At 34.7% G+C, this 72089-nt stretch overlaps 2 protein-coding genes and 1 non-coding gene across 5 annotated transcripts; 2 read left to right on the forward strand and 1 right to left on the reverse strand.

Annotated features, from left to right (window-relative positions):
• Nucleotides 1–12144: 12144 nt before the first annotated feature.
• On the reverse strand, nt 12145–12251 carry LOC140007927 (small nucleolar RNA R71). Its single transcript, XR_011815369.1, has one exon. It is a non-coding gene; the product is annotated as a small nucleolar RNA R71 (small nucleolar RNA).
• An 8712-nt stretch (nt 12252–20963) lies between these two features.
• On the forward strand, nt 20964–30451 carry LOC113689776 (uncharacterized). Of its 2 annotated transcripts, XM_027207551.2 has the most exons (4): nt 20964–21927; nt 25547–25909; nt 27717–29711; nt 29817–30451. In XM_027207551.2, exons 1-4 carry the CDS (start codon nt 21018–21020, stop codon nt 30155–30157), a joined length of 3609 nt encoding a protein of 1202 aa, XP_027063352.2. In that variant the 5' UTR covers nt 20964–21017; the 3' UTR covers nt 30158–30451. The 2 variants fall into 2 exon arrangements, with proteins under 2 accessions (XP_027063352.2, XP_071906512.1); XM_072050411.1 differs by lacking the exon at nt 25547–25909.
• Nucleotides 30452–37819: 7368 nt separating this feature from the next.
• Nucleotides 37820–52953, forward strand: LOC113689775 (uncharacterized). 2 transcript variants are annotated; one of them, XM_072050412.1, is made up of 5 exons: nt 37820–38764; nt 45011–45373; nt 50310–51567; nt 51703–52319; nt 52408–52953. In XM_072050412.1, the coding sequence occupies exons 1-5, from the start codon at nt 37855–37857 to the stop codon at nt 52755–52757; spliced, it is 3498 nt and encodes a 1165-aa protein (XP_071906513.1). In that variant the 5' UTR covers nt 37820–37854; the 3' UTR covers nt 52758–52953. The 2 variants fall into 2 exon arrangements, with proteins under 2 accessions (XP_071906513.1, XP_027063351.1); XM_027207550.2 differs by having other exon boundaries at nt 50310–52319.
• The last annotated feature ends 19136 nt before the right edge of the window (nt 52954–72089 follow it).

The raw sequence follows: 72089 nt of genomic DNA on the forward strand, positions 1-72089 counted from the left end.
AAAAAAAAAAAAAGTAAGAACTCAAACATGATATTGGCTTAAGGAGATCCTATCATTGTTATGGCTCGACGGTGTACTTTTTTTGTCACAAACTAAATAAGAAAATGTTGCATGACATGGAAATAGAATTGCATTGCAAATATATGTTAAGTTACATTTATTGATAACTATAAATTGAAACAATAATCAGAGTGGCGCAGCGGAAGCGTGGTGGGCCCATAACCCACAGGTCCTAGGATTGAAACCTAGCTCTGATATATTGGAATTGCTTCCGCCCACTATTTCCTATTTTTTAAGAAAATCATAACTCTAATATATTTGAGTTGCTTTTGCCCACTATTTTCTATTTTTTAAGAAAAGAATAAAAAAGCCACGAGTTGATATTTATTTGACTATTTTTTACTTATTATATAAGTGTCTATATTTATTATTTTTAGTACATACATTTATTCTCATATTATCTATACTGCACTATTAATTGCAGAGTTGGTATAAATTTCTTTCTCTTACAAGTTAGAACTCAGACATGGTATAGGCTTAAGGATATTCTGTCATTGTGATGGCTAGACGGTGTGCTTTTTAAGTCACAAACTCAATAAGAAAAGACTGCATGATATGGACATAGAATTGCATTTCAAATTTATGTTAAGTTATGTTTACTAATTATTATAAATTTAGACAATAGTTAGAGCGGAGCAACGGAAGCGTGGTGAACCCATAACCCACAGGTCCTAGGATTGAAACCTGGCTCTGATATATTGGAATTGTTTCTACCCACTATTTTCTATTTTTCAAGGAAATCATAACTCTAATATATTAGGGTTGCTTCAGCCCACTATTTTCTATTTTTTAAGAAAAGAATAAATAAGCTACGAGTTGATATTTATTTGACATGTTTTTTACTTATTATATAAGTGTCTATATTTATTATTTTTAGTACATACATTTATTCTTATATTATCTATACTACACTATTAATTGCAGAGTTGGTATAAATCCCTTTCTCTTACAAGTTAGAACTCAGACATGGTATAGGCTCGAGGACATTCTGTCATTGTTATGGCTAGACGGTATGCTATTCAAGCCGCAAACTCAATAAGAAAAGGCTGCATGACATGGACATAGAATTGCACTACAAAGTTATGTTAAGTTATGTTTATTAATAACTATAAATTTAAACAAGAATCAGAGTGGCGCAGCGGAAGCGTGGTGGGCCCATAACCCACAGGTCCCAGGATCGAAACCTGGCTCTGATATATTTGAGTTGCTTTTGCCCACAATTTTCTATTTTTCAAGAAAAGAATAACTCTGATATATTAGAGTAGCTTCTTCCCACCATTTTCTATATTTTTAGAAAAGAACAAAAAAGTTACGAGTTGATATTTATTTGACATGTTTTTTATTTATTATATTAGTGTCTATATTTATTATTATTAGTAGATACATTTTTTCTCATATTATCTAAAATGCACTATTAATTGCAGAGTTGGTATAAATTACTTTCTCTTACAAGTTAGAACTCAAACACAGTATAGGCTTGAGGACATCCTGTTATTATTATGGCTAGACGGTGTGCTTTTCAAGGCACAAACTCAACAAGAAAAGGTTGCATGACACGGACATAGAATTGCATTGCAAATTTATGTTAAGTTATATGAATTAATAACTATAAATTTAATCAACAATCAGAGTGGCGTAGCGGAAGCGTGGTGGGCCCATAACCCACAGGCCCTAGGATTGAAACCTGGCTTTGATATATTGGAATTGCTTCCACCCACTATTTTCTATTTTTTAAGAAAATCATAACTCTAATATATTAGAGTTGCTTTTGCCCACTATTTTCTATTTTTTACGAAAAGAATAAAAAAGCTACGAGTTGATATTTATTTGACATGTTTTTTACTTATTATATTAGTGCCTATATTTATTATTTTTAGTATATACATTTATTCTCATATTATCTATACTGCACTATTAATTGCAGTGTTGGTATAAATTTCTTTCTCTTACAAGTTAGAACTCAGACATGATATAGGCTTAAGGACATCCTGTCATTGTTATGGCTAGACGGTGTGCTTTTTAAGTCACAAACTCAATAAGAAAAGGCTGCATGATATGGACATAGAATTACAAATTTATGTTAAGTTACATTTATTGATAACTATAAGTTTAACCAATAATCAGAGTGGCGCAGCGGAAGCGTGGTGGGCCCATAACCCACAGGTCCTAGGATCGAAACCTGGCTCTGATATATTGGAATTGCTTCCACCCACTATTTTCTATTTTTTAAGAAAATCATAACTCTAATATTTTAGAGTTGCTTTTGCCCACTATTTTCTATTTTTTACGAAAAGAATAAAAAAGCTACGAGTTGATATTTATTTGACATGTTTTTTACTGATTATATTAGTGCCTATATTTATTATTTTTAGTATATACATTTATTCTCATATTGTCTATACTGCACTATTAATTGCAGAGTTGGTATAAATTTCTTTCTCTTACAAGGTAGAACTCAGACATGGTATAGGCTTGAAGACATCCTGTCATTGTTATGGCTGGACGGTGTGCTTTTTATGTCACAAACTCAATAAGAAAAGGTTGCATGATGTGGACATAGAATTGCATTTCAAATTTATGTTAAGTTACGTTTATTAATAACTATAAACTTAAACAATAATCAGTGTGGCGCAGCGGAAGCGTGGTGGGCCCATAACCCACAGTTCCTAGGATCAAAACCTGGCTCTGATATATTGGAGTTCCTTCTAACCACTATTTTCTAATTTTTATGAAAATCATAACTCTGATATATTGGAGTTGCTTCTAACCACTATTTTCTAATTTTTATGAAAAGAATGAAAAAGCTATGAGTTGATATTTATTTGATATGTTTTTTACTTATTGTATTAGTGTCTTCATTTATTATTTTTAGCATATACATTTATTCTCATATTGTATATCCTGCACTATTAATTGTAGAGTTGGTATAAATTACTTTCTCTTAGAAGTTAGAACTTAGACGTGACACAGGCTTAAGGACATCCTGTCATTGTTATGACTAGCAGTGTGCTTTTTAAGTCGTAAACTCAATAACAAAAGGCTGCATGACGTGTACATAGAATTGGACTGCAAATTTATGTTAAGTTATATTTATTAATAACTATAAGTTGAAACAACAATTAGTTTGGTGTAATAGAAGCATGGTGGGGTCGTAATCCACAGGTCCTGGGATCAAAACCTAGCTCTAATATATTTGAGTTGCTTTCGCACACTATTTTTGATAAGTGTATATTTTACATGTTTTAAGTGTGTTTTATTAGTTAGTTTTGCTATGTTTTAACTACTTTTATATCTAATTAACTAGGATTCTAGTAAAAATATGTATTTTATTGTTTAAGTGGTAAAAATTGTATTTTTATGAATTTTAATAGTGAAAACTTCATGTTTTTGTAGGTTTAAAGATTCGATCATCAAATGATATGAATTGAGAAGATAATTGAATGATTGATGATGGTCTGAAGTGATAAAAAGAGAACACGAAGTGCAAAATACTCAATGGATGAAATTCAAGACTTTGAGCTTTGACATTTTTTAGTATTTCGGTTATATGTTGAGCTAAAAGTATTGGATTGAGGTTAGGGATGGCAACGGGGCGGGGTTGGGGCGGGGGACCCCTCCCCCGTCCCCCGCCCCGCCCCGCCCCCGCCCCCGCCCCGCCTTGCCCCGCTTCCCCCGCGGGGTTAATAAAATTTTATTATAATTAAATTTTAATAAATAATCAAGTACTAAAATATCAACACATCACCAAATTATTATTCATTGTAATTTTACAATTGAAACTCATAAAAACAATCAAATAGAAGTTATTTGAATACAATCCAATATGATGAAATAAATATAGCTAAAATAGTCAAATTTTCACTTTTAGTACAAATGCAATCACTAATTCATCATTGTGTTTGTGTTTTTTTTTTGAGAAAAAAGTGTTATTCTATTAAGTGTAATTAGAAATTTAGTATAAATGTATTAGTAAATTTAGTATAACTAATTAATAAATTCTATTAGTAGACATGTATAATTATTCATATAATTGATAATATCAATTATATTACATAAACTAATATACATTATATAATACATCTAACTAATAATATCATTATCATAAGTTTATAACTAATTAACTTACATATAATATATAGTCATTTATATATATATATATATATTTTTCGCGGGTGGCGCCCCCCCCCCCCGCCCCGTTTCTAAGCGGGGGGAAAAAATTCCCCCCCGCCCCCGCCCCACCCCCCGCCCCGTGAGCCCCCCGCGGGACGGGCACCCGCCCCCATTGCCATCCCTAATTGAGGTGATTCTTGAACCATTCAGAAGATAAGATATAGATCTACATTTGGTATGAAGACATCGAAGTCCAGATCAGTCGTTTCATTGTCAAAAAGTCGAAATACAATTTCATGGTCGAAAGCTGAAATAGAGTTCTGACCAGTCATGCGTATTTTGGTCATTTCTAGGTCCACAGAGCTCCAAATTGGATGATTCTTCATGCATTGGAAAGATAACTCAAAGGGTTCCAACTTTTATGTTTTACACAAGAGCTAATTCAGCATCTAATATCACGAAAATATTAGTTGAAATTGGACCAAAAATGGAGTAAGGTTGAATTCTGCCCAGAAAGTGCAAACCTGCAAAAGCAATATGTGGGTAGGCAATACGCGACCTAAGGTTGCATTTTCAAGTCGCTTTTTCTTCATTTTCTGCTGCAACTTGCTCTACAACTTGTTCTTTGTTCACACAAGCTTTCCAACTCATCTACAACTCAGAATTTCGGCTGTATCGGACCAAGAAGAGTGTGGAAAGTTGGAGAAACAACTCATGGGAGTTTCAAGAGTAAAAAATGCCTACTAGAAACAACTCATTTGGCTCTTGAATTTTCTATAAATAGCAGCCTTTGGGGAACATTTAAACAACTCTGGAAGGCTAGAGAATTGGAATCTTAAGGTGTTAAGTTTGCAATGAGAATTGGAATCTAACACTAGTTTAAGGAAGTGATAAACCTAGGGAGTACACTCACGAGAGTAGATGTACACCTATGTGGATTTAGTGATTTGTTTCATGTAATTTCATGGAAAAAATGAGTTTGTAGTTAATTTCATAACCACGGGAGTAGGTATGGTTTAGTTACAAGTATAGTTGATTCATTACGAGAGTAGGTTTAATATACATTAGGACACCATAACTAGCCAAGATAATAATATTCACTTAATCGGTAATTTCATTTGCAAGAGTAGTAGGGAATTCCATATCTCTAGGAGCTTTCTATTATATTTTTGTTACTTTTATAGTGTAGACTTAATTTCTTACACTTGTGATAGTCTAAATAATAAAGGAGTTCGAAAATCACTGGTAGATGAAAATCTTCCCTGTGGGATCGACACCTAATACCCCTGTATTCAATAAACGACTCGTATACTCGTGAAAAATCGCATGTGGGATATTTAGGATTTATAAATATAAAACTTGACTGTGGATAAGCTAATTGATATATGTATACCCCGCACACGTCAATTTTCTATTTTTTATGAAAAGAATAAAAAAGCTACCTGGCTCTAATATATTAGAGTTGCTTCTACCCACTACTTTCTATTTTTTATGAAAAGAATAAAAAAGCTACGAGCAGGAATGTATTCTCTCTAATGACAACTCTATAAAAATTATCATTAGGAAACTGTATCTTCAATATTCACCTCTCAAGTTGCATCTTCTTGACAACGATGCCCATCCCGACTCAAACTTACTACTTTCTGATGCTAAGTCATCCTTTTCTTCATCTGTCTGAACTATACATAATGTGGAGTATGTTACACTTGGCTTACCAAGCAATGCATGCTGCCCTTGCAGGATCTTGTAGACTTTACAAGTACGTATTTTTTAGAAACTACAACACATGCATTATCATTTGCCAAAACATATTTAACTTACAAAAAATTGTACAAATAAAAGTGGAAAACATGAACTTGAGAAACTTGTACTCGAATAACTCGTTATACATACTTGAAAAAGGATTGCATATCAAAACATACTCAATCAAGTCATTTACTAATACAACGGATCATGTCATAGATGGATCCATGATTATTTTAGCTTTTGTGGGGTGGGAGAGGGGGGAGGTGGGGTGGGATTATTGAACATATTATGGTAAAAGAAAAATTAGAGCAAATGGTGAAATTTGGCGGAGGTCAATTCTTTAAACTGTAGTGATAAAGTTTGGGAGATAGTTGCTAAGTAAAAGCACATTAATAAAGTTCAGAAAAACTTTCATTTTTTTTGGTGTTGCTTTTTACTGGTACTGCTCCGTGTTTTAATTGAAGCAGAGGTATAAACAAGTTTAATTGAGTCAACGTAATTGATTCAACGGTTGGTAGTGAGAAAGTTTGCGAATATATGGATGTGACCAAGTGACTTTTTTGTGTTAATTGATGAAATCCGGGTTTTGTCCAATTTCACCAGTTCCAGTCAAATGCGATTTTTGATCGGGTTTGTCCAAGTTTTTAAAAGACGGTTTTTTAAGATAACTCACACTGCATATTTAATCGATTTTCTGTTCAACCAGTTGGAATGACCAGTCCCATTTGAGTTTGAAAATATAGGCTAATTGTTGTGACAGAATATGGAGACAAAGGAATAGTGTCTACAAGTGGTGATGTCAACAGTTTTGGCATAATTTTGCTTGAAACATTCACAGGGAAAAAAACCAACTGATGATATCTTTGGCGAGGATTGAACTTGAAGCAGTGGGTTAGCAAATCTATAGAAGCGAACTTAGTAATGAAAGTCGTTGACAGAAAATTAAGAAAGCTCAGAACTTCTATCATATGGAGTAGTGTTTGCTGTCTATTCTTCGTGTTGGGATACTCTGTCTAAGCGATTTAACCAACGAGAGAATCAACATGAGGAACATTGCGGCCAGACTAGAAAATATTGAAGTCCCACTTTAAATAAGAATAAAGTTTGAAAAAATGGATGGCACTAGATGTTTCTTTAATCCCAATGCTAATAAATTTTTGTATTATGATGTCTTCTATTGGAAGTATGGTTATTAAACCTAGTCTCGACATCTTTTCAACTAGGCCACTCTTCAACACGGCAGGTTCATCGGTTGAATTGAATGTGGTGGTCATATCATGTAATGAAATAATATTTTAAATTACTAAATAATATGATTATTGAATTGCAAGTTAAACCGGTGGCTAAACTCGTCAAATTTTGAGCATTTTATCAACTGAACCATTGTGTTGTTGACTAGTCAACAGGTTTCTTCCTTAACTGTTCCGACTACAAACGCGACCCACCTGAGTGGTCTATGAGTGTAGCAAATTATTGTTACCCGGAACCCCAAATGCCAATGCAACAACAAATAAAACCCATATTGTACACAGCACAAAAATCCTTTTCTGATTTTTGTTTAGCCCAAGGAGAGAAGTATACATATGTACTTGGTAAAATAGATGGCAGCGGGTTCTTTCTTTGATACCAATGCTGCTAATACTTTGCACTCTGATGTCTTCTTAGAAATTAGGGTGTCTTCACATGCATTGAGATGTGTTGTACTACTTATGTCACTGAACTGTGCGGCAATCTTAAGCTACTACATACATAATAATGGCATTGAATAACTTGGCATTAAACTTCAATTTAGACAATTTACCTCCTACAGTATGAAGTACAACACCCTATAGAATTGTCAAAACTAGCAAAATAATAGGCGAGTGATATTCAAAGTTTATAGAGAGTAAAGTGTCAAACATTGAAGATTAAGGCCAAATTTGAAATTGGTTTCATACCTACGTTATTAAATTCGGACTGGACCGGCCGGTCCGATCGGTCAAATCGAGAACCGGTCATGTCCGGTCTGAATTATCCTAAAAAATTGGATAGATAGAAACTCGGTCAAACCAAGTAAAAAACCAGGATTGATTGGGTTTGATTGGAAGAACAGGAAGAACCAGTTTGGTGTCAAAGCTTTTTTTTTTATTTTATTTTTAAAGGTCAAACCATTTTCAACATCATGTTTTGACCCCTAGGTTGTTAAAAATTATTAATATACCTCGAATATTTCATATTTTATAAATATTGTCCTAAAGTTTGGTGTTATTTTTCAATCAAATTCATAATTTTAATTCTAAACTTGTTAATGTTCATTGAATAATATAAATTGCTACTTGATCATTCTAATTTCTTTGTTTTTTCTTGTTAAATATATTTGAAACATCAAATATATATGAACATGCCTTTATTAATATTAACATGCTCTTAGGTATTTTATATATAATATTTTAATTTTTAAATAATTTTTATTTATGACATCATCCGGTTCAACCCTGATCGAACCCATTGACTCCTAACCCCTGAACTCGACCGTTGAAAACATAGTTTCATACTTTAGAAGGTAAAATGTTCAAAATTAAAGTGTAAAGACTAAAGCAAGAATAAGTTTATAGTTGAAGAATCCAAAGTGAAATTTAGCCAAAAATTTAAGGAATACCTAATCATTAAAAAAAAAACCAATTAACAATGAATGGTGACCTAATATTTATTTCACTAGTTACCTTGCTTTAAAGCATTTAGAGAACACATGTGAAATTTTGTACTTGCTACTAATTTTTCCTACTTGCTCAAAAAATAAATAAATAGAAAAATAAAACAAGAAAAAAATATGGCTTCAATAAAAGCTTTTTGGACCATCAGTAGCCATAGATCAAGTAAATTTCCAAAACCCATCTGGATTGTTGCTTTTCCCATGCGTTCCACTCAAAACTGGTTATTTACAAAATAAGTGTGTGGTGGAAAGTGTCAAAACATCTCCATCTTGGACCAATCAGTCAATGGCAAATCATAATTGCAGAAAACTACTTAGCATGAAATGGTGGATTTTGAGTTTTCCTTCAATAAATGAAATCTTGGACCCTATTATCACTTATAAGCCCCGAGGGACCAGAAATTGTACGCTTTTCCTCGGCAGACACCGGTTTCGTGCAAAGGGCATTTCATACTTTTACGCTAAAACGTCCCAAGTCCAATATCAAAGCAATTATTAAAAATTTGCAATTTGTCAATGCTGTCCTCTTTTTATTGTCAAGGAATGTGGGCAAGAAAGTAGTTGTATGTGAAATGTGTTAATCAAATTCAAGTATTTCAAGAATTTGAGTTGCATATTTGCTATTGAACACATGATATGGTGTTCTATTAGATACTATTATCCACTTGAGTTTGCTTCAAAGAGTAGATTAACAATTCGTCCTTTTTGTGAATTTCAAGTTTCATTTATGCACATCTCTTCCCAAATTTGTACTTTACCCTGGATTTTAATGTATTAAATTGCAAGATTGACAAATATAACTTATAATGTACTTAGAAGCTATGCTTACTTATAATGTTATTTCACTTAAAAATTGCTGTACCCTGGATCCAGAATAACTCGAGCCAGGCTAGCTTGCAGCTTTCAAGCCATATATACATGTTATCAAATTGAATTTGCTACTTTTTAGGGTTAAAATGTATGTGACACCTTTATGGATTTTTTTTAGAGCAAATTATCCGGTTGACCATTAAACTTTTGCCATCGTCGAGTTTTGGTCACTCAACTATTAAAAGTCTGGTTTTGGCCACTCAAATATATAAAAGTGAAACGCGAGGCCATTCTGTTAGATTTAGCCGTTAACTTCATGGGTGCGTCCGTTTGCACGATTTCCAATACAAAAAGCAGGGTCAATTTAGGGAAATTACAATGTCCTCCACCATCAACTTCAAACCCATAATTCGGAGCACAAAAGTTAATCGCAGTAACAATAATGGAAGTCCTAGGAATACACCATCTCAGGTCCTCAACACACCTAACTTGAAAGCAAGCTCCATAGATCTGACCCTTTTCAAACAGGACTATACTGCGTGCAGCTGTGGCTTTCCCGTATCCCATTTTCTCCAGGTCCCCATAACCACAAGCCCCACCAACCTGGTCTCCCAGTTCCGCGACGGCGTAGTAGGTGGCTCTGGCGGATCTCCACTCTGTGTAGGAAGAGGGGGTGGAGGAAGAAGGGGAGTAGTGGTAGTGGGAGCGGACTAGCTGGGGTAGTGAGGAGAGTAGCGTGAATGCTACTCTCAGGTCCTAAATTGTCCCTGCAAGCAAGAAAATCAGAACTGAGACTAACCAATTCAAGAACCAGCGTGCCTGCTGATCAGCAAGTGAATTGATCCCCTAAAAGGGAAAAAAAACAAACAAAAAAAAGGAAAGCCCCACATCACAGAACCTAAACCAAAAAGCCCACAGTGATTACTGAAAGCTCTTTTGACAGATGCTATAGCAGGCAGGAGTACCTTTTTGAGGGTAAAAGTGATAGGGATATAATTATGCATTTTATTTGTGGTTATTTGGTCTTAATTTTGGCAATTTATTATGCAAAGTATTGGATTTCTGCTCATAATTGGTATTTGTGTTAATTACAGGCAATTGGTGATAAAAGTGATAAAAAAGGGCAAATTCCAGAAGACTAGGTCTTCCCTGGCGTGCCCACGCCAGACAACACAGAGTTGCGTGAAAAAGCCGGATCGCGGGCCCAAGCCCTGGAACAACCATTCTGATTGGAAGATACCTTTTTACCATACGTGGGATCAGGAAGGTTTATCTAGTTGAGGAATAAATCAAGGATCGGGGCACCATAACTGTGAGATCGTTTTAATTGTTTTATTTTTAATTTATATGTTCATGGGTATTTAATTATTCTCTATTTTTCCCTGAGTTATTATTGTTTAGATTTATTGGATAATTAGGCCTGTTATTCGATTGTCTAAATAATTGATAGCCAATTAGGATGTTGGCGCGTCGCCTTTAAGCATCTTGATTAGTGGCAACCGAGACAATTTCACCGCCTCGCAAGCGGTTTAATTTGGATCGTGGGGATAATTAATCTAGCCTAAATAAACCCGCATGTGTGTTTGTCATCTAGAATTGGGTCTTTCTAATTCCTAATGCTGTGGCTACATTAAATCCTGTGAGCGTTTCTGGGGTTGTCTAGTCACAAGAGGGTAGTTTATGAGCGTCTCTTGACTACCATAAAATTAAGGAAAGATTGGTGGTTGGGCGCGTCGCTTGACCACTATAACCAGTTTATTCGTGAGCATATGAATTGTCCCGTGTATCTGTGATCAGTTGTGTGCTTCGGTGCCAAGATTAATTCCTTGACTAGGTTGTTTTAATTAATTGTTATTTGTGTAGTTTGGTTCCTGCTATCTTAATCAACTTTAAATTTCAGTTTTTATTCCTTTTTAATTAGTTGGTACTACTGCTAAAATTTCCCCCATTTTTTCTGTGTGATTTGCCTACCTGTTCCCTGAGGAGACGACCCTATTCACCACTATACTCATTCAGTTTTGGTAGTAGGTCTAAATATAAATTTTATTTTTGGTGGTTTGACACCCACCAAATTTTGGCGCCGCTGCCGGGGACTTGGTGTTTTAAGTGACTTATTGCACAGGTTTTAGTTTTTATTTTTATTTTTATTTTTTTTTATTTATTTTATGCCTCGATCTTCTCGTACAGGAGAATTAGAATTTGATCCAGAGATTGAGAAGACTGCAAGAAGGTTGACCAAGGAGGCAAAGTTGCGTAAGCAACAAGATTCAACGTCACCTTCAGAATTTAAGCAAGAGTTTGTTTCCAGGGATTCATCAAGTGAATCTGAAAAAGAAGAAGTGCATATCCCTCGAGTAGCAATGGCAGCCCCAAGAACTTTGAGGGAGTTGGCAACTCCTAACGTGAACCAGCAGCCATTATGCATTACATTTCCTAACACGGAAGAGGCATTTGAGCTTAAATCTGGTCTTATTCACTTACTTCCTACTTTTCGTGGTATTGCAGGTGAAGACCCACATAAACACTTGAAGGAATTTCATGTGGTGTGCTCCACAATGAAACCTCAAGGAGTCACTGAGGACCACATCAAGTTGAGAGCCTTCCCTTTCTCTTTGGCAGATAAGGCTAAAGATTGGTTATTTTACCTGCCATCTGGATCCATCACTACGTGGGAAGAATTGAAGAGAAGATTCCTCGAGAAATTTTTCCCTGCCTCTAGAGCCGCCAATATAAGGAAAGAAATATGTGGAGTTAGACAGGCAAATGGGGAAATTCTATATGAGTACTGGGAGCGCTTTAAACAACTGTGTGCCAGCTGCCCACATCATCAAATCCCTGATCAGCTCTTAATACAATATTTCTACGAGGGATTATCACCCATGGATAGGAGCATGTTAGATGCAGCCAGTGGCGGTGCTCTGGTTAACAAGACCACAGACGAAGCCACGTTATTGATCTCCACCATGGCTGAAAATTCCCAACAATTTGGAGTGAGAGCTGATGGAGCAATAAGAAGGGTCAATGAAGTGAATCACTCTGACTTAGAGGGTAAACTATCTGAGCTTACCTCCTTGGTACGTCAAATGGCAAGAGGGCAATTACAATCTGTGAAGACTTGTGGTATCTGTGCTGCTCCCGGACACATGACTGACATGTGCCCAACTCTCCAGGAGGATTCACCTGAACAAGCCAACATAGTGGAAGATTTTTCTGGACCACCTCCACGAAGGAATGATCCTTTTGCACCCACTTACAACCCAGGGTGGCGAAATCATCCTAACTTTAGTTATGCTTCAAAACCCCCTGGCTTTCAACAACATTTCCAGCCACGGCCACCAGTGCAACAACCATCCACTTCCAATTCAAACATGTCTCTTGAAGATATGGTGAAGTCACTGGCCCAAAGCACGAGTCAATTACAGCAAGAGGCTCAAAGATCTCAGCAGGAGTCTCACAGATTTCAACAAGAGACTCGTGCTAGCATTAGGAATTTGGAAGCACAGATGTCTCAATTGGCAACTTCCATGAGCAACCTGGACAATAGCAATAGAGGGAAATTACCATCTCAAGTAATTCCTAATCCCAAGGAAAATGCCAGTGCAGTGCAATTACGGAGTGGCAAGGAGGTACAGTCTCCTAGGCGTGCCCACGCCAAAGAAGAAGAAGTGCCCAGGAAGGGGGAAGAGGAAGATGAGAAACAATCATCTGAAGTCTCAAAGAAAGTTGACATTCCTCCTCCTTTTCCTGGCAGGTTTACAAGAGCCAAAAAGGAAGAATCTGAGCAAGAGATTTTGGACACCTTCAGGAAAGTGGAGATCAATATTCCTTTATTGGATGCTATTAGGCAATTGCCTAAATATGCTAAATTTTTGAAGGGCTTATGCACTAATCGCAATAAGTTGAGTCTGGATGACAAGGTGAAGGTGGGGGAGAATGTCTCAGCGATGTTTCAAAGGAAGTTGCCCCAGAAATGCAAGGATCCAGGTATGTTTACTATACCATGCATAATTGGCAATCAAAGAATTGAAAAAAGCATGCTTGACTTAGGTGCTTCAATAAATGTCATGCCTCTCTCAATTTTTAAAGTTTTGAATTTAGGACCCCTCAAAGAAACTAGGGTAATCATTCAACTAGCTGATAGGTCGAATGTCTACCCTGAGGGCCTAGTTGAAGATGTTCTAGTAAAGGTCAATGAATTCATTTTTCCTGTGGATTTTTACATTGTTGATATGAATGATGAATACTCTACTGATTCAGCAGTGATTCTTTTGGGTAGACCCTTCATGAGTACAGCAAGGACTAAAATAGATGTACATGAAGGGACTTTATCTGTGGAATTTGATGGAGAGAAAGTCACTTTCAATATTTTTGATGCAATGAAGCATCCTGTGGATACTGAATCTGTAAATTTTGTTGGCATGACTAACACCATTGTGCAAGAGAATTTTGAACAGAATTTCATGAGGGACAAGTTGGATTTTGTCTTACAACAAGGCAAGACCAATTTGGAAGTGGACGACATGGAGGAGGAGGAAGTCAAAGAAGCTATCATGTCCTTACATTCACTACATCCGCTTCCAGGCAGGTTTGAAAATTCTTTTTTACCATTACCCACTTCTAATGAAAGAATTCTACCTTCTGTTCAACAGGCACCTAATGTGGAATTGAAGGAACTGCCCGAGCATTTGAAATATGCTTACTTGGGAGATAACAAGACTTTGCCTGTAATCATTGCCAATGATTTAACTGCGTTGCAAGAAGAGAGGCTCTTACGGGTCTTACGGGAATTTAAACCAGCAATTGGATGGACGTTAGCAGACATCAAAGGCATCAATCCATCCATTTGCATGCATCACATCCTTTTGGAGTCGGACGTAAAACCCGTGAGAGAGCATCAACGCAAGCTCAATCCTGCAATGAAGGAGGTGGTGATGAAGGAGATTCTCAAGCTCTTAGAATTAGGAATTATTTTTCCTATTTCTGACAGCCAGTGGGTAAGTCCAGTCCATGTTGTTCCCAAGAAGACTGGAATCACGTTGGTGAAAAATGAAAAGAATGAGTTAGTGCCAATGAGATTGCAAAATGGGTGGAGAATGTGCATTGACTTTAGGAAGTTAAATGCCGCAACTAGGAAAGACCACTTTCCACTCCCATTTATTGATGAAATGCTTGAGAGGTTGGCAGGTAAGTGTTTCTTTTGCTTTTTAGATGGTTACTCTGGATATTATCAAATTATTGTTGCTCAAGAGGACCAACATAAAACTACTTTTACCTGCCCTTTTGGAACTTTTGCATATCGCCGTATGCCTTTTGGTTTGTGTAATGCTCCTGGAACATTTCAAAGATGCATGATGAGTATTTTCTCTGATATGATTGATAATTGCATTGAAATTTTCATGGATGATTTTACAGTATACGGTGATTCTTTTGATCAGTGCCTAGACCATTTAACAAAGGTTTTGAAAAGATGCATTGAAACAAACTTGGTTCTTAATTATGAAAAATGTCATTTCATGGTTAAGGAAGGCATAGTTTTGGGCCATGTTGTTTCATCAAGGGGTATTGAGGTAGATAAGGCTAAAATTGATTTGATCACTAGTCTACCTTACCCTACTAATGTCAAGGATATTCGTAGTTTTCTAGGCCATGCAGGTTTTTACAGGCGTTTCATAAAAGATTTTTCAAAAATTGCTCAACCATTGTCTCGCCTGCTTCAAAAGGAGGTGCCATTCAACTTTGGAAATGATTGCAAATTGTCCTTTGACACACTCAAGGGTATGTTGACCACGGCACCAATCATCCAACCCCCAGACTGGAAGCTATCCTTTGAGCTCATGTGTGACGCCAGTCAGTATGCCGTAGGAGCTGTGCTTGGACAGCGGAGTGGGAGGTGTAGTCACGTGATATACTATGCGTCAAAAACATTGACACCAGCTCAATGCAACTACACCACCACGGAGAAGGAGCTTCTAGCCATTGTTTTCGCTTTTGAGAAATTTAGATCATATCTATTGGGGTCAAAAGTAACGGTTTACTCTGATCATGCAGCTTTGAAGTATCTCTTGTCAAAAAAGGAGTCCAAGCCAAGACTCATTCGTTGGGTGCTCTTGCTGCAAGAATTTGACTGGGAGATCAAGGATCGGAGAGGGGTGGATAATTCAGTAGCTGACCATTTGAGCAGGTTGATAAGAGAAGAGGAAGCAGTTCCCATATCTGAGGTATTTCCTGATGAACATCTTTTCTATCTCAAAGGTAAGGAACCTTGGTATGCAGATATTGTGAACTTTTTGGTCAGTCATAAATTCCCTATTGGCATGAGTAAGAGTAAGAGAGATAAGATAGTCCATGATTCTCGATACTATATTTGGGATGAACCATATCTGTGGAAAATAGGCTCTGATCAAATTATTCGTAGATGTGTACCTGAAAGTGAAACTCCTTCTATCCTTGCTCATTGTCATAATTATGCATGTGGTGGCCATTTTGGACCTAAGAGAACTGCTAGAAAAATCCTTGATTGTGGCTTTTATTGGGAAACATTGTTTCGTGATGCTTATGCATTTTGTAAAAGCTGTGAAAAATGTCAAAAATTTGGAAGTTTGTCTCATAGGGATGAAATGCCTCAAGTGCCTATGTTATTTTGTGAAGTGTTTGATGTTTGGGGTATGGACTTTATGGGACCTTTTCCTAGCTCTTTTGGATTTTTGTATATTCTGTTAGCAGTTGACTATGTATCGAAATGGGTAGAAGCAAAGGCTACCCGGACTAATGATTCTCAAGTTGTTGTAGGATTTCTCAAATCCCACATTTTTAGTAGGTTCGGGGTGCCGAGAGCCATCATAAGTGATCAAGGTACCCATTTCTGCAATCGCACCATTGCAGCTCTCATGGGAAAATATGGAGTGCACCATCGTGTGAGTACAACATATCATCCTCAGACCAATGGGCAAGCTGAAGTCTCCAATCGAGAGATCAAGAGCGTATTGGAGAAAACGGTTAACCCCAACCGTAAGGATTGGAGCTTGCGATTGGATGATGCTTTGTGGGCATATCGAACCGCGTATAAAACGCCCATTGGAATGTCTCCATATAGGTTGGTGTTTGGTAAGATGTGTCATTTACCTGTGGCTATTGAGCATCGTGCATTCTGGGCAGTCAAGCAATGCAATTTCCATGCGGATAGAGATGGCAATGAGAGAAAGCTCCAACTCCAGGAGTTGGAGGAAATTCGTCTTGAAGCATATGACAATGCACGTTTGTACAAAGAGCGTACCAAGCAGTTTCATGACCGTTTATTGCGTGCGAAACACTTTTTCCCAGGACAAAAGGTACTCTTGTTCAATTCACGGTTGAAATTCATGCCAGGTAAGTTAAAATCTCGTTGGATTGGACCATATGTGGTAGTCAATGTTTTTCCCAATGGTGTGGTTGAAATCCAGAGTTTAGAGACTAATAAGAGTTTTACAGTTAATGGTCATCGTTTAAAATCGTTTGTTGATATTTCAGACATTGGCACTTTGGAAGAGGTACACTTGATAGATCCTATCTATGCCTAATTGCTCACTGTGGAGTCGTCTAGCCAAAGACGTTAAAGAAAGGCGCTTCTTGGGAGGCAACCCAAGGCCTCCATTTTTTGTTATAGTTCTCTTTCGTTTTTCGTTGATTTTGGGTTGTTTTGTTTCATTGCAAGTGTTGTTTTTGGTGTTGGGCAGGAGACTCTGCCTTACAAGGCATGCCCACGCCCTATAAGTGACTCCATGAAAAGCGTAGAAATGCTTGGGCAGAAGACTCTGCCTTATAAGGCGTGGTCACGCCTTACAACAACTTTGGTCCACTTTGGGGACACAGGCTTGGATTGAAGACTTCCGCTTCCATCTGAAGCAACGCTACACCACACCACCGTCAGAGGCTCCACGCTGCCAGTCCCTGATACCTCCTCTACCATGGTGTTTTGCTGCAATTTTTTTTTTTCTTCATTCAGGGAAGTTTCTTTTGCTCCCTTCACTTGACTTCAACTTTTCATTCTTACATTGAGGACAATGTAGACTTTAGGTGTGGGGGGAGTAATCTAGCTTTTCCTTCTTACTGCTTTTCCTTCTACAAAAAAAAAAAAAAAAAAAAACCCCTTTACCATATCTTTTGGATTTTTGTGGTTAGCCTTGATAAGCAATGGATTGATTTTCAAATTTAACTATTGTTATGGTTTTAGATGATAATATGTTAAGTATGATATGGTAAAATTTTAGGATAACTCTCTGGTAAATATTTGAGACTTTGTGACTCTTGCAATTTCTTTTGGTTAACTTTTATAGGCATTGTAAATATTTTTCTGACATTTTTGTGTGAACTGGTTCAACTATTAATCTTAGTTCTCCATGTTAAGGAAATGAAGCAGGCTTGCATGGTTTTAATTTTACTTGGGTGTTTATTTGTGAATAACATTCGGCTATACTCCGCTGGTTATCATTGACTAGTAATCGGGGGTCTTCACCTAAAGTGTCGATTTTCGCGTCAAAAAGCAGCGATAACTATGAGTATGTGATCTTTAAGCGGTTTAAGTTGAGTAACCGGGCTCCTTCATTGAAGAGATGTCGGAGTTCGCGTCAAAAGACTTGAATGGCTCAAGACTAAGCACTTCCTTCAAGAAAAAAAAAAAAAGAAAAGAAAAAAAAAAGAAGAAAAAAAAAATGAAAATGATGAAAAATGAAAAAAAAAAAAAAAAGTATACGAGCATGAAAGTATGCGAATAATTGTATTGCCTGCGAATCCATGAGTCTTTATGTTGAGATTTTGCTTAGTGGTTGGACCAGTTATTAAAGAATGTTGGTTGGATATTTTCTATTCTTAGATTGGTTAGTCTGGATTTGAAAGAGTCATTGGTTTTAAAAGTTAGTTGGAGAGTTATCTCGTAAAATTTGTCATCAGTACTTTACAGTTATCTAAATCATACATTGGCAATAGTTGCTTTGATTAATAGCCATTGTTTTGAATTCAACTGCTGCAAAATGTTTGCTCGCTTGGTTGTGTATTTAAAGTTTGAAATGCTTGAGGACAAGCATTGTCTTGGTGTGGGGGAATTTGATAGGGATATAATTATGCATTTTATTTGTGGTTATTTGGTCTTAATTTTGGCAATTTATTATGCAAAGTATTGGATTTCTGCTCATAATTGGTATTTGTGTTAATTACAGGCAATTGGTGATAAAAGTGATAAAAAAGGGCAAATTCCAGAAGACTAGGTCTTCCCTGGCGTGCCCACGCCAGACAACACAGAGTTGCGTGAAAAAGCCGGATGTCATCTAGAATTGGGTCTTTCTAATTCCTAATGCTGTGGCTACATTAAATCCTGTGAGCGTTTCTGGGGTTGTCTAGTCACAAGAGGGTAGTTTATGAGCGTCTCTTGACTACCATAAAATTAAGGAAAGATTGGTGGTTGGGCGCGTCGCTTGACCACTATAACCAGTTTATTCGTGAGCATATGAATTGTCCCGTGTATCTGTGATCAGTTGTGTGCTTCGGTGCCAAGATTAATTCCTTGACTAGGTTGTTTTAATTAATTGTTATTTGTGTAGTTTGGTTCCTGCTATCTTAATCAACTTTAAATTTCAGTTTTTATTCCTTTTTAATTAGTTGGTACTACTGCTAAAATTTCCCCCATTTTTTCTGTGTGATTTGCCTACCTGTTCCCTGAGGAGACGACCCTATTCACCACTATACTCATTCAGTTTTGGTAGTAGGTCTAAATATAAATTTTATTTTTGGTGGTTTGACACCCACCAAAAAGCAAGAGTCTTGGAAGTGAATTTTTCCAAGCTATCACGAGTTTTTCTGGCACAATCGACAGCATGAATCTGCATAAAGGGCGGCATGTCAACAGCCACAACCTTGACGCCGGTGCAACAAAAGAAGTCAGCCAACTCAGCTTGCGAGCAGCAAAATGACTTCCTTCTGCCATTCACCGCAAGCGAAATACATGGTCTATTCATTTCACACTACGGCGTGGCTTGATTAGGTTTCTCCAATTCAAGACTCTTCGACATCAAGCCATACGCTTTCTTCACGCCTCTCCTCCTGTCATAGAACTCCTCCTCCCTTTTCTGGGCTCCTCCTCCTCTTGCTCCTGACGATGATTTCTTGATTCTAAGATTAGATTTATGCCCGTCTAATAAGGCCTTCTGAGCTGGAGGAGCATTAGCCAGGCCTTCCTAAATTGTCCCTGCTTTTTGTATTGGAAATTGCGCAAACGGACGCATCGATGAAGTTAATGGCTAAATCTAACAGAATGGCCTCGCGTCTCGCTTTTATATATTTGAGTGGCCAAAACCAGACTTTTAATAATTGAGTGACCAAAACTCGACGATGGCAAAAGTTTAATGGCCAACCGGATAATTTGCTCTTTTTTTTATGTACATAACAGCCGGTTAAAGATAATTGAGTGTTGCCCTTATGTGACTGCCCCGGTGACTGTAAATAAGCTTATTAGCCCGTTTTGCATAGCCAAAAATCAGCACAAAAATCCTACACTCACATCCTTGTTTCTACATTGAGTAAATCTTATATATATTGACAGTGTATACACTATCACGATTGGATGTGTGACATATGAGTAAACTTTGAATTTTAAATTTAAATTGATGAGTTATTATGCATCCAATAATAATGGTGTATACACTGTCAGTGTATAAAAGATTAATCCTTCTATATTACCCATGCTTTTTTCTTGTCTAAGGCAATTTATATTGAAATTGCTTCAACACATTACTCCAAGATGATAATTTCTTCAATATAAAATTACCCCTTCACTAGAACGTAAAATGTCATCCCAGTTTAGTTCACGTTCGTGTATGTTCTTTTTTTACTAGTATATGCATTTGAAAGAATGTATGTACATCAAATGATGTGCATTTAAAAGAATGTATATACATCAAACGATGTAAAATATAAGGTAAATTACTCATAAACTCTTCTAGTTTGGTGATACCACATGACCTGCATACTATACCACATGATCTGAATGCTCATATCACTATCCCCGAAATTTTATGTAAAGTGAAACTTTGATCCAAAAAAAAAAAGTCTATGTAAGGTTGTTAGTTGAAATGTCACTACTGCCCTTGCTTAGCACAAAATTGAACAAGAGTTAATACTTGTATAAAATCATAGGAAAATATATAGTGATAGATGTAAAATAATAGGAGTATTAAGTGATATTTATGCAAAACTATTATAATTTCATGTCGTGCACTTTTGAAGAGCATCTTATTAAATCTACGTAATCAAAAATACTTTCCATCCAATTTTCACTTTACATTGAGCAACAAGTGGTTATGTGAATATTTTTGAAACCTTAGAAGAATTACTGGGTATGATGCAAAAGGACAAGGGGTTATAAATAATTTACCCTGAAATATACTCTTATCCCTTTTAAATTCCTTGTTGAAAACCCGAAGAAGGGAAAAAAATGGAAAAGAAAAGAAAAGAAAAAGAAACACTTGGGTAGAATCGGCGTCTAGCTACAATAAATACAAAAAACCATTGCCAGCTCTCAGGTTCCTTTATTTGCAAGGATTTGCATCAAAGTTTTTATTTCCTACTCAATATGGGGAAAATTCATTTCCTCATTGCTTCTTTATTGATGGCAAATTATTTTATGCTTCACCAAGCAATTATACCACCCCAAAATCTCACCACAGATATATCTGCTCTTCTTGAATTCAAAAGCCATATTTCTTTAGACCATTTTGGCTTCTTAAACAATTGGTCTTCCACAACCTTTGTCTGCAACTGGACTGGGATTTCCTGTGCTTTCAAGAACCAAAGGGTTGCAGCTTTGAATCTTTCTAATTGGAGCCTTAGAGGGATAATTCCTCCTCATTTAGGGAATCTCACAATCTTGACTTCACTGGATTTCAGCCATAACAATTTCAGTGGCTTCATCCCTCATCAGTTAGCTAATCTGAGAAGTTTGAAACTGATGAATATTGGATACAACAACTTGTCTGGAGAAATCCCTTCATGGTTTGGAAACTTGCAAGAACTTCAGTTTCTTCTTCTCAACAACAACAGCTTCTCTGGTGTGATCCCACTGTCTGTAGGAAATATCTCAAAGCTGAAGCAACTAAATTTAGGTTGTAATTTATTGGAAGGAAATATTCCAAAAAGGATTGGAAATCTTTCCAATTTGAGGACATTAACTTTAAGAGGTAACCAGCTTACCGGGTCCATACCATCTGGCATCTTCAACATGTCTTTGGAAGAAATTGATTTTGCAGAGAATAGCTTGTCAGGTAGCCTTCCAATAGACATCTGCAATCATCCATTGGAACAGATCAAAGCACTGAATCTTTCAGTCAATCAGCTTCAAGGTTCAATTCCATCTGAGTTATATAAGTGCAGAGACCTTGAGCATTTGTCACTGTCCAACAATCAGTTCAATGGCCGGATCCCAAGAACACTTGGATATTTGGACAAGCTCAAGGATTTATCCATTGGGGGAAACAATTTTACTGGTATGAACTCCATTTCCTCTACGAACTTGCTTTCATATTTAAGCGGCATGAACAAATTTGCGAATTCGACATTGTTCCGTTTACAATATTTTTTAGATTTTTACGGTTTTCTGCTACCATGCCAAGTCCTCTTCTACCGAATGGTAATTACGTGGCCGAACGTATGGTTGTGAAAATGCCATGTGATACATTGGAATCAATCACAGTCAACCTAATTAATAAAGTAAGATAGGCCTTTCTTGTTTGGTAATTGATAGAGTATATACAGGATTCATTTATATTATTGGGATTATATTAGAAACCACCCTTGAGGTTTTTAACTAGCTATTTCACATAGTTCCTTTGAAGTTTGAAAAATTACATATAAAACTATTTAATGGTCAAAACTTTGAATGAATAACCCAAAATGCCCTCGTGACATTGTGAAGTTCATTTTACCTTCCTATAAAATTATTCAAAAACTATGGAACATGAACAAAATCTCAAACTTATTTTCAACATTTATCTCTACTATTTTAAATCTTGAATATTACCATATTTCAAATTAGTACCATTATCACAATAGCCATTAGCACCATCAGTTCCTAAATTCTAAAATCTCAAACGAAATTTTAAAAAATTTGCACTATTAAACTCAAAAAATTTTCAATAACCGCATCAATATAACATTCTATTCCTCAAATATTATAGTATCAATACTAGCCCTATCCTTTTTAAACCCAATTTACATCTTCTTCTATTCATCTCCAAATCCTCCAAGCAAAGCTAAAATTAATTTTTAATATGTTACGATTGTGTTTTAGACATGATCGGTTATTCCACGAGTGAATTTTATTTTTGTTTCCATTAAATGTCTAATTGTGTGCTGCATTCATATGAACAAGATTAGGAGTGGATTGTTTAATTGCATGAAAAAATATTAATATGTTAAGGCTATTATGGTCATTTTGTAAGGTCAATAGAGGTATGTGTAATATTGAAAATCTCAAGAGCACTAGATGAAATTGTCAGAAACCTCGAGGGAGGTTTCTGAAATTATCCCTATATCATTTGGTGGGATACAGTGATATGCTACACCACATGACTTTTAACACATATGGTGTCTTGACCGGATTTGACTTTTCTTGAGTGAATTCCTTCTCTACTTTCTATAATGCATAATTAGATGTATAACTCGTGTTTATCATTTATTAAGGATTAGAATTGGTCAAAATTAAAAGTGATCACACCCCTTTATGATAAATGAAACAATTGTCATGCATTTACGGTTGAGGATTGGAGAAGAAATTTATTGGAAAGAAGCCAAATCCGTCTTGACCACGTAACACCTCCTTATGAATTTCTCAACAACGGCGGCTTCTTGGCATGCATTCAAGTCAATAAAATAAACAAGTGAAGCCTTTCCTACCGAGGAACGAACCTCACATGGACCCACCAATAAAATAAGACACTTGGTTACCATTGCGACAACTGGCTGGTGCTCGAACTAAACACGTGGTTTGAGTTCCATTCCAAGATCTTATGGTTCTGATTATGTAGTGTGTGTGAATTGAAAATTAGTTAGAAAAAATTTTTAGAATAATACTATGACATTTTTTGTAAAATAATATATGTGAAATAAAAAATAATTGTAAAAAAAAAGTTGATTAGAAAACATTTTTATAATGCATAGACAAATTTTTTTCTAAGTAAAAGCTATCCAGACCCCTATTTAAAATCTAGTGTCTAAACAATTATTATTTCCTACAGTATTGGAGGTAGTATTGTTAGACTGAAATGGGTCCCAAAAAATTTGGGGTGGCAAGTGTATGGTTAAGATGCTGATACGAGGCTAATTAGGGACTACAATTTTGCACATAAAAGTGGAAATTTCCCAATTGAAATGAGACCAGAAGGACCCTAGATGTTGTGACACTCCAACAGCAGATGATCAGAAAGTAGAAAAATAGGCCACTTAGCTTCTTAACGTAATTTTGTTGCACCAATTTGCCGCTTCTTTTGTCTGGTTTTCCTTACTTTTCCTTCATAAAATCCGCTTGCTTGTACTTAGTGAATGAAACTTTAAAAAGTAATCCCAGTATATTTTCTTTCCATCTTAATGGGTAGATTAAAATTTGAAATTGTCTGAAATTTTTTTGCTATACATGTATGTCTATCAGAAAATGTAAACTATAACAAAATTAAGCATTCCACATGAATAAGATTGGCCATGAAGCAGATTATGAAGGGCTTTTTCCACCAGCAAAATATAAAATCCATATGTTTAATTCCTAGATTGTGAATATCCTAATCTGTTTCGCAAGTTTCAAAAATAGCCAATTTATGTTGATTTGTTATATGGGATAATTTCAGAAACCTCCCCTAAGGTTTCTGACAGTCTCACTCACCTCTCATGAACTATGCAAAATATCAGATACCTCCCTTGAACTTATAGCAGGAGTAACAAGATCAGCCCATGTTAGAAAAATGAGTATTAAAAAAATATTTTGAGGAGTGAGATGATATTTGTGTTCCACGTATGCCCTTTTTGCTTATCCACAACTTGAGCTAAAGCAAAAGCAAAAAAAAAAAAAGAAGTAATAAGTTGAATCAGATAGAGACAAATGCAGATGGTTTCTTCAAGCAATGTTACAATGCTATTTATATATTTTTTTGTTTTAGCTATTAGACATTTATTTAGCTAATATGATTATTCAATTAATTGAAACATACTTCTGGTGATATAAAAAAATGTATAGTTTTATAATTTGAGTGATTAAAAGTATAAATTTTTATTAGTTAAGTCATAAAAAAATATTATTTGAGTGATTAAAAGTATAAATTTTTACTAGTTAAGTCACAAAAAAATTTTCACTATTTGGTTAATTGAGTGAATGGCAATTGCAGTTAAATAAATAGTGTAATGATCAAATAACCAAATTCTCAATAGTTTAATAACTCTTTTTGCGATTTTCTCTGTGGAAAATGAAATCAAGTAGCAAGATACTTGATTTCATTTAGTGCTAGATACTTTAGTTGAGATTTTTTTAAAAAAAATTTAATTCACACTGTAGTTAGTCGAATTTATTCAACAAGCTTCGTTTGAATACCAGAACTTAGGTAGATCCGATTTTCAAAAAATTCAATAATCCAAATTGTGTCGCATCACTTTATGAGATGATGTAATATACAATTTGAATTTTTGAAAACCAAATTTACCCAAATATAAGTAATGAGTTACACTAGATAATTGTCCTACAAAAAAAAAACATGAAATGCATGACTTTAGAGAAAGGTAACACTAGTGCTAAACTCTTCATTGGTGATTGTACTACGAATAAAAAGTGTAAAGTGAAATAGAAGGTATATCATAAGTTATATCAAAAGTTATATCTCTATTACTCATTTAACTAATTCTGTCAAAATAGCTTCAAAATATATCATAAGTTATGAGGGTATATATGTCAATTCATCATCAATGATATCACAAATAGGGCCCAATAATCTGACAAGGGAGGTATCTGATATTTTCCAAAGTTCAAGGGAGGTGAGTGAGACTGTCAGAAACCTCAGGAGACGTTCCTGAAATTATCCCTCGTTAGATTTTACTGAACGAGCTAATTTTGCCTATTACATGCAGGTGGAATTCCAATGGAAATTGGAAATCTCACCAGTTTGGAGATACTAAACATGCAAAGCAGCTTTCTGACAGGTGGAATTCCATGGCCTATCTTCAATGTATCCTCTTTGAGAGTAATAGATTTGTCGAGCAACAGCCTCTCAGGAAGCTTTCCAGTGAACTTATTTTACAATCTTCCAGCACTGAAAGAGCTAAATCTTTCAGCCAATCAGTTAATTGGCTCCATTCCCTCCTTCGTTTGGGAATTCAAGACTCTTGAAACTTTAGATTTATCCACAAACAACTTGACTGGTAGCATATCAAAGAGGGTTGGGAACCTCACATCGCTCAAAAAGCTTTATCTAGATTTTAACTTGCTGACAGGTATGTACTTTACCTCCGTATGGTTAATAATATGCCTAGATTGTTGTTTCCTTTTGAGACTATTGGAAGAGCTTAGTATGGATTCATATTTATTTAACGGATAAATAAAAGACGTACGATGTTTACACTATTAGGGAAGGATTTATAGCACCAAATATTTAAAACATGATTTCGATGCCAAGATATGGCTATTCTCTGCTAACGTGAAGGGAATGGGGGGAGGGGGGGGGAGCTAATCTATGGGTTAGTTAATGCTTCATGGTTTTGTTTGTAAAGGGACATAAGCTGTAGGTTTAAGCAGTTGAGCATTACCCTTATAATTTGGCCATTCGTACGATTATAAAATCTCGTAATTCCAAGCAAAAATATATAAAGATTTATGATTTTACGTTTGCTGTTAAAGTCTGTCATTCATGGCTTTAGATGAATTTTGTCAAGCCTAATCTATCCTTTGAAATTTAGAGGATAAGAAAATGCTAGTTCTTAATTATACATGAATTTTTCCAAGTCTAATCTATCCTTTGAAATTTAAAAAATGAAAAAATAAAGCTAATGTCTCCACTTTTTTTTTTTTTTTTTTGTTAATGGCTTTCCATTTTCTTCATATGCTTTTACAAAAATTGTAAAGGAGATAAAGTGACAATTACGGTAATTGAAGTGTCATTAACAATGATTTCATAAAGGGAAAATAACTTATTTTGTCTCTAATGTCTTTAAAAAGTTTTTTTTTTGTCTCCTACTTTTAAACCCATTCAAAATCATCCCTTACATTATGAAGGTGTACTAATTTCATCATAAAGCTTTCCAATCAACTTTGTGGTTGATAGTGACACAATCTAGCCACGTACATGCATATAATTTTGGGGGCTAAATCAGAAGATAAAATTCTTTTGACCAAAACTTTTAGTAAAATGACTACTTTCAACCATCACATTTTCAAATTTATCCATATTTGAAAGAATGCTAAAACAATTGTCACATTTTGACAATGTAGAAGTATTAGCATATATAATTGACAAGAATCGCACGGCCTAGCTCGTGCCATATATATATATATATATATACATATATATATAATTGCAAGGGTTATGAGTCAACCAAATGACAAATTCAAATGTAGGACAGCAAACAAACTGAACCTCATAAGATCACTGATTAGCATATGTTTGAACATTTATTGAAAGAAATAGTTGATGCATGTCCAACTACTGAAGTGGAAAGAAATCATCTATGAACCTGTTGAACTAAAAGGTTAGATACAATTAAACAGGATACAGTACTGGAGTATGCTTGAACAATCTATACTTTTTATTCTCGCTTTTATTTGTTACATGGACGAGTTTTTTTGGCAATTTGCTGGACATGCATTACAAATTCCTTCAAATAATCAAACATGTATCAATCACTAAATCAATGAGGTTTAATTTTCACAGCTTTTGTTTTCTTCATTTGCTTGATTAACAACTCTTGAATTGATATGCTTACTGGGGGTAAATGGAAAACTACTATCGATCATTTTTAATAATAATAAAAAAAAAGCAAAAAGAAAAAGATAAAGAAAAAAAATGAAACGATTTGCACATAGCTAGGGCATACGACAATTGTTGTTGGTATCACATGGGCACATGCCTCAGTAAGTAACTAATAAACAAGACTGTGAATTTCCTGCTAGATTTTCCTCCTAATTCATCCATCTTCATTCTTCTCGCCATTTTTGATTTGTGTAAAACAAAGAAATGGCAGAAGTAGAAGTTGATAGGCATCTTAATACATTAAGTAGTATTCTAAAAATGAAAGTTTTGCGCAGGTGAGTTACCAAGTGAGATTGGTAACCCCAAACTGGAAACGCTTTATCTTGGAAGTAATAACCTAGCAGGCCATGTTCAACCAGGGGTATTCAATATGTCATCACTCATTCGGATGAGCTTGGTTGAGAACAACTTCAATGGCTCTCTCCCTTTTAGCATGTGGACTACACTTCCTAATCTTCAAGTGCTTAATCTGCGCACCAATAAATTCACAGGGACGATCTCAAGCCCTATATCCAATGCATCTAAACTCACCGTGCTCTCCCTGACTGAGAACTCATTCACCGGCCCTATACCTAATACGCTTGGTGACTTGAGATTCTTTAAGAGACTTTTCGCTGGAGGAAACAATTTCACGAGAGAATCTTCAACTCCAGAATTGAGGTTTATCACTTCCTTGACAAATTGTAGAGAGTTGGAGGGAGTGGAACTATCACTGAATCAATTCAATGGTTTTCTTCCAACTTCAATTGGAAATTTCTCGAAAACTCTTACCACGTTCGATGCCTTCGGAAGCAAAATTATGGGCACCATTCCAAGTGAAATTGGAAACATAAGCAGCTTGGAATCCATTAATATGGATAGCAACGAGTTCACAGGATCCATCCCCTCAACAATTGGAAAGCTGACACGTCTGGATCGTATATATCTAGAACACAACAGGCTTCAAGGTTCCATCCCAGCTGAGCTTTGCCAACTGAAGATGCTTGGTGACTTGTATCTGAACGAAAACTTGCTCTCCGGTCCAATACCATATTGCTTGGGGGAAATCACATCCTTGAGAAGAGTATTCTTGCACCTCAACAATTTGACGTCCACAATTCCACTGAGTTTTTGGAACCTTAATGATCTCTTAAGTCTGAACCTGTCTTCGAACTCTTTAAGTGGTGATATTCCCTCGCAGATTCAGAATCTTAAGGTTATAATAGAATTAGACTTATCATGGAATCAATTATCCGGTGATATTCTAAGTTCTTTCAGCGCTGCTCAATCACTTGTTTTCTTGTCGTTGGCACACAATACTTTTCGAGGTCGCATTCCTCAATCCATGGGAAATTTAATAAGCTTGGAGGATTTGGATTTGTCTCACAATGATTTTTCTGGAACAATTCCACAGTCATTGGTGAAGCTTGGAGGCCTCAATTACTTCAATGTGTCTTTCAATAGACTGGAAGGGGAAGTTCCAACCGGTGGACCATTTGCCAACTTTACTGCTCAATCGTTTTCGCAAAATTTTGCGTTATGTGGCTTAGCTAGGTTAGATTTGCCACCTTGCAAAACAAAATCACCTTCCCATTCAGGGTCAAGGAACATTTTGAAGTACATTTTACCACCAATTGTGTTTGCCATCCTAATGGTGGCAGTGGTCACATTTTTGTTGGTAAGAAAAAGACGAAGTACGGAAATATCAAGTGAAATATCATTGTTTCAACAATGGTATTGGCGAAGGGTTTCTTATGAAGAGATACTAGAAGCAACAGATTCCTTCAGTAGCAGCAATCTTCTTGGAACTGGAAGTTTTGGTTCTGTATTTAAAGGGACACTCCTTGATGGATCCATAGTCGCGGTCAAAGTTTTCCATTTGCAATTCATGGATTTAACCAAGAGCTTTGATGCAGAATGTGAAGTATTAGCCAGCATACGTCACCGAAACTTAATAAAAATCCTCAGTTGCTGTGTTAATCGTGATTTTAGAGCTTTGGTGCTAGAGTATATGCCAAATGGGAGCCTTGAGAAATGGTTGCATTCCGAAAATTATTTCTTGGACGTGGTACAAAGGTTTAAGATTATTGTTGATGTGGCATTTGCTTTAGAATATCTTCACCATGATCACGCACCAGATGTTGTTCATTGTGATTTGAAGCCAAGCAACATCCTGCTAGATGAAGATATGGTTGCACATGTCTGTGATTTCAGTGTTTCCAAAATCTTCGGCAATGGGGAAACTATGATTCAAACCAACACTTTGGCCACAATTGGTTATATGGCACCAGGTAATTTTTCTTCTCTTTTTCTAAACTATGATATTCTGAACTATTAATTGTTTCTAAAAGCTGCGCTAAATATTATGAAACACTTAATGCCAATTGTTGTTACAGAATATGGAGAGAAAGGAATAGTGTCTACAAGTGGTGATGTCTACAGTTTCGGCATAATTTTGCTTGAAACATTCACAGGGAAGAAACCAACTGATGATATCTTTGGGGAAGAATTGAACTTGAAGCAGTGGGTTAGCAAATCTATAGAGGCGAACTCAGTTATGAAAGTCGTTGACAGAAACTTAATTAAGAAAGATCCGAACTTCTGTCTGATGGAGCAGTGTTTGCTGTCAATTCTTCGTGTTGGGCTACTCTGTCTTAGCGATTTACCGCACGAGAGAATCGACATGAGGAACATTGTGGCCAGACTAGAAAATATTGAAGTCCCACTAGTTAAATAAGTATAGAGTTTGATAAAATGGATGGCCAGACCACCAGTGCCCCACTGTCGGCGAGCGAAGGGATTCGGGCAACAGAGAGGGAGCAGGGGAGGAAGAAAGAAGAAAGAAGAAGAAGAAAGAAAGAAAAAAGAAGGAAAAGAAAGAAAAGGAAAGAAGGAAAAAAAAAATTTTTTTTTTTTTTTTAGTGAGAAATATTTGCTACGGTGATAAATATCTTTTTTTTTTGGTTTTTTGTTCTTTCTTTTTTTTTTATTTTCCACAGAAAATAAATTTTTTTTTTTTGAGATTGAGAAACCTAGCTACGGTTGAGCAATTTTTCTCTTTTTCTTTTCCTTTTTTTTTTTGAATCCTTACCTTTCCCGCGAACGTGACGCGGGCACGTCATGAGGGCAAGAGAGCTCCCAGAAGTTTCTGATCGTGAGCTTCCTGCACGTCACCACGCCGGCGCGTCATGACTGAAGATCACCTACAAATCAGCAAAAACGAAAATTAACACCCAAAATCAGTCAAATTCAAGGAAGACAGATTTAAACTAACAAATAAAATCAAACAAACAACTAAAAGAAATTGGGTTGCCTCCCAATGAGCGCCTTTCTTTAATGTCTTTGGCTAGACATTATCATATTTTGCTCATGGAGGATAAAATCTTGTGGCTCGCTTCAATGCTTCATCTTCAACGTGATCCTGGTAACCCTCATAGATGGAGTAATTCTTGGGCACACGAGTTACGGGCTTCCATGGACTAGTAAATGGCGCTAAACAAGTCAACAATGATCTGCATTCTCCACTCACTCCTCCATCACACGCATTCATTGGTTCAAGATATTTTGCCATCTCCACTCTTAACTTATTCCTGTCATGAAATTTTAAATTTTCTGGTATAATAAAATCAATTTCAGTAACAGGAGTTGAAGAATAGGAGTCAGGAAAATATTGATTAAGGAGTGGAGAAGATGTCACCGCATTTGGAGATTGTTCACTGGAATCGTTCACTTGAATGAGTTGATCCTGGAGTCTCATTTCTTGCACTTCAGCTTCCTTTTCAACTGCATCTGTAAATCCGTTTTCTTGAAACTCTTGCAGTTCCATGTCATTTGGCCGGACAATTGCACTCTCATCTTCCTCAAGATTGATATTGGTTTGTGAGGGCAATTCTTCAAGGTGAGAAGCTAATCGCTCTATCCTGGCTGTCAATTGACGCATTTGATCCGCCAGGTCGCGACAGCTCGCTTGTGTCTCCTGATGAAATCGATTTAGGCTCGCTTGTGTCTCCTGATGAAATCGATTTGAATTAGCAATTAGTAAACCTATCATTTCTTCAAGAGACATACTTGACACGGAGGATGATTGCTGAGACTCTTGCTGTTGAAAATCCATTGGCCCCGTCGCATAATTAAAATTGGAATTATCCCACCATTCTTGATCATACCCGTTTGAATAAGGGTCATACTGCGTTTGATATTGGGGTGGAAAATCTCCAAAAGTATCAAGTGGAGAACTTAAATTATCTTGAAATACGGGGCATGTGTCAGTTGAATAACCTGAGTCAAAATAAGTTTCACAATTTGCAACAGCCCATTGATCATTAGGAAAAACATGAGTCTCATAACCCCATTCAGGAACAAAGTCCAGTCTATCATCAAAATATGGAATGTTAGCAGTCATAAAAAAAATAAAAAATAAATAAGAGAAAAATAAATTAAAAATGAAAACAAGGTGAACTCAAAAATAAACAAATTAATCTGACACTAGTCCCCGGCAGCGGCGCCAAAAATTGACAGGGTGTCGAAGCCTATGCAATAATAAAACCTGCTCAAACTAAAGTTAATTCTGTAAATAGCGGTGAGCAGGGTCGAATCCACAGGGACTGGGAGTAATTGTTTCTTTTCAAATTCACAGTGACAAGGGAGTGTTTTTATGCAGAAGGTGACAATGAAAGAAGTTCAAATAAAATCTAAGAAACTACTAAAAATTAAATAACAAATTACTAAAATCAAATGACTTGAAGTACGAAAAGGTAATGAATAATCTTTAAGAATTTACTACCTCTTGTGAAAGAGGAGTTATCTTATTTATGACCACTTGTAGATATAAAACTCAAGAAATTTTAGTACTAAATGAATGAATCTTAGAAAGATATTTTTAAATACTTGTTTTTTTGGGAGTTATATTTTGGTATAAGGAAAAGAACAGTAATTGCATAGTGAAATTGACATGACTTATTCCATGATTAATGTGAGATAAGTGTGGTAAAAGAATATTAATTACATGGTAAACGTTCATTGAAAGGTGAAGTCATCCATTTGACTTTCTCATTACTTGGTTGATAGCTTTAGATAAACAACTCTAGTAGTCCCTCAAATTACTGTATTTGGTCTCAATTTTTAAAAGTATCTATTAAGTCACTCAACTCATAAATTGATTCTCAAATGGTTCATTCAAACCAAATTTAGGTATGATAATTTTTAATTTACCACTTGAGATTTGATTTAATGGCTATCTACCCCCTTTAGGATTAGAAATAAGGTATGTTAGCCATCTTTTAATAATTTATCATTCAAAAAATTTAAATAAATGAAAAAAGATAATTATCCTTTGATAATAACAATCTTATTCCAAATTTTTCTAATTTTAATTATTGCTAATTACTATGTAATCATCAGTAGTCTAATGAGCCTAAAGTCATATGTGTGTGTGTGTGTGTGTATATATATATAACTTGAACATTATCCAACATAAATAAGACAAGAATTTAAGTAAAATTAATAAAAAGCAATTTTTTTTGCTTTTATCAATTTAATATTGTTGTATAGGTGATACTATAGAGAGGATAATAGAATTTGGTAATAAAGGTTTGATAAAAAGTTAAAATACATAGATATTCCCATTTACTGTTTTGTATGCCTTTATTTTTAGGTATATAAAGTATACATAGTTTAACCCTTTTCATTGGAACTTGAATAATTTGATTAGTCCCATAACATTAAGGATAATGCACATAAAAATAATTTAGAACACAATATACTTAAATAAAACTTGTTGAAAGAGTTGCTTTATCATTTTTTGTTATTTGAACTAGTCAACGATTCAGTATCTACTCAGACCGCTAAAGTGGGAAAATTGAGTACTTCGTGCAATCAGGAAGTGCCAGATGAACATTAAACTAATTCTTGTGACGAAAAATGAACATTGTCTTGATAGACATTTTTAAATAGTTAAATTAGTCAACTATTAAATACTTAACCAAACCTATTAAAAAAGAACTAATATGCCTCACTCTAAAACTTAGCGGAGAGAAGAGGACATTAGATCAAACCTTAGCGGGCAAAATAAAACTATTGGGTGAAGATTAGAAACAATAGTTAATCTTATATATACTGGCAGTATATACACAATCACAGTTAGATACATGACACATATATTGAGGTCGTACTCTCTCACTCTTCTTCTCTAGTTTATTGCTTTTCATTTTTCTTTCTTGATAGAAACATCGTTGATGTGCCACTAAAAATTGTAGCAGTAGCAACTAGTAGTCTAACACCGCTACAATTGGGACTAGTGGCTTCTACAATTATCAATAATAATTGTACCATGCAATATAAATACGAATACAATAAATGTAGATATTAAAACAATAAATATAGACACTAATACAATAATATATAAAATAAAACAAATTTTAAGGGGAGAGAAAATTTGATATTTTTCTATTTATTGTATTAGTGTCTACAATTATTATTTTTAGTATATACATTTATCTCATATTGTCTATACTGCACTAATAATTGCAGAGTTGGTATAAATTACTGTCCGTTTGGATTAGCTATTTTTTGGGGTGTTTTTGAAAATTTTACTTTAGTAGAGTTTTTATAATATATTTTAGAAAATATTTTGGGATATTTAAGAGTATAAGAGTTTTTAGAATATATTTTGGGATATTTTTTGAATATTAAAAAAATTTAGACTATTTTTTAGAGTATTTTTAAAAAATTTTAATAATATTTGAAAAACTAAGTTTTGAAAAACTTTTGAATCCAAACTCTTACAAGTTAGAACTCAGATATGACATAGGCTTAAGGACATCCTATCATTGTTATAGCTAGATGGTGTGTTTTTTAAGTCACAAACTCAATAACAAAAGGCTGCATGACACGGACATGGGATTCCACTGCAAATTTATATTAAGTTATATTTATTAATAACTATAAGTTGAATCAACAATCAGAGTGGCGCAGCGGAAGCGTGGTGGGCCCATAACCCACAGGTCCCAGGATCGAAACCTGGCTCTGATATATTAGAGTTGCTTCCGCCCATCATTTTCTATTTTTTAAGAACTTAAACCTACTACTCTCTTATGCATGCTGCCCCTTCCAGGATCTCATAGGCTTTACAAGTAAGTATTTTTTAGCAACTACAGCCCACGCATTATCATTTGCCAAAACATATTTAACTTCCAAAAAAATTGTACAAATAAAGGTGGAAAACATGAAATTGTGAAGCTTGTATTCGAATAACTTGTTAGACATGCTTGACAAAAGATTGCATATCAAAACGTACTCAATCAAGTCATTTACTAATACAACGGATCATGTCATAGATTGTTTAAGCTTTTTGGGGGAGGGAGGGCAGGGGATTATTGAACATATTATGGTAAAAGAAAATTGATGAAATTTGGCAGGGGTCAATTCTTTAAATTGCAGTGATAAAGTTTGGGAGATAGTTACTGAGTAAAAGCACATTAATAGAGTTTAGAAAAACTTTCATTTTTTTTTTGGGTGTTGCTTTTTACTAGTACTACTCTGTGTCTTAATTGAAGTAGAGGTATAAGTCAGTTTAATTGAGTTGATGGATGTGATCGCGTGATCATGTTTTTTTAATTGATGAAACCCGGGTTTTGTTCGGTTCCACCGGTTCCCGATCAAATCCATGATTGCATATTAAAGTTTGGGAGATAGTTGCCAAGGAAAAGCACATTAATGGAGCAGTGTCTGCTGTCTATTCTTCGTGTTGGACTACTTTGTCTTAGCGATTTACCGCACGAGAGAATCGACATGAGGAACATTGTGGCCAGACTAGAAAATATTGAAGTCCCACTAGTTAAATAAGTATAGAGTTTGATAAAATGGATGGCACTAGATGTTTTTTTTTTTTTAATCCAAATGCTAATAAATTTTTGCATTATGATGTCTTCTATTAGAAGTGTAGTTATTAAACCCAGTCTTGACATCTTTTCAACTAGGCCACTCTTCAACCGTAGGTCCATCGGTTGAATTGAGAGTGGTGGTCATATTATATAACGAAATAATATTTTAAATGCAAAAAAAATAAAAAACCAATTAACAATGAATGGTGACCCAATATTTATTTCACTAGTTAAGCATTTAGAGAACACAAGTGGAGTTTTGTACTTGCCACTAATTTTTACTACTTGTTCAAAAAATAAATAAATAGAAAATTAAAACAAGAAAAAATATAGCTTTTTTTTTTTTTTTCATTAGCGGCACATCTAACCTAGCCTAATCTACTCCTACTCCTAAGAGGGGGGGGGGACTTACTTTAAGGGAAGCGACTCTAGGGAGTGGGCCAATTGAGTCGAGGGAACCTGACGGAGATTTAACCACCATCTGATCAGACGGGTGCACCACTCACCCACATGGATTTAAAACACTTCTCATAGTGAGACACATTGATGGGAGGCAAGGTTTGAACTCTTGATCTCCTACCGCACTATATACAGTGGTGGTCAGCTCCTCTAAAAGCTTTTTGGACCATCACTGGCTGCCATAGATCAAGTAAAATTCCAAAAGCCATCTGGATTGTAGCTTTTCCCATGTGTTCCACTCAAAACTGGTTATTTATTTGCAAAATAAGTGTGTGGTGGAAAGTGTCAAAACATCTCCATCTCGGACCAATCAGTCAATGGCAAATGATAGTTGCAGAAAACTACTCAGCATGAAATGGTGGACTTTGAGTTTTCCTTCAATAAATGAAATCTTGGACCCTTTCATCGCTTATGAGCCTCGAAGGACCAGAAATTGTACGTTTTTCCTCAGCAGACACAGGCTCCGTTCAAAGGGCACCATAATTCCATACTTTTACGCTAAAATGTCCCAAGTCCAAGATGAAAGCAATTATTAAAAATTTTGATTTTGTCAATGCTGTCCTCCTTTTATTGTCAAGGAACGTGGGCAAGAAAGTACTTGTATGTGAAATGTGTTCATCAAATTCAAGTATTTCAGTCATTTGAGTTGGATATTTGCTATTGAACACCTGATATCGTGTTCTATTAGATTCTATTATCCACTTGAGAATTTGTCCTTTTTGTGAATTTCAAGTTCATTTATGCACATCTCTTCCCAAATTTGTGCTTTAGCCCTGGAATTTAATGTATCAAATTGCAAGATTGACCAATATAACTTTTAATGTATTCAGAAGCAGTGCTCACTTATAACGTTATTTCACTTAAAAATTAGTGTACCCTGGTTCCAGAATAACTCGAGCTTTCAAGCCATATTTACATGTCATCAAGTTTAATCTGCTACTTTTTAGGGCTAAGATGTATGGTACACCTTTATGAATTTTTTATGTACATAACACCAGGTTAAAGATAATTGAGTGTTGCCCTTATGTAAGTTCTGATCCACCAAAATAAGTAACAACCACGATGACAGTAAATAAGCTTATTAGCCCGTTTCACATAGCCAAAATTCAGCATAAAAATCGTACAATCACATCCTTGTTTCTACATTACACATGCTTTTTCTTGTCTAAATATAAAGCGATTTATATTGAAATTTCTTCAGCACAGTACTCCAAGATGATAATTTCTTTAATATAAAATTAAGGGGGAAACATGCATTTTACCCTTTTACTAGAACGTAAAATTTCATCCAAGTTCAATTCGAGTTTGTGTATGTTCTCTTTTACTAGTACATGCATTTAAAAGAATGTATATACATCAAACAATATGCATTTAAAATAATGTATATACATCAAACCATGTATAAAATATAGGGTAAATTACTCGTAAACTCGTCCACTTTGGTGATACCACATGACCTGCATGAGATTTTAGAATATTCATATAACTACCCCGAAATTTAATGTAAAGTGAAACTTTGACAAAAAAAAAAAGTCTCTATAATGCTGTTAGTTAAAATATCAGTACTGCCTTTACTTAGAACTAAATTGAACGAGAGTTAGTACTTTGCATAAAATCATAGGAAAATATATAGTGATAGATGTAAAATGACAGGAGTATTAAATGGATATTTATACAAAACTATTAGTTGTTTAAGTGGATATTATAATTTCATCACATGAACTTTTGAAGAGCGTCTTGGTCAATCTACGTAATTGAAAATACTTTCCACCTATTTTTCACTTTATATTGAGCCACAAGCAATTATGTGAATATTTTTGAAACCTTAGAGGAGTTATCTGATATGATGCAAACAGGCAGGGGATTATTATAAATAATTTACCCCGAAATATACACTTATCCCTTCTAAATTCCTTGTGGAAAACCCAACGAAGGGGGAAAAAAAGAAAAGAAAAGAAAAAGAAACACTTGGGTAGAACCGGCGTCTAGCTACAATAAATACCAAAAACCAATGTGAGCTCTCAGGTTCCTTTATATGTACACATGTGCTAGGATTTGCATCAAAGTACATTTTAGTTTTTATTTCCTACTCAAAATGGTGAAAATTCATGTCCTCATTGCTTGTTTATTGATGGCAAATTATTTTATGCTTCACCAAGCAATTATACCACCCCAAAATCTCACCACAGATCTATCTGCTCTTCTTGAATTTAAAAGCCATATTTCTTTAGATCCTTTTGGCTTCTTGGACAATTGGTCTTCCACAACCTTTGTCTGCAACTGGACTGGGATTTCTTGTGCTTTCAAGAGCCAAAGGGTTACAGCTCTGAATCTTTCTAATTGGAGCCTTAGAGGGATAATTCCTCCTCATTTAGGAAATCTCACATTCTTGACTTCACTGGATTTCAGCCATAACAATTTCAGTGGCTTCATCCCTCTTCAGTTAGCTAATCTGATAAGTTTGAAACAGATGAATGTTGGATACAACAACTTGTCTGGGGAAATCCCTTCATGGTTTGGAAACTTGCAAGAAATTCGATTTCTTCTTCTCAACAACAACGCCTTCTCAGGTGCGATCCCGCTTTCGTTAGGGAATATCTCAAATCTGGAGAAACTGAATCTGGGGTACAATTTATTGGAAGGAAATATTCCAAAAGGGATTGGAAATCTTTCCAACTTGAGGACATTAACTTTTAGAGGTAACCAGCTTACCGGGTCCATACCATCTGGCATCTTCAATATATCCTTGGAAGAAATCGACTTTGCAGAGAATAGCTTATCTGGTACTCTCCCAATAGATATCTGCAATCATCAGTTGAAACAGATCAAAGGACTGAACCTTTCAGTCAATCAGTTTCAAGGTGAAATTCCATCGGAGTTATATAATTGCAGAGACCTTGAGCATGTGTCACTGTCCTACAATCAGTTCAATGGCCGGATTCCAAGAACACTTGGATACTTGGTCAAGCTTAAGGATTTATCTCTTGGGGGAAACATTTTTACAGGTGTGAACTCCATTTCCACTTCAAACTTATGTTCATATTTAGGTGTTATGAGAAAATTTGCTAATTCCGTATTTGTCCATTTGCAATCTTATTTACATTTTTACAGTTTTCTAGCCATACCAAAATTGCATTGTAACTTATGCTACGTGAAGATATTATGTGATGCTTTATTATCAATATTTTCTCCAAGGTAAAATACGGAAAAATCTCCTGTGGTTAAACTAAACTACAAAAAGCTCCTTTCAATTTCAAATCATATATATTTTCGCCTCTCGTGATTTGAACTAATTTGAAATAGCAACGAAAATCGTCAAAACTAACGGAGGCTGAAGAATTGATACAATTACACTAATATATATATATATATATATATATATATATATATATATATATATATATATATATGTATATGTATATGTATAAAAGACCTTCTAACAACTATTCTAATTAAGCAAACCTAGGAAAAAATTCCCTATAGTTAAGTCAACTTACGGAAAAGCCCTCTATGTTTACCTATCACTGCAATCACCATTCTCCATATTCTACTGCCACTCTCCCCTACATCACAATCCCTACCCCCCCATCATTGTCTTCCTCCTCTCTCTTCCCCCCGGTCTTCCTCCTCCTTCCCCTCCACTGCACCCCCACTTCCCTTCCATTGTGACCCGTTTTCTACATCTCCTCACCTCCTTCTTGTAACCAAAGGGGGGTGGTGATAGAGGGAAGGATGGTGGTGGAAAGTGTAGAAGTGGTGGTGGCAAGAGGTGGGAGTGGTGGTGGAGGAAGAGATGAGAGTGGTATTTTATTTTGTGTCTAGAAATAAGTTGACTTTATTTAGGAACTTTTATTTATTTATTTATTTTGTGTATAAATAAGGTAAATTATACTTGAAAATTTTCATTTATTTATTTTGTGTATAGAAATAAGGTGAGTGTATTTAGAAGTTTTGGATTGTTTTTTAGAATTTTATGAGCTCTAAGGGGTTTATTATGTAGATTGGCTAAAATTTTGATTTAAAAATTATTTTCCAAGTCAAGCACCCTCAAACTCATTAATTTAAATGATTTTTTATCAATTTTTCACATTAGTTCAAACCATGAGATATCGGATTATATTATTTGAAACTATAAGGATCTTTTGCTATAAACTTGTTTAACTACAAGAAGCTTTTCTATATTATAAATTTAAGAGTATAATAGGTATATCAACTAAAAATTTATTTGTTTTCAATGCAAATACAAGTAAAAAAAAAAACGTGCGTATTTCAAACCCATTAAATCAGACTATTTTCGTCACTTTTTAAATTAATTTAAATCACAAGATAATGGAGTGTATGTTTTGAAATTATAAAGGATTTTTCTATATTTTATCCTTTCCTTCGTGAAAAAGGAAGATTAGTCTTTCTTTCTAATTGGCATGTTTACGGGGTTCGGTATTGGTGGGAAGTAAATGATAGGCCCTATATATTTTTTTCATATATATTTTCCAATGTAGTGGCTTCTTCGGTAGCCACTCAACTACTCAAGTCAAGAAAATGGACAAGTAAAATCATCCCCACCAACCAACAGAAGATAAGACATGGCCCACTAATCAAGAGGTACACTTGTTTTGCATTGCTACAACAATTGCCCTTATTTGTTTGCTCGACGGGTACTAAAATGACAATGGCTGTAAATTTGTTTCCAATGTTTTTTTTTTGTTTTGGCAAATTACCATATTTTTTAGTAGGTTTGCCATATTGCTGGAAATTAATCCAACCACAGAATTAATATAAACTTTGTATCATCCTAGCTACGTTAAAGCCATCAATTACAAATAGTGTTTTTAAACTCGAACTAGTTGATCGGTTCGATCAGTTGAATTGCAAAACAATTAGGTTTTCGGTTAAATTATTACAAAAACTTGGTCTAAAACCTGATCAGATTAAAAATTGGTACAATCAGAAAAAAAAGACTGGGTTTGTTATGTGTGACAAAAGAAAAGAAGTAATCAAAACATTAAAAATAAGGTTACGAAGAGAATAGAGCATGAGTACTGTTTTAGCGAGGAACTAAGCTCCGAAGTCCACAAAATGAAGTATCAGACTATCATTCAATGTTCGAGTATGTGAAAAGAAGAAAAATAAAAGGGTAAATTGCTAATAACCCCCCATGTTTATTATAATAACCCCCCATATTTATAAAAAATAGTAATATCCTCCATGTGATTTTATTTAGGGCAAATTCCACTTTACCCCCGTGTGGTTTGGTGCTTTTTTACATAATCCCCTATGGTTTCAAAAAATATATATAACCCTCTCATAATTTGGATTAAAGTGTCAAAGTGACGGAAATGATCATTTATAACAGAGTCACCTAAAATGTCAAAAATACCCTTATATAAAGTTGAAAATTATTTATTAACCAAGGGGGGTTATGTGTATATTTTGAAAACCGTAAGGGGATTATATGATAAATTATTAAATCATAAGGAGATTATATGGTAAAACACAAAAATCATACGGGGTTGGTGTGTCATGTATTTATAAGGATAATTTCAACATTTGCAAAAGTTTCGTTACGAATGATTATTTCCGTCACTTTGACACTTTAATCCAAACCATGAGAGGGTTATGTATAACTTTTAAAATCATAGGGGGGTATGTAGAAAAATACTAAACCACATGAGAGTAAAATGCAATTTACCCTTTTATTTATTATCACATAATCCTCTAACGTTTCAAAATATTCATTTCACTCCCCTGTTGTTTCATGTAAAATAGAAATTTAACAGAAAATGGTCTATGTAATGTCATTAGTTGAAATATTAGTAGTACCCTTACTTATATACTAAATCAAATAACGACTTAACCACCTTGTGTAAAACCATAGGGGAATTACGTGCATAGATATAAAAATCACAGGGAAATAAAGTGGATATTTATGCAAACTATAGGGGATTAAGTGGATATTATAATTTGATCATATGCACTTTTAGAGCATTCCGTCCATTTTCCACATTACATAAAACTACAGGGGAGTTATGTGGCTATTTTGAAACCTTAGGGAGTCATCTGGCATTATACAAAATGACGGAAGCGTAGAAATTTATAATATTATGTGTTTGAGCAACTATAAAGGCTCCCACGAACTTTTCCTAATATGAAATTAACTGCCTTTGTTTTAAATTTTTTCCAATATGTCTTTGTATCGAGTTCTAGAGTCATCAATTGACACTGGAAAGTTGAAAATTAAAGGGCAAATTCCACTTTACCACCTGTGATTTAGCATTTTTTTTACATAACCTCCCTATGATTTCAAAAGCTATACATAAGTCTCTTATAGTTTGGATTAAAGAGTCAAAGTAACGGGAATGATCATTCATAACGGCGTCACCTAAAATGTCAAAATTACCCTTATGTAAAGTTGAAATTTATGTATTAACCAATGGGGATTATGTGTATATTTTGAAAATCATAAGGGGGTTATATGGTAAAATATTAAACCATAAGGGGGTTATACGGTAAAATATAAAAATCATACGGGATTAATGTGTCATGTATTTATAAGGATAATTTTGACATTTTTAGAAATTCCATTACGAGTGACTATTTCCGTTATTTTGACACTTTAATCCAAACCATGAGGAGGTCATGTATAGCTTTTGCAACCATAGGAAGGTTATGTAAAAAAGGGGTAAACCACAGGGGGGTAAAATGTAATTTATCCAAAATTAAATATCTAATTTTAATACAATTTTAAGAGTTTGAAAGGTAGGAACCGGTGGGGAATTAAAAAGAGAAACAAAAGGCATATTTAATAATTATATATATAGTATTTTTGCATACGTTATGATCACGTTATTCGGTTCTTAGTATCGGTTGGAATGATCCAACCATTGACCCCCAATCTCTTTGCTGTGACACTTGAGAGAGTAGAAAAAAAATACTCTTCCATTTACCAATCCACCAATATTTTTTTGCACTAATTTGCCACTGTACATGTTATTTTCTTTTCTTTTTTTTTCTTTAACTTTTTCTTCATTTTCCAATTCACATGCTTGTACTTAGCGAATGAAACTTCAAACAGTAATACCTGTATATTCTCATTACACCTTAATGGGAACATTAAGAGATCGGATATTTGAAATCTTCTCAAAATTATTTGTTAATATACATGTAAGTCAAACTGAAGAGGCAAATAATAACAGAATCATTGTAAAATAATAGCACAATCTAGTCAATTTGGTTAAATTTTTCGCATGAACATGACTAAGATTGGCCATGAAGCAAATTATGAAGGGCATTTATCACCAGTAAAGTATAAATCCATATATTTTATAGATTAACGAGATCCTAGCCTGTTTTCCAAATTTCAAGATAGCCATTTATTTGTTAGGAAATTGGTTTAATTTCTTTTAGTTAAGATTCCTATTTGGTGTGGGAAGTAACTAGTTTCCTAATTGGATTTAGTTACTTGAAGTAGTAGTCAAGTAAAGCCCTATTTAGCTAAAATTAGATGCTATTTTCTACTCTATATGAGTTTAGAAAATAGTATTGGTCTCCAATTGTTATTTGATTTTTTTGGCAGTAATGTTCTCTATAAATAGGTAGATTGGCATACTACAGAGACACACAAGGAGACACAATGGGCATCATGTAGCCTTATACATGGGGTGTGAGAGAGGGTTCTTGAGAGATGAGAGATGGTATACAAGGGTTGGGTTTGGGTTTAAATTGTATTCTTGTATAGGGTTTTCCTCTCATAATAAAGAACAGGTTTCTCTCCGTGGACGTAGACTCAATGGTGGAGTCGAACCACGTTAAATATTGTGTGTCGTTTATCTTTTATGCTTATGGCTTATTTGCTATTAAATTGTTGTGCATTTGATATCTCAATAGTTGTTTATTCCGCGTTTGGATCTTAACAAGTGGTATCAGAGCTTGGTTGCGAGACTGGGTTGCTCAAGATTCGTAGTTGGATCCTAGTTAACTATTGAGATCAAGTGGATTGGTAGCTGTTACTAATTGAACAATTTAATGAGTGGTATCCTTGTTTCAATGGCTTGGCAAAAAGCATTGATGGTGAAGGATGAAAAATCAAAAAGTATGGAGATACTTGACGGTGAATCTAGGCAGGTGATTCAAGAGTCAAAGAAAAAAGTGGAGCCCAATATTGATTTTGGACGTGAATCGGAGGAGACTTTTTCATACCTCCAACGGTTGATACTTCATCTCGGTGGATTTTAGGTTTTTTGGTTATGTTCTTTGGGTGGTGTGGCATATGTCCCAAAGAAATAAAGAAATCTAATTTCCATGTGCCAGAAGACTCTGACAGTTACGAGTTTTTCGTTTTAGGTGGAGTCTTGAAAACCACACATGGCGAGACAGTCCTGAGAAGAAATATGGTGATTTTACCACTTGGTTGCCTCAATGGTTAGGGTTAGAACTCACAGAAGGGGATCCCAGATTGTAAATAGTGGTGAGAAGAAATCCTGCAAAAGGAGATGGTGAATTGAGGCACCTTCTCACGAGTCAACTGGAGGTTGGATTCAGAGTAACTACACATGTTCGTTTGCCGATTGAATCAATTTGGTATAAGGATTGTATTGATTCGGATGTGTAGTTTGGTACCATATTATTTGGTAGTTGAAAGAAATGGTTGTTAAAAGAAATTTTTGCCAAGGTGGAGATTTGTTAGGAAATTGGGTTAATTTCTTTTAGCCAAGATTCCTATTTGGTGTGGGAAGTAACTAGTTTCCTAATTGGATTTAGTTACTTGGAGTAGTAGTCAAGTAAAGCCCTATTTAGCTAGAATTAAATGTAATTTTCTACTCTATATGAGTTTAGGAAATAGTATTGGTTTCCAATTGTTATTTGATTTTTTTGACAGTAATGTTCTCTATAAATAGGTAGATTGACGTACTACAGAGACACACAAGGAGCATCATGTAGCCTTATACATGGAGTGTAAGAGAGGGTTCTTGAGAGATGAGAGATGGTAGGGTTGGGTTTCGGTGCAAGTTGTATTCTTGAATAAGGTTTTTCTTTCATAATAAAGAACAGGTTTCTCTCCGTGAACGTAGATTCAATGGTGGAGTCGAACCACGTTAAATATTGTGTATCATTTATCTTTCATGCTTATGGTTGTTTCTCATTAAATTATTGTACACTTGATATCTCAATAGTTGTTTATTCCGCATTTGGATCCTAACATTATTTCCTTTGGTTGATAGACTGAATGAATGAATTTTTCATATTTCATGCAGGCGGAATTCCAATGGAAATTGGAAATCTTAGCAGCATGCAGATACTAAACCTGCAGAGTAGCTTTCTGACAGGGACAATTCCATGGCCTATCTTCAATATATCCTCTTTGAGAGTAATGGATTTGTCTAACAACAGCCTCACAGGAAGCTTACCGCTAGACAAGTTTTACAACCTTCCAGCACTCAAAGAGCTACATCTTTCAACCAATCAGCTGATTGGCTCGATTCCCTCGTTCATATGGGAATGCAAGACCCTTGAAACTCTAGATTTATCAAAAAACAACTTCACGGGTGGCATTGCAAACAGGGTTGGGAACCTAACATCGGTCCAAAACCTTCTTCTAGATTATAACATGCTGACAGGTATGTACTTTACCTCCATATGTTTAATGTGCCTACATTGTTGTTCGGAAGAGTTTCGTCTGGATACATACATGCGACAAATTCCATTTTATAGTTATACCCCTGATTTATTACCATTCTCATTTTGGTCACATTGCACCATAACTTTCATATTCCTCTCAATTTGACCTTTCCTTTCACTGGGTTAAGAAAATCAATGGATTTTCATGAGCGCCGTCACACAGTTAGTCAACGGGTCAAATTTTACTTAGCACAAGTGTATTACCCATTGGCACTCAAATTTTTCATCCTATTTATTTTACATGTTCACTCATAACTTTTGTTTATTCAATTCTAAGTTATTATCATGACTATATTTAGATACATACATACATATACATATACGTGCACTCACATTTGAAAACACATGAGAAAATAAAAATACTGAAAATAAACATATGAAAAAATTTCTTTATATGATGATGAGGTGTGCCATATATTGGATAAATGTTTTTGTATGCCTATGCAAATAGAGAAAAAAGTTTGCAACAATAGATTAAACCAAAGCTAGAAAGCTTGATATCTCCAAATATTAGAGTTTATGGATTCAAAATGCAACTCCCAATTAGGGGTGCAAAACATGATTTAACCAGTGTTTTGAATCTTGGACTAGGCAGTGATTAGGTTGAGGTTGGGGGTTATAGGTCAATGGATTCAATCGGATCGGATTGGTATTAAGAATCAGATGACATTAGTATTATGTTATAAATATATTAATTAAAAAATTTATTATATTACATGCTAGAGTACATAAAAGTATATTGTTAACAAGAATAAAAATATTCATTTAATTTCTCAAGTTTTATTTCCAAACATTTTATAATTCAATACCCTTTAAACCTAACTCAAATATTATGTTTGGAAGCTTTAAATACGAATTGACCAGCTTAGTACTAAATTTCTATGACCTCTTTGCAAAAAATAAAGATATTAAAGCTAAAAATGAAAATTTAGAAAAGCTCATAGGCATAATTATAGTTAGCTAAATATTTAGGGGTCAATTTTAAATAATGAAAAAGCTATAAATGATCGTTGAATATTTATTTACTAGTTTGAAGAGGTTCCTGACTTTCTGTGTAGCTCGTTTCCCTTTCCTTCTTCGCCTTTCTTCCTCTTCTCCGCCCTTCTTCTTATGTTTTGTTTTCCTCTTTTTTTTTTCTTTTTTAAAAAAACTTTTAAACCTTTGCCTTGTTTACATCCTTTGCCAAAACAAAACATCATATCATCTTTTGTTTACATTCTTTTCCTCTTCTTTGGCTTTTAAGTTTCACTTACAAAGCTTAAATAAATTAGATTTCTATTCTTTCCTAATTCTTTCCCTTTCTTGCTTATTTCCTTTTGATTAACTTGCTTATTAACAGATGTGTGGTATGCATGCACAAAATAGTTGTTAATTCTGTTAACACCTTTAACTCAAATGAGACGAATATGAAAGTTTAGGGTTTAATATATCCAAAATAATTCAAAGTGCAAGCATGCTATTTAAGGATAAATTAAACAACTAGAGGAAGATCCAGACCACAAACTGTTTGGTCAAATACGTAATGAAATTACTACCGCTGAAATCCTAATCTGTCTTGTAAAGCTGAGAGGATAAAAATTAAAACAATGTTGTCCATCAATGTTTTGAAAACCGGACCGGATCGGCCGGTTCGACCGGTTGAACTGCGAACCGGCCATGGCACAGGTCCAGTTCAATACCATAGTTGACTTTGCCAGAAAACCGGTCAAGAATCGGTCGAACCGTAAAAACCGCGGTTGAACCGCTATTGAACCGGTTTTCAACTTTTTTTTTTTTTTTTTTTTGCAAAATGCAGCTATCAAGATTTGAACTCAAGACCTTTGTAATAGAAGACCAATGTATTAACCATTGCACCATCACATCTTATTAGTTTTTTTTAATAACTTATTTATATAAATCAAACACTCATATTTCTTTTTTTCATTTTTCTTACAAAATATCATCCTCTCATGGCTCTTTCTTTTTAATTTTCAACTATCTCTCTCTATCATCTTTTTTTTTTTTTGTCGCTCCCTTTTTAATCAAACCTCTTTATTTTTAATTTATTGATGTTTTCTTCCATCTTTTAATTTTGTTTTTGTCCATTAAATTGAAAAAAGTTAAAAAAGAATTATTTTTTAACCCAAATTATTTAATGCTACAACCACTCACTTTTATCTCATTTTTTGTTTCTTATCAAGTTTACATTTCTATTTTCGATTTTCTTGACTTCCTTCGAACTCCAAACTTCCTTTTTTAAATTGCAATCTCTAAAATGTAAATTAAAATTTAAGTTCACAATATCTAAATTCTCATAGACGTGAATTTTGTATAATTTCAAAATATTGTGATATTTTTGGGTTGGATTTAGATATAATTGAAATTGAGATGAAATTTATTTGTTTTAACTTATAATTTAAAAAATCCAAGTTATTAAAAAATAGTAAACCTTTCATCATATAAAGTATTAAATTAATCCATTACATGTCTTATTTTGTACATATATATATTTATATAAATAATTTTTTAAAAAATTCATTGAACCGAGGTTGAACCGGTCCGACCGGTTGAACCTCGACCCTTTCACTTCACCGGTTCAATTAACGGTCCGGTTTTTAAAACATTGGTGTCCATTTACGTCGAAAACCGTATAGAAGCATTTTGCAAAGGGTCAATGCCCAACTTTGTCCCTTATACTTTCAAAAATATTTATTTTGTACCCTACAATAAATGTGTTTCAAAATCATATCTGGCATTATGAAAATATACACTTTCGTCCAAAACTAAATTTCAATGTACTTTCCAGCTAAGAGTTGCACACTCCAATGACTTGCATATCATATTTAGGTTGTTAAATAGGAAGGTAAAATTCTTTCCCTCTAGAACATATGGGGAAAATGACCAATTTTATCTCTCTAATTTGGGAAAAAAAATTCATTCCCTACATTCAAAGGATGCAAAATCATCCTCCACATTTTGAAATAGTATAAATTTCATCCCATAATCCCAATTCCCATCAACTCTCTGACCAGGAATAGCACACCTAGACATGCCAATGGGTAAGGTGTGAGTTGGACTTTTTTTATTCCGATCTAGATCCACTAAATTTAGTTAGATCTAAATCAAGGACCAAACGCTTATGGATTTGGAAAAATAAACCTAGATCTAGACTCTCATGGACTTGGGTATCCAATGAATATATGTGAGTATTTTTTTGAACATATAGTGAAGAACTAAAGTGAAAATTTTTAAAAAATATATCAAGTTCAAAAATAACATAAGTATCATAAAAAACATAAATACCATACATTTTTGTTTTTAAATAATAAAATTAACATTCAAGAAATTGAATGTGATGTTATGAACTCAAAGGAAGAATTATTGTCAATCTTTTATTTATTTTCAAAGTTTCATGTGCATTTACACATCTAATCTTTCATTTGTTTGCCTTTATTTTTTCTCTTTCCTTGAAAAGGTTGTACCAATTGTAATAACAACTATTATTAGTTTGAAAAAGAAAACAACCATAACATATATAAATATTTAGCCTTATTAATATATACATGGGTTTGAGTAGGGTTTGGTTTGGATATGAATTTGGGAATAAATCATAATGAATTAGACTCTACCCAGACTTGTGACTCTCACACAGAGTCTGGATCTTAGTAGGGTTTAGGTTTGAGAAATTAAGTTCAAACCTTATCCAAGTATATTGGGTTTGAATTGGATTTGGATAAGATTATATCCATTGACATGGTTAAGCACACCCTAGCACATGTGTATACATGCAGGGGCTATTTGTCAACCAAATGACTGGAACAGAAGTAAATAACAAATTAAACTTCATTTTTTCATTGATAAATGCATCCTTTTAAATGTGAGCACGAAAAATATAGTTTAAAAATTGTGAGGTATGAAATTGGTCATTTTTTCATTTGATGTAAGGTAGAAACAATTTTATCTTTCCATTTAGGCTCTGAAGTCCTATGCATGCATCCGACTCAATTTTAAAGTTAATCTAAATTGGTTTTGAGATGACACTAGTACCTCTTCATAATGTAGTCGATAATGTTATATTTGGTCCCAAGAAATTGATCAACAAGAACAATAGAGTTCTTGGCAACCCAATAAAAATAATAACAAATCAAATAGAGAAACCCAGAAGGCCCAAAAGGGGTAAAGGGATAGCAGATTTATTGTAATAGAAATAGAGTACAAAACCTAAGAAATAATTCCAAGGCCCAAAAAGCATCTAAAACTGAAAATACAAAAGACTCTAAATATTTAACAGCCCAAAGACCCATAACTTGCTCTTTTGGTTTGATGCCTAACCAAAATCTATCTTAGACTGGGATGTGAGCCAGCTAAAACTCTCTTGAACTGGTGCATACGGCACTTGAGCTGTTGCCTTTAGCACAATTAAATTCAATCAAACCCACTATATTTATAAGTACCAAGAGGAGAGATTTCTTTATAAAACTCCCGATATGGGATAAAATGACAAATTCAAAAGATGATCTTGATTTGTTTTAAATGTGATTGATGAAAATAATTTTTTTTTCAACTTTGAAGGAATGAAACTGGACATTTTCCCTTTTGAAAATTTTTGCATTCAGATTATTCTTAGTATCTAAATGTCAACAACAAAAAAAAGACTAATAAAAGGGTCAATTTGTTAGTTCTAGACGTAACTCAAATTAGATTAATTTATCCAATATTTTCATAGCCATTTATATAAACAAGACTGTGAATTTCCATTTACATTTTCCCCCTGATTTCATCCATCCCCATTCTTCTCTACTTTCTTTCATTGTGTAAAACAAAGAAATGAGAGAAGTAGAACTTAATAGGCATCTTAAGAGTTCTACTATTTTAAAGATGCTAAATTTTTTGCAGGTGAATTACCAAGTGAGATTGGTAACCCCAAACTGGAAACGCTTTATCTTGGAAGTAATAACCTAGCAGGCCATGTTCACCCACAGGTATTCAATATGTCATCACTAAGTAGGATGAGCTTGGATGAGAACAACTTCAATGGCTCTCTCCCTTTTAGCATGTGGACTACACTTCCTAATCTTCAAGTGCTTAATCTAGACAACAACAAATTCACGGGAATGATCTCAAGCTCTATATCCAATGCATCTAAGCTCACCTTCCTTTCCTTAAACTTTAACTCTTTTACTGGCCCTTTACCAACTACCCTTGGCAAATTAAGATTCCTCAAAAGACTTTTTGTCGGAGCAAACAATTTCACCAGAGAATCGTCAACCCCAGAACTAAAGTTCATCTCTTCTTTGACAAATTGCAGAGAGTTGGAGAAAATGGAACTATCACTGAATCAATTCAATGGTTTCCTTCCAACTTCAATTGGGAATTTCTCAAAAACTGTTACTGTGTTCAATGCCTTTGGAAGCCATATTAAGGGCACCATTCCAAGTGAAATTGGAAACATAAGCAGCTTGGAATCCATAAACATGGATAGCAACGAATTCACAGGATCCATCCCCTCTACAATTGGAAAACTAGCTCATTTGGATCGTATATATCTAGAACACAATGGGCTTCAAGGTTCCATCCCAGCTGAGCTTTGCCAACTGAAAATGCTTGGTGACTTGTATCTGAATGAAAACATGCTCACTGGTCCAATACCAGATTGCTTAGGGGAACTCAAATCCTTGAGAAGAGTCTTCTTGCACCTCAACAATTTGACATCTACAATCCCATTGAGTTTTTGGAACCTTAACGATCTCTTAAGTCTGAACCTGTCTTCGAACTCTTTAAGTGGTGATATTCCCTCGCAGATTCAGAATCTTAAGGTCATAATAGAATTAGACTTATCATGGAATCAATTATCCGGTGATATTCTAAGTTCTTTCAGCGCTGCTCAATCACTTGTTTTCTTGTCCTTGGCACACAATACTTTTCGAGGTCACATTCCTCAATCCATGGGAAATTTAATAAGCTTGGAGTATTTGGATTTGTCTCACAATGATTTTTCTGGAACAATTCCACAGTCATTGGTGAAGCTTGGAGGCCTCAATTACTTCAATGTGTCTTTCAATAGACTGGAAGGCGAAGTTCCAACCGGTGGGCCATTTGCCAACTTTACTGCTCAATCATTTTTGCAAAATTTTGCGTTATGTGGCTTTGCAAGGTTAGATTTGCCACCTTGCAAAACAAAATCACCTTCCCATTCAGGGTCAAGAAACATTTTGAAGTACATTTTACCACCAATCGTGTTTGCTATCCTAATTGTTGCAATCGTCACATTTTTGTTGGCAATAAAAAGACGAAGCAGGGAAATATCAAGTGAGATATCACCAGGTGAAGGATCATTACTTCAACAGTTTTATTGGCGAAGGGTTTCTTACGAAGAGCTACTAGAAGCGACAGATTCCTTCAGCACGAACTATCTACTTGGAACTGGAAGTTTTGGTTCTGTATATAAAGGGACACTCCTCGATGGATCCGAAGTCGCGATAAAAGTTTTCCATCTGCAATCTAGGGAAGTAACCAAGAACTTTGACGCAGAATGTGAAGTATTGGCCAGCATCCGTCACCGAAACTTGATAAGAATCCACAGTTGCTGTGTTAATCGTGATTTTAGAGCCGTGGTACTGGAGTATATGCCAAATGGGAACCTTGAAAAATGGTTGCATTCTGAAAATTATTTCTTGGACGTGGTACAAAGGTTTAAGATTATTGTTGATGTGGCGTTGGCTTTAGAATACCTTCACTTCAATCACGCACCAGCTGTTGTTCATTGTGATCTGAAGCCTGGCAACATCCTGCTAGATGAAGATATGGTTGCACACGTCTGTGATTTTGGTATCTCCAAAATCTTTGGCAATGGGGAAACTATGGTTCAAACCAAAACTTTAGCCACAGTTGGTTATATGGCACCAGGTAATTCTAATTTCCTTTTTCTAAACTATGATATTCTTGTTAACTATTCTAAATGTTAAGAAACACTTAATGCCAATTATTGTTACAGAATATGGAGAGAAAGGAATAGTGTCTACAAGTGGTGATGTCTACAGTTTTGGCATAATTTTGCTGGAAACATTCACAGGGAAAAAGCCAACTGATGATATCTTTGGTGAAGAATTGAACTTGAAGCAATGGGTTAGCAAATCTGTAGAGGCAAACTCAGTAATAGAAGTTGTTGACAGAAACTTAATTCACGAAGAAGATCAGAACTTCTGTCTGATGGAGCAGTGTTTGTTGTCTGTTCTTCATGTTGGGCTACTCTGTCTAAGCGATTCGCCTCACAAGAGAATCAACATGAGGAACGTTGTGACCAGACTAGAAAATATTGAAGTCCCACTAGTTAAAAAATTATAGAGTTTTATAAAATGAATGGCACAAGGCGTTTCTTTAATGCGAATACTACTAATTTTTTGTATGGTGACGTCTTCTTTAATAGTTAAGAACATAGTTATTAAATTCAATCCAAACATCAATTCGACTAGGCCATGTTGTTGTGAGTTGGTTATAATTAGAGATAATTTCAGAAGCCTTCCTTAAGGTTTCTAGCACTTTCACTGTTTTAACAGTTACACTAACCTCTCTTGTTAGATTTTTGGAAACCTTTGCTTACATCATTAGGGCTAAAATAACTTATTTGTCGAAAGACATTGGGTTTATTACTAACATTTATTTGGAAAAAATTATCCCATGATTTAATTAAAAGAAATAACCACGATTAATTAAGAGGAATAATTATTTTTTTGATGTGTAATTAATAACAATAATTGGAATTACCGTCATTCTCACTAGACTATTTTTTGATGTCTAATTAACAATAATAATTGCAATTGCCTTGACGGGTATTTTACATACGTACAAGCTAAAAAATACCGAATTACATTCGTTCACTGCAAGTATACAGATCAACTAGTAGTTTAGGGTATATATCGGGTCGATCCCACAGGGAAGAGTGAACAATTACCGGTATTACTAAAACTTCTCTATTATTTAGACTATCAATGAATTATAACAATTTTAACCTACTGAAATTATACAAAATAACAAATAAAAGCTCCTTAGGTTGTGGTATCCCTAACTACTCATGCAAGTGCTATATTTGGATCATTGAGTACTACATCTAAGCTAGTTATGGTGTAATTTCCTTATGCATTTGAATCCTACTTTCGTAGTGAATCAATTATACTAATAACCAATCCATACCTATTCTCATGGTTATGAAATTAGCTACAAGTTCATTTCTTCAATGAAATTACATGAAATTAATCACCAAAACCCCATAGGTGCACCTCTACTCTCGTGAGTGTACTCCCCATGTTTAGCACTTATTGAACTAATGTTAAATCTCAATTTTCATTGCAGAAATAACACCTTAGATAATCACAATTAATGGTACCAGATTAATCATGATTTAAAGAGCCAAAGTGCTAAATAACTTGCTCAAATACTAGCAATCAAATAGCCAAATAATAAATACTAACAATCATAGGAAGTTCAACCAAACCCAAGGCATAATCTTTAGAAACAAATAATAAACATAAATTTCAGAACTTGCATAATAACCATAGTTAAGAATCCAATACAAAAGATAAAGAATTGGAGTAGAGATAACCCATGTCACTTGAGCTTCAACTCCTCCTTCTTCATCTCCATCTTCATCCTAATCTAGCTATTATACAAGAATGGATTAACTACACTTACTACACTATCCTACACTAAGGAAATGAAAGAACTACATTTCTGCACTTCAAGTTCTCTCCCGTATGATTTTTTTTAGACCTCCCAAAATGTCTCTGCATATAAACTGATGAAGAGCTCTTCTCCAGTCCAAATTTTCTGCTATAATGATTCTCAAATCTCCATTTTGTAAGAAAGTCAAAAACAATGGTTTTGGACTTGGAATTTTGGCTATACCTCTTACTTTTTGTCTTCTGAAGCATGTGCACCGAATTCTCTTACAACTTATAGCTGGAAAGTAGTCTGAACACAAGAGAATTGACTGAGCAAATTACAGAATTTCGGCCAGAAAACGCGCCTATACAAAACGCGGCTACAACTCGCGTTTTCACTTTGGCCTTACTTCAACTGCGATTTTCTCCATGATTCCAGCCGAACTGGATTTTGTGTAAAACACCAAAGTTGTAGCCCTTTGAGTTAGCTTTCCAATTCTCTAGAAATCATCCCAATCGGAGTTTTGTAGCCTGAGATATGACCAAAATACTAAAAACTGGTCAGAACTCTGTTTTCCACTTTGGACAGCTGAGTTGAATTTCGGTATTTCAACTTTTGGACTATGAAAACGGCTGAATTGGACTTTGATGTCTTCATACCAAATGTAGATCTATCTCTTAGCTTCAAAATGATATAAAGATCATCTCAATCCAACATGTATAGCTCCAGATATAGTCAAAATACGAAAATGTGTCTGAGTTGTCAAAGCTGATATTTCTTGATTCAAATTGCATTTCTTCTTTTACACTTCATATTTTATTTTCACCACTTTAATCCATCTTCAATCCTCCAAATATCTTCTCAATATACTTCATTGATGATTGAATCATTAAACCTACAAAATATGAAGTTTTTACCATAAAAATCCATAAAATGCAATGTTTAGCCACTTTAACATAAAATGTAGTTTTTTACCAAAACCTTAGTTATTTTAGTTATAAAACTAAATAATCAAACCAAAATTAACTAATAAAACACACTAAAAATACGTAAAATAAACTCTTATCATGCCTCACTAAATTGCCATCTCCTTTTCTACTATTAACTTCTTCTTTCACTGAATTGTTGTATCCTCTTCGACGGCTAACTTCTTCTTCTTCAACTTCATCGTACCATTTGAAGTACCTGCACCTTGCACAACATAAATATAACTTGTCTGGACTCTTTTCGCTCTCAAATATCTTCATTATAGTCTTGTGATTGTAGCCGAAATATTTGTTCTTAATGATGAAAGCTGTGGACGAATTCTATGATTCCTCACTATGGCTTGAAGAGGCCATAATTTCTATTCCAAAACTTTCACTATCAACTTGCAATATAGCACAGCAGAATCACTTCTTTTCACCTCAAATATTGAAGTTCATATCCCAAATAGAGATAGTTGTGGAGTTATATTGCATAAAAATGAGAAAAATGAGAAAACTAGCATAAACTGCACAAGAATGAGAAAAATTGCTATTGCATAAAACTAGTTGTGGTGTTGCTGCTAAAACATGGTTTTAGGTTATTGCAAAAAAGGCATTTGTAGAATAGAAATATCATCTCACTCATGAACATACTTTTTTAATGGTGCTTGAATTGAATTGCCACCAAAAATATAAAAGTAAGGGAGTTTAGTGTAATTTTGGAAATATCATGATAGGTCACTAAAAGTGCCAAAAATCTCAAGGGGGGTTTCTGAATTATCCCTTATAATTATCTTCTCTTTTAAATTAAAACTGTATAGCAATTAGGGATTAGATAAGGATAGAATAGATTAGTTACCATTTTGAATATTTGTCTAGATTCATTGTACCTTATCCTATTGTCAGCCTATATTGGTGTCATATTATCGTAATATTTGTGTGAAATACATGAGATATATGGCCAAAACTCTTTCTTCTTAACATGGTACCAGAGCAGGGATTTTATGGTCTTTGCTCAAGTGCTACTCTGATACAATTTTAAATCAAGAACCATGGCAGAATTATTATTTTTTTTTTATGACAAACGATACCAATTTTATATATATTAACACTTGAAATTACAAGAGTTAATTACAAAACGGGGTAACTACCCCCATATCTTTCCTAGCTAGTTCTGATAACCAAGATGGGAATGATCCCTCCCATTCAATTATCCTAACTGACTTAACTGCAAATTGAGCCAAAGCATGGCTACAAGTATTAGCAGTCCTGGGAATAAACAAAAACACACAACAGTCAAAGTCCATGGCAGAATTATTTGAAGTGGTGAAATATGGTGAAATTACCTCCATGCTAGAAGATGACTGTGTGAATGGAAGAAGTCTTGATCAGGACCAGGACCTAGAAGGCTACCCGAAGCAGTGATCCATCGATGACGAATATTGGCATTGAGTTGGATGACACCAACTATGCCTTGTGGTCTCAAGTTGTTGAGATGTATATCTCGGGCAAGAATAAATTGGGATATATTAGCAAAAATCCTCAATCTTTACCGACAAATCCTACATCCTGACAATGGTCGACTGAAGATTCAATCATGAAGAGATGCCTCATAAACAACATGGATCCATTCCTGATCTATAACTTCATCTGTTTCCTTAATACAAAAGCGGTATGGGATGTAATTGTTACAACATATTTCAATGGAGCTGATACGTTCGAACTGCAAGATTTGCGGCAAAAAATGACCAGGTTGAGACAAGTGGGAGGGCCGATTGACTAGTATTATAACAATTTATAAGACTTATGGATAGAGATCGATTTTTGTTGGCCAAACCCAATGGAGCATGTTGTAGATATCTGTAGCATAACTCTCCCATATAGGAACAAAGGCTGTACATTTTTCTCAATGGGCTAGATGACTGATTGAATAAGATTTGCAGTGATATACTACGAATGAAACCGTTCCCACTAGTGAAAGAGGCATATGCCTATGTTTGATGTAAGGACACCAGGTAATCGATAATGTTGATAGGGGAAGAAAATACAATCGGCTCTATGATGGCATCTAAGGGAGCAAAAAGTGGGCCAATTAGGTTGCATCAAACCAAAGTGCCAAATGAAGGGGACAGCTATACCCATGTGCATTTCAAACTGCAAGGTATCCAACATGGTGGAAAAAGTGCAAAGGACAAAATTGATGAGCTGATCAATTGAATGTTACTGATCAAAATGAAAGCACTGGAAGAGTGGCAACTTTAGCTACCAATTCAGTGGAATCAGCCACTTGCATTTTGTTCCTCTTGTTGATGTCTCAAAGACTTGTCAGCATCAAGGCTTGTGCAGCCTTAATCAACTTGATAGTGACTGCATTGTAGATTCAGCGCCACTGATCATATGATATAGGATCCAAATGATTTTTCATCTGTTACTTAGTGGAGACAATTAATGACTTCTAAGGCCAAAGGTGTTCAATATCCAGTTACAGTGGATGTGGCTGTTTTTTTATCATTATTCTTTATTTACTTGATACCTTATTAATTCCCTCATTATCAAATAAGCTACTATCTATGAGTCAATAGCAGTCAAACTTAATTGTGTAGCACTCATATATCCAACCTTTTGTCTTCTTCAGGATATTCTCTTTTTTTTTTTGTCGAAACGATAAGATGATTTCATTGCTTTAAAGGTAAAAAATTACAAGCACGAGCAACGGCTCGATCGAACTGTACACACTAGTGTTCAAAGACACTGAGGAAGCTGTCGCTCCTCATCCACAATAATGCTTAAAGCATCAACACTCATTTTTTTGCTGACTATCATTTCTTCTTCCCTATTCAAACCAAAAGAGCACATGCGAAACAATCTCTGTAACTGAGAGATGTCTTCAAGTACTGTTGCCATTCTGCTGTCCGCTGGACTCTGGTGTTTCAATTGTCTCCACAGTTCTTTGTTACCAACTCTCAGCTTAAGATTGCTCCACTTACGATGCACTGCTTTACACAGCACTAGTTTCAGTGCCAGAGCTTCATCTAGGAGTTTGTTTCCAGAACTGATGTCTTTCATTACCCACCCTATCATCGTATTGCTTGCAAAAAACTTAACTGTGACTCCAATTCCCATGAATAGCTGCCCTTGTTTCATGGTTGTAGACACCTCCATTAGCACTTCTCCTTCCTTTACATAACTCTGATCCTGAGTTTCTTGCCTAGGGGCTGTTTCTTCTGTGCTCTCTCCTTCCCCCTTGTACTCTAGCTGCTGCTGCTCTAGCCAATCAGAATGTGCTTTCCTTATAGATTTGAAGGGAGGATCAATGGTAGTGTTCTCGAATTCTCTTTTCTTTCTTTCTTTCCACACCTGCCACAGGATGTTCGCGGTTAAGTCAATGTGTTCCATCCCTTCTGTCCTGTGCCTTGCTTCTGAGATTCTTAGCCACCACCTTTTGAAATCTCCCTGCTGCTCCTTTGCTCCATCCCACTGAATGGGAGAAGCCTTCCATATGTTTTCCGTGTGGGGGCAAGTCAGCAGAAGATGTTCAACTGTTTCCTGTGCTGTTCCACACATCTTACATATCGGATCCCCCACCCCCGTTCGTCTATATACTGCTGCTCTCACAGGCAGAGCACCTTGAATACATTTCCATATGAAAAACTTGATTTTATGTTTGATGTTTAACCTCCAAAGTGTATTCCACATCTGAGCTAAATGCGAATCACTTGCTGTATAGCTAGAGCTAGCTCCTCCCTGCCTGCACCTATCTCTCTTTCTGTGTTGCTTCATCAGAAACTTATATCCAGAATTGACATTGTACACCCCTCCCTCCTTTGGTTGCCAATAGAAGCTATCCTCCCTATCAGCCAGGCTCAGAGGAATAGTTAGAATTTTTTGAGCATCACTTCTATTGAAATATCTGAATATAATATTTCTGTTCCACCTATGCTGACTAATAAGCTCCTCCACCTTTTCCAGCTCACAATGATTCCCTCGACTAGTAGTTGGCTTCCCTGTTTCAGTGTCTGGGATCCACTTGTGTCTCCAAATATTTGTACTCCTTCCATTTCCTATCCTTCTAATCATTCCAGCAGTGATTAAACTTCTTGCCCCCATGAGTCCTTGCCAAATCCAGGATGCATTTTTGGAGATGTTACACTGCAGAATGGATTCCTGTGGAGAATATTTGGATTTCAACGCCTTACTAACCAACAGATTTGGTTTAGTAAGTATCCTTCAGGATATTCTCGAAAAGGAAATAGTTGATTGTGGTACTAGTAGAGGTGCTTATACTACATAAATGATTTCAGTCCAGGTAGAGCAAATCAGATGAGAAACACCGATAATACTAAAGAGTGAGAGATTGGCATCGGCGATTAGGTCATCCCTCTTTTGGATACATGAAGCACGTATTTCTGGATTTGTTTTCTAAATTAATATTGCCAATAAGAAATGTGAGACTTGTACTTTGGCCAAAAGTCATAGAACCCATATCCTATTAGTCTTAATAAGTGCAATACTTCTTTTGGTTTGATGCATTTGGATGTTTAAGGACTTTCACTGATTACTTCATTTGCTAGTATTCGTTGATTTGTAACCTTTGTCGATGGCTGTAATTTGATGACTTGGTTGTATCTATTGAAGCATAAGAATATAGTACTAGATATTTTTAAATATTTTTTTAATGATTGACGCATAGTTTTAAACTACAATCAAGGTTCTCTAGTCAGATTATGGTGGCTAATATGACAATCAACCGTTACAAGATTTCTTCATTACTAATAGTCTCATATATGAAATTTCATGTACTCAAACCCTACAGCAAAATAGAGTGGCAAATAGGAAAAATTGGCATATATTAAAAACAATTCATGCCATACTGATTGGTATGAATGTTCCATATCAATATTGGCTTGATGCAATTACTATAGCAGTTCACTTGCTAAATGGATTGCTTTTAAAAGCTGTTGATTTTCAGACTCCACTACAGGATCTCTCGCAATATTTTACTCTACCATCAGTGCTAAAGGTTCCTAATAAGTGACTATTTTGTGTTGTATTTGGATAACATTTTATGTTACTTGTAATTACTTTTTCAATATTATAAGAAAAACATGGTCCATTTTGGCTAGAATTGGTTTTAAATGCCACTTAGTGCTTAAATGAGATTTTTTGTCCCCTTTACTTGCATTTTTTTATTATTTTTGTAGGAGTTGAAAATGGACTTCACTTGGGGCAAGAAACAATTTTATATTATGTTGATTGAAATCCTAAAATTTGCAAGGATGGCAAGTTTCAAGAGTAGATCAAGGCACAAGAGTAAGGAAATAAAGAAACTTGTAGTAGAAGAAAATTAGCTGAATCCCTTCAAGGATCCCTCATAGATTCTAGCCGGATTGTGGGAGGGATTCATGGTAGAAAGTTTGAAAGAAGCAAAAAGATGAAGAAATGAAATAGGTGAGGAATCCCACCATGAATCTGACCAAGATTCCAACCAGATTGCTGGAGAGATTCCGGCCAAACTTTACAGCTTCCATTTGTGCAACTTGTTTTTACCTTCATTATTTCACTACTTTTGAAAGACGAATTTGGAGACTTTTTTTTTAGTTGTAAAAGAGTGGATCTAAAGCCATCTTTTGAATCATTTCTTCTCTCTATAAACATATTTACTTCAAGAATCAAGGAAGAGTTTGGAGAAGTGCAAGAAAATACCACAACAATGTAGTTCTTAGCTAGTTTCTTAGCTCTTTAGTTCAGGGTAGTATAGGATAATTTTTTTTAGTTAGTTCATCCTTTCTTGTATATTAGCTAAATGAAGATGAAGTTGGACGATGAAGAAGGCAAGGAGAGAGCTCATATGATAAGATTTACTCTACTTTCCCAGCATTTTATCTTTCATAATTGATTCTAAATTTAGTTAATATACAAGTTTAGATTTAATTTTCAATATGTGTTTCTAAAGTTTATACCTTGGGTTTTGGTTGAACTTCATATGATTGTACTGCGTTGAATTCTTGACTATTCGATACTACTATTTTGAGCAAGTTATTTAGTTCTTTGCTTTTTTAATCATAATTAATTAGACATTAATTGTAATTATTTAAAGGTGTTAGATTTGCAATGAGAATTGGAATTTAATACTAGTTCAAGAGAGTGCTATCCCTAGAAAATATACTCACGAGAGTAGAGGTGTATCTTTGTAACTTTTGTGATTTGTTCCATGTAATTTCATAGAGGTAATAAATTTTTAGCTAATTTCATAACTACCAGAGTAGGTATGAATTAGTTATAAGTGTAGTTGATTCACTACGAGAGTAGGTTTTACGTGCATAAGGGAATTTCGCCATAACTAACTGAGATCATAGTACTCAATAATCCAAAAATTGCAATTACATGAGTAGTTAATGATATCGTGGCCTAAGGAGCTTTCATTTGCTATTTTCTTTCATATTTTAGCATAGTTTTATTTCGTTCAATTTGTTAATCATCTAAATAATAGAGGAGCCTTAGTAGTGTCGGCAGGTGTCCATTATTCCCTATGGGTTCGATTTTTTAATACCCTATACTCAATCTCGATCCCCATACTTGTAGAAAATTATGTGTAGGGTATTTAGAAATTTGAAAATGCAAAATTTGACTTGGATTGGCTTAATTTTGTATGCATGCCCCGTGCTCATCAAGTTTTTGGTATCGTTGCTCGGGAAGATTTGTGGTAATGTCAATGTGAAAAGTAAATTTATTAGTTTAGACATTTTATTTGTTTTCTTGTGTTCGTTGTGTCTAGTTTTCTTACATGTTTGTTGAGTCTTTATTTTTATGTTTTTGTATGTGTTGAGTCACCTATTCTTCTTGACTACATTTATTTCTAAGTTACATTGAAATCATGTTTAGGGACTTAAGAAAAGTAATAAATATGGGAGGACAATGCATGAGAAGTGGAAGATCAGCAATAGATTATTACCATATACAAAACTCTATGAATAGAGATAACCAAGAAAGTACCGCGAATATATCTTTTGAAAATGGTTAAAGGAATTTAAAGGTTAAACTTCATTATATAACGTTAAAATTTCAATTAGACACCATTATGTATTTGATTGAACAAAAGAGGAATGTTAATACTTTTAATTCTATCATGTAATTTGTGACTTGTTTGGATGTTATCATGCTACTTATGAACGTATGTAAATACAAAATATGGATTATTATGGTGAATTTGCATATTATAATTCTAATTTTGATCAATGCAATCCAAATTAGGATATATGTTATGCTTACGGTTCGGATAATCAATATAATCACAGTGATTCTTCATATTTTTATAATTTTAAACCTAATTGTTTCCAAAAATGTACTAAAGTCATTTTCAGAATTAGCAATTGAAATGTTAGGTAATACACCTTTACCTTGGAAATTTGAAAGTGAAACATTAGTTAATGATTCTAAACCATCTTGAGAGCTAGTCATAGAAAATTTTTCTAATAAATTTGATTCAGATTTGGAAAGGCTAGCTAATGTGACTTCTGATCGTTTTGATAGGGTTGAGGAAAGAATAGATGAATTAGCTTCTCACTTTAGTAGAATTTAAGGCCAATTGTGTGATTTGTGTGAAGTTATTTCTTCTAATTATATGCAAATTGACCCTATTATAAATGGTGAGAATGTTGGATGTGAAAGTGGATTACATTTTGATGAAAATAATGAATTTAATGTGAGTTTCAATGAAGAAATATCCATTTCACATGATAATACCTTTGGAGCTAACTTTGAATCTCATGGGATGAGTACTAATGACTCATTTTTAATACTTCTTGAGGAGTGTCAAGAAAGTATAGGTTTTAAAAGTATTATTGCCCAATAAATTCTTGTACTTTGGCGAGTAATCGTGTGACGCATATTCAAGGTAATATTCATGAATTACTTGAGATTGGTAAGTGACTTCCACCTCTCTTATCATTTGGATATATGGCTCATATAATCAAGCCATCTTTTATTGATCTACCACATTTTAAAATTGTAGATTACTTATTAACAAACCTCCTTAAAAAATAAGATTATATAATCAATCTAATGACTATAAAGAAGCGCTTGTTAGGACGCAGCCCAACGATTTCTTGTTTTTAGCAATTTTCAAGTGTTTGATTTGTGTTTTTGTGTGTTTTATAGGTTGTTACAATAAGGATTCATGCAAGTCATCTAAAGTGCAAAAGTGTCTACATCGAGGCAAAAAGGGAGTTTTCATATTCATTTGATGTATTCATGCATTTAAAGTGTTTCATTTTAAAGTTATATTAATGCATGTGATAAGTGCATATTGTACATGGTTATAAGTATCATTTTGTGTTTATTTGTGGTACAAAATAGGATGATTTAAGATGAAATTTGTTCCTTAAGCTTCTAATTTTGTAAATTTCAATTGAGCAATTGATGTGCAAATGTTGGTTATATTTGTAGGAATTGAGAAGAGTTATCAAATGTTGAATCAAGTCGGATGCATTTCAACTTCATTAGGGCTCGATTCAAAAATGTTTTGGAAAGGAAAGTAGATATTCAATGCAAGTATTCTTGGAGCAATGTATGAACAACAAAATGAACATCTTGCATGAAGTATCAGAGAGGAATTGGAGCAGAAAAGAAGCAAGAAAACGCCACCAAGGAGAATACACGAGCCTTGAATGCACGACTTCAGGTCACATATTCCAAGGTCGCGTATTGTAGCCAGAATTCTGCAATTTGCTCTATGTTCACACTACTTTCCAGCTCATTTCCAATAGCATGATCATGTGTTTTCAATTGTATTTGATTTAAAAAGATGCATTTTCAATGTTAAATTTGGATTTTATTTAAGTAGCATGAAAATAGTTGGATACTAGGTGAAATGCGGAAATTTGGACAAGAGAATTGGAGAAAAAACTATAGAAAATTGTAGTTTTCTAAAGTAAATCCGGTCAAATTCTAGTTGGATTCAAGGCAGGATATGCAGGGCAAGAAAAAAATATTTTAGCTTTTGGCCGGATTCTAGTTGCTTCAAGTTTTAAAGGAAATCTGCGCATGGGTTTCCTTCATTTCCTTCTTCTTCTTCTTAACAAATATGCCAATAATCACATCTTAAACACACACTACTCACCAAAATCCTTCTTTAAACCATCAAATCTCCCGACCAACTTCACCAAAACAATTCTCTCATCCTCTGGAGAAGCTTTCATGGTTCAAAATTTTTCAAAAATCACTTTAAATTCGGTTGCAAGCTTTTTGAGATAGGGTTTCACCTTCTTGAACCATTCAATTGGGGCCGAATTGGACTGCATTTCGGGGGGCTTTTTACTCTGCTTATATCCTAATCAACACTCAACAAGTTTAAGTAACAACTTTTCACTAAATTTTGTCTTTTAATTATTGCCACTTGTGAATAATTTTTCACATTTTTGGCATTTTCGAATTTCTTGTCTTTATGAAGTTTGGTGATTTTTATTGCACTTGTTAATGTTGTTTATGATTATTGATGATGAATAAATCATGAGTTTGTGAATATTTGGTAAATTTGGTGAATTTTTGCTAATTTGATGCTTAATTTGGCTTGGTGAAAAATTACATATTAAATGGCCAATGTCACCGTTTAATTAGGTTTACAAGAGTTTTATGATATTCATTTGAGTAGTCTAAAATACTAAATGTATGAAATGTGCATTGGTAGAATTATTTTGGAATTCTTTGGCAATTCTAGAACTTGAGATGAATTAAAGATTGACCTTTAATGGAAAAAATTCATGAATGCACTTATGATCTTTGTGGTTCAATTGTTTTTAGCATTTCATGAATTCTCAAGAATGTCATTTATATGCCCATTTGATGTGTTTGCCTCTATTTTGGAATTAGTTTAGCACTTGTTGAAATTTGAAAAATTGGACATTGATGACACAATGTATAAATGAAACTCATTTTGTTCATGATTATTGCCATATTTTGTGAAGTTCAGTTAACTTTACTTTGGTGATTCATGCAAATACTTGAATTTAGCTAGTTTCATGTTTTTATCGCACTTGAACATTGTGTTGGTTCCATTTGCTTGGCCCATTTTCCAATTTTTCTTGACTTGCATATTTACTTTTTGATGTTTGCAAGATTTTACTCTTAAGTTGTTATTTTATTATAATCTTACCTTTTGAAGTGGCACATTAATTGAATTCTCCTTTGATTGTTTTCTCAAATAAGTTTGGAATCGCGTCACATGGCCATAGATTTGGATTACAAGAGTTGATAGGAGAGTATTATCTCTTACTCTATCTCTTTATTTTCCTTATCTTACATTGAGGATAATGTGAAATTTAAGTGTGTGGGGGGGAAATAATGGACTTGCTGTTTTATGTCTTGTGATGATGTTTTGTGGATTTACATGCATTAAAAATGTTGAAATTGAATTTGAAAATGTTGCCATGTGAAAATTTTCTTGAAAAATTGGTTTGTTGGTAGGGAGTTTTATCCAGTTATAAGAAAAAATTCTGTCAAAATTTTTTCAAAATTTTACTATGATCCAAAATCTTTAAAATTTTGCTATGATTGTTAAAAAGTGCCAATTTGTCCCAACCTTAAGTATTGTGATTCTCCCACTTATTGAAACTTTATATGTGCATTGGAGATTTCATTCCTTATTTGACTTAAAAACGGTTATTATGTGTTGAATAAGTCTAGATTAATTTAGATACAGTATGCAATATCTTAATCATAAGGATTTGATGGTCTGAATATTCTAGCTTAATTATAGGGATTAGATAACCTAATTATTCTAACTTGATTTTAGGATCTTGATTAATTTGAATCTTATATATATATATATATATATATATATGTATATACATATCTGTTGTATCACTCATTCAATCAAGAGAAATGTTATTCCCAAATATCTTTCTCTCCTTCTTCTTCTCTCACATGGTATCATAGTTGTGAGAGAGAAATTTTTTTTAGATTCTTTGTTTTCCGATCATCTTTTCCGGTGATTTTATCCTATGATTCTTTCTGATCTAATATCGCCATGTCTACATTCGATACGTCTGTAACATCTATGTCCAAATGAAAACAACTCCTCTTATGGTAAATTCATCTATTATTACTGGTTCTACTATTATCATTGCAAAAAAAAAAAAATGAAAGGTAATAACTACTCTACTTGGGCCATTGATATTGAGTTATGGTTCATGGGACAATGATATAAAGATCATCTCACTACCAAATCTAATGATACTATGGTTGATCGATCCAAGTGGAAGAGAATCGATGCACAATTGTGTAGCATGCTTTGGTAGACTATTGATTCTTTACTAAAGCAAATTTTTCGTCCACATAAGACTTGCTTTAGTGTGTGGGTGTAGGCCAAAATATTATACACCAATGATATCTCTCGTATTTATACTATTTATTAAGATTTGATGAATCTCATTGCACCCCAAAAACTTGATATGCCTATGTGCTCTTACTTGGGCAGAATTCAAGGGATCCTTTCAGATTTCAATGAGTTGCTACTATCCCCTACTGCAACTCAACAGGAACAACTCTTTCAAAGAGGTACATTTTTTATGCTTTTGGCTCTTTTGGGTTTACTAGCAGAATATTCTACATTCTGTGATCAGATTCTTGCTAACTCCATAATTCCTACTCTATCTCAAGTATTAATATGATTGTTATGACTTTCTGATAAATCAAAGTCATTTACAAAAACTATTGTCGTTGATCCATCTGCTTTGGCATCTCAATCTAGCTAAAGAGGAGGCCGGGATCGTGGTCGCGGCTGAGGTGGTTATAATAGTAATAGAAATCGACCCTATTGTGACTATTGTAAAAGAGTTGGACATACAGAAGATCGTTGTTGGCTCTTGCATGGATGTCCTCCACAATTTCAAACCTGAGTATGAGGATTTTGCGAAATGGTTTACAACCAAACAGTCTTTCGTACCTGCTGGCTCAATAGTACAAATTGGTAATGCTAGCATTCGTGTTTCTCAATCTCCTTCTCTTGGTCTATGGGTTTTGGATTCTGCTGCCACAAATCTATTTCAGGTAATCCACAACTTTTCTCTTCACTTAGCAGTTCTACTTCTCTACCCAATATCACTCTTACTAATGGCTCACAAATCCAAATGAAAGGGATTGGCAAGGTTAACCCTCTACTTTCTGTGCCCCATGAATCTGTCCTTTATATACCCAATTATTATTTTAAATTTGTGTCTGCTCACCGTTTTGGTCATTCTCTTAAATATGTAGTAATATTTGATGAGAAATCTGTTATTGTATAGGATCGAGGTACGGGATGGACAATTAGCACAGGATGTGAGTTACAGGAACTTTGCCATCTCTCTTTGTTAGCACTAATATCTTGTTTTATAGTAGATGATCTTTTACTAATTCATAGTCGTTTAGGTCATTCAAATTTAAATAAATTTTGGAAGATAGTGCCATCTATTACTATGCCTTCTTTAAAGAGTGCATCGTGTCAGTTTGAAAAACACACTTGTAGTCATTTTCGGAAAAGAATTAATAATAGAGCTGAATCTCCAATTTTCTTTAGTCCATTCTGATGTTTGTAGATCAAGTCATGCTATTTTCACTTTAGGGTATCAGTATTTTGTCACTTTTATTGATGATTATTCTCATTGTACTTGGTTGTTTCTTATGAATAGTAGATCTGAAGCGTTTTCTATTTTTCAAAACTGTTTCTGAAATTCAAACACAATTTGGCGTTCCCATAAAGATATTGCGTAGTGATAATGCACATGAGTATTTTTCTATCCCTTTTAAGTCTTTTATGAGTTCTAAAGGAATTATTCATCAATCATCATGCTCTCATATCTCACAACAAAATGGGCTTGCTGAAAGAAAAAATAGGCATTTGACTGAGATAGCATGTACTTTACTTCTTCGTACAAATGTTCCGCTACGTTTTTTAGGGATGCTATTCTCACAGCATGCTATTTGATTAATCACATGCTATTATCTATTTTTAATGATTAAATTTCTTACTCTCTTGTATATCCAAATGATCCTCTATTTTCTATTTTCCCTTGTATATTTGACTGTACATATTTTGTACATGATTTAATTCCTAGAAAAGACAAGTTGCCTTCTCGTACTGTCAAATGTGTATTTTTGAATACTCTCGAACATAAAAAGGGTACAAATATTTTTTTCTTGTCTCAAACGATACATCATCTCTGCAGATGTTACATTTTTTGAAACCATTCCTTTCTTTCAACTTAATAAGTCTGAGCATTCTACAATCACTGAGGATATTCCTGTTTCTACTTATTTTGTTCCTCTTACTTATGACATTGACATTAGTCAGCATCCCAATGAGCCTACAACTTCATCGAAATCACCATCACTTCTTACTTATCATAGATGCAATAATTGTCCCACTATAGTTGGTGTTGAAGAATTTGCTGAAATTCCTCATGACTCACATTGATAAGATCTGTGTTCGACTCGCTACGCAATCTGTAACACAACAAGCATGAAGGATTTAGATTTTGGTTAATCAAATTTAGTTAGCAGAAGATGGTAGAACGACACCACAATCAAGTGCGACTCTTGATTGATAAATCGATTGAAAACCCTAAATTCACATTAAGGTATTCAAGAAGAGATCACAAGAAACCAAAGAAAGAATCTCTCATAATTTTCTAAAAAATACTTGACTAAAGAAAACGTGGCAAGTTTGGCTGTTTATCACCTTACAAGACCAACCCTAATAACACTAGTAGTTGTGTTTAGATATGCTAAATATGCCTTAATAAGATTTCAAAAAAATCAAAAGGATACTACGAAATAGAAAATAGTTTAAAACTAAGAAATCACTAACAATTAAAAAATTTGATCTAACACGTAAATGCGGATGGTTTACTGGCGGATTCTCCCACGATTTAGTGATAGAATGTCGGCCAAAGGAAAACAAAGATGGTAGAATGACTCGCTATGCAACTCTCCCATCGACTCGCTACGCAATCTGTAACATAACATGGTCTAAGAATCTAGATTTTGATTAATCAAGTTTAGTTAGCAAAAGATGCTAAAATCATGCCACAATCAAGTGCGGTTCTTGATTGATAAGTCGGCTAAAAATCCTAAATTCACACTAAGGTATTCAAGAAAAGCTCACAAGAAGCCAAAGAGAGAACGTCACATAATTTGCTGGAAAATTCTTGACTAAAGAAAATATGGCAAGTTTGACTATTTATAACCTTACAAGACCCAAACCCTAATAACACTAGTACTAATGTTTAAATATGCAAAATATGCCTTAATAGGGTTACAAAAAAACCAAACGGAAGCTAGGAAATAGAAAATAGTTTAAAACTACAAAATTGCTAAAAATTAAAAAATTTGATTTGACACGTAATCGCGGATGGTTTGTTGGTAGATTCTCTCGTGGTTTAGTGACAAAATGTCGACCAAAGGAAAACGAAGATGAAATGAAACAATGGCTTGAATCCACGACTCGATCCAGGCGCGGATCCATCAGGGGCCATTTTCCCTTGCTTCTTTCGATGCCCTAAACTCATGGAATTCTAGTCTAATTCCTTCTATATGTTTAATCGAACTATCAATTACATTCACCATGGCTCAATCATCATCCATTAAACCCTCAATAGCCCATGGACCTCTAACTTGCTCTTGAATTGCTCTCACCAACACTTGTAGATTTTCTTTAAATCGTCCAGTTCTAGCTGAGTCATAGGGCCAACCAAAACCTTCATGGCTATAACACCACTCGAACCAACTTGAGCCTCCACCTCATCATCCTCATCATACGCACTGTTTCAACTTCGTCACCAACCACGATCCCATCTCTAACTAGTCCACCAATTGCTATCAAAAAAGGTATTCATTCCATTAAAAATCAATGTCCAAATTATAATTGTTTCAGTTATCACTGTATTTCTTTATCCTATTATGCCATTTTGTCCTTTTTGTCATCTATGTTTGTTTTTAAAACTATAGGTGAGGTTTTATCCCATTTTGGGGGGCATCAAGCAATGATCAATGAAATGGCTGCTCTTGACTCGAATTGTGACGGCCCCACCTTCTCCTAGGGCGTACTCCAGGGTTTAACGGACCGCCTGCCCAACTCTCGTCAGGACTCACTCACTCATTTTAGGGTACAACCTTAAGAATAAAGGAAATAACAGTTTTCAAGTTTAGAAAGTACAATACATTCATTTCTGTCTCGATCATCCATACAACCCCAAATATATCAAAAGATTGGAGTTCTAAATACATTCAACCCTAATCGAGAAACTAGTGCGAGTACAATTACAAAATTCAAAAACTAGATTACCCTAATCTGTACCAGTCTCACACCTCGCTCGTACCCCCTGTAAGGAAAACAAAGGGCGTGGAATGAGCTAAAATCCCAGGGAGGTTCCAAATAGCAAATTGACCATTATTTAAAAGTGCAAGTATTACGTAGCAAAATAGCGAGTATAACAAGTTCATAAAGGTAAGCAATCACACTTCAAGTAGCGTTTCTCAAAATGAGTGAGTGTAAAATTCTTTTTCTGTAAGAAACAATAACACCACGAATAATAATCAAGGTATAAGGATACAGATGGCTCTCAGGAACCAATTTCCCATTGCTTCACGAGAGCTTGATCAAGTATTAGTTGACACTCCGTCAACTTTCAAGTAAAGTACCCTACTCAATAGAGCACCACTTAACTACAATCTCCGTCCACCAACCAAACCCCTTACCGGACCCGAATTCCACAATAAACATTGGTGGTAATACTCGAGTATACCGATTAGTCGAGGAGATAACACTCCACTTGGCAACACTAGATACCCATGGTTCGTTATCTAATCGACCAAACCCTTGCCGGCTCGACTCAATTAACTAATCAGTGGGGTTTAGGTCCCCAAGAGGTCGATGAGATAATATCTCCAATCGACTGAATCAAGATAAAAGTACGGAGACGGGAATGAGAGGTACCTCCCACTCGGATCGAGTGTGGTACATACTGCCGCTCAGTACTAACAAGTCAAGTACAGGATCTCAGGTAGTATTCAAGTTGTACATATGTATATCAAGTCAATAATAACCAATAAACAGTAATAAATCAAATTAAGGCAAGTGCGATAAAGTACACCCTGACCCGACCATACCAATCAAATATCATTCGATCACATTGGTCAAATATTGAAAACAAGTGTCCAGTTCAATCAGGTATTTGGAAGCACTTACCAAAGATGTAGTGCTTTTACAGATCACGCTCAGGTAGTACTCCTGGTTTGGAGTCCAAATCTGCGATAAAACATCGTTTAAGAGTTTTGAAAATCGATCAAGGTTCGAAACTTAAACGTTTCGTTTAACGAAAATCGCGTAATTGAAATTTCTTTGGAGAATATTTGTAAACTCATGCTCGCTCTTAAAACATTGAAACTTTAAAGTGATTAAACTTTGAAATCTCCGTTTGAGTCGAAGGGATGAGAAAAATGTTTTTCTATTAGTCGTTACTTTCATTTTTCTAAGGGTACAAGTTTCGGCCAAATTCTAACTTATATACCTCTATGAAAGAAGATTTGGATACCCTAGATGATTCAAGTAAGACTCGTTCTCAAATCCTTACTTAGATCGCAAGTATATCTACCTAACTCTCGAGTGAAAATTTGGGCAGCACGCCCTTTGTGTTTACCTATTTTCCAGCAATTTATGACTTCATTATTTTTCTCTATTCAGCCCAAAACACACACAAGAAATGTTACCAACATGTCCCTTCAATTAGACTCCACAATCATCCATATATAGCATGAGTCTAATAAAACAACCAAAAATCAATTTTTGAAGACAAAAGTTAAATATCAGATTTGACATCTTATAGCATTTTAGCCACAACTGGAGCTATGTTTATCGAATTGGGGTACACTTTAAACTGTTTCGAAATTAAGACAAAGGGTTACAACTTTTATGAAGACAACTCAACCCAGTTCACAACTGATCAAGATCAAATTTACAGATTTTAGAACCAGAATGTCCTTGTCAGTATGGTTGTCAGTACTGATTTCAAATGACAAT

The sequence above is a fragment of the Coffea arabica genome, chromosome 5c (assembly GCF_036785885.1).
Source record: "Coffea arabica cultivar ET-39 chromosome 5c, Coffea Arabica ET-39 HiFi, whole genome shotgun sequence".
Classification (NCBI taxonomy): Eukaryota; Viridiplantae; Streptophyta; class Magnoliopsida; order Gentianales; family Rubiaceae; genus Coffea; species Coffea arabica.

Coding starts and splice junctions, on each gene's coding strand:
- LOC113689776 (XM_027207551.2), top strand. CDS start 21,018: ATGGGGAAAATTCATTTCCTCATTGCTTCTTTATTGATGGCAAATTAT. Junction 25,910..27,716: donor AGATTTTAACTTGCTGACAG/GTATGTACTTTA, acceptor AGTTTTGCGCAG/GTGAGTTACCAAGTGAGATT. Junction 29,712..29,816: donor AATTGGTTATATGGCACCAG/GTAATTTTTCTT, acceptor TTGTTGTTACAG/AATATGGAGAGAAAGGAATA.
- LOC113689775 (XM_027207550.2), top strand. CDS start 37,855: ATGGTGAAAATTCATGTCCTCATTGCTTGTTTATTGATGGCAAATTAT. Junction 38,765..45,010: donor TGGGGGAAACATTTTTACAG/GTGTGAACTCCA, acceptor TATTTCATGCAG/GCGGAATTCCAATGGAAATT. Junction 45,374..50,309: donor AGATTATAACATGCTGACAG/GTATGTACTTTA, acceptor AATTTTTTGCAG/GTGAATTACCAAGTGAGATT.